This window comes from Bos mutus, chromosome 11 (genome assembly GCF_027580195.1).
Source record: "Bos mutus isolate GX-2022 chromosome 11, NWIPB_WYAK_1.1, whole genome shotgun sequence".
Lineage (NCBI taxonomy): Eukaryota > Metazoa > Chordata > Mammalia > Artiodactyla > Bovidae > Bos > Bos mutus.
In genome coordinates this window covers 102,089,572-102,160,568 of record NC_091627.1, presented here as the reverse complement: position 1 = coordinate 102,160,568, position 70,997 = coordinate 102,089,572, and the positions used below count along the sequence as shown (strand labels likewise).

The 70,997-nt window shown below is 41.5% G+C and overlaps 5 protein-coding genes across 9 annotated transcripts in view; 3 read left to right on the top strand and 2 right to left on the bottom strand.

Moving 5' to 3' along the window:
* TSGA10 (testis specific 10) overlaps positions 1-11,344 on the bottom strand; it is a 99,192-nt gene extending 87,848 nt beyond the window's left edge. Inside the window, exon 1 of the mRNA XM_070379973.1 lies at positions 11,228-11,344. Within this exon, the coding sequence (XP_070236074.1) occupies positions 11,228-11,242 (15 nt within the window). The 5' untranslated portion in view covers positions 11,243-11,344. The remainder of the gene's footprint in view (positions 1-11,227) is intronic.
* A 7,972-nt stretch (positions 11,345-19,316) lies between these two features.
* On the top strand, positions 19,317-19,592 carry C11H2orf15 (chromosome 11 C2orf15 homolog). The gene has a single exon (XM_070380179.1). It carries the CDS (start codon positions 19,317-19,319, stop codon positions 19,590-19,592), a length of 276 nt encoding a protein of 91 aa, XP_070236280.1.
* A 6,244-nt stretch (positions 19,593-25,836) lies between these two features.
* Positions 25,837-28,793, top strand: LIPT1 (lipoyltransferase 1). Its single transcript, XM_005892237.3, has 2 exons — positions 25,837-25,960; positions 27,562-28,793. The coding sequence occupies exon 2, from the start codon at positions 27,563-27,565 to the stop codon at positions 28,682-28,684; it is 1,122 nt and encodes a 373-aa protein (XP_005892299.1). The 5' UTR covers positions 25,837-25,960; position 27,562; the 3' UTR covers positions 28,685-28,793.
* A 6,587-nt stretch (positions 28,794-35,380) lies between these two features.
* MITD1 (microtubule interacting and trafficking domain containing 1) lies at positions 35,381-51,445 on the bottom strand. Of its 4 annotated transcripts, none has more exons than XM_005892238.3 (7): positions 51,225-51,445; positions 40,095-40,196; positions 37,681-37,817; positions 37,514-37,600; positions 36,486-36,598; positions 35,689-35,749; positions 35,381-35,595 (listed from the first exon to the last, which is right to left on the bottom strand). In XM_005892238.3, the coding sequence occupies exons 1-7, from the start codon at positions 51,373-51,375 to the stop codon at positions 35,500-35,502; spliced, it is 747 nt and encodes a 248-aa protein (XP_005892300.1). In that variant the 5' UTR covers positions 51,376-51,445; the 3' UTR covers positions 35,381-35,499. The 4 variants fall into 4 exon arrangements, with proteins under 4 accessions (XP_005892300.1, XP_070236073.1, XP_070236071.1 ...); XM_070379972.1 differs by lacking the exon at positions 51,225-51,445 and adding an exon at positions 51,083-51,218; XM_070379970.1 differs by lacking the exons at positions 35,381-35,595; positions 35,689-35,749 and adding an exon at positions 35,758-35,904.
* Positions 51,446-51,493: 48 nt separating this feature from the next.
* Positions 51,494-66,090, top strand: MRPL30 (mitochondrial ribosomal protein L30). 2 transcript variants are annotated; one of them, XM_005892239.2, is made up of 7 exons: positions 51,504-51,626; positions 52,759-52,931; positions 58,526-58,603; positions 60,235-60,315; positions 65,337-65,483; positions 65,717-65,790; positions 65,869-66,090. In XM_005892239.2, the coding sequence occupies exons 3-7, from the start codon at positions 58,553-58,555 to the stop codon at positions 65,999-66,001; spliced, it is 486 nt and encodes a 161-aa protein (XP_005892301.1). In that variant the 5' UTR covers positions 51,504-51,626; positions 52,759-52,931; positions 58,526-58,552; the 3' UTR covers positions 66,002-66,090. The 2 variants fall into 2 exon arrangements, with proteins under 2 accessions (XP_014332624.1, XP_005892301.1); XM_014477138.2 differs by lacking the exon at positions 52,759-52,931 and having other exon boundaries at positions 51,494-51,626.
* Positions 66,091-70,997: the final 4,907 nt, after the last annotated feature.

The window sequence follows — 70,997 nt, the reverse complement described above, 5'->3', positions numbered from 1 at the left end:
GGTAGATACCCGAGCAGGTCCAGGGAGTCCCTCGAGTCCTGATCTGTCTTGCCTGTCAGGTCTCTTCCGCATGACCTTGTCATGGGTGGGATCTCCCGTGGTGGCTCCCGGCATTCTAAGGCTTAAATTCCAAATTCACCAGGACGTTTTCTCTGTCTTCTCTGTCAAACAGTGATCACCTCTTCATTGAGACACCCAAGATACTGGTAATACAACAATTTATGTAGCTATGCATTTTCCGTGGTCTTCCTCACATAGTTATTAGTATCTTTCAGTTCGTTTAGTTCAGTTGCTCATTTGTGTCCGATTCTTTGCAACCCCATAGACTGCAGCACGCCAGGCCTCCCTGTCCATCACTAACTACCGAAGTTTACTCAAACTCATGCTCATTGAGTTGGTGATGCCATCCAAACATCTCATTCTCTGCCGTTCCCTTCTCCTCCTGCCTTCAATCTTTCCCAGTATCAGGGTCTTTTCTAGTGATTCAGTTCTTCACATCATGTGGTCAAAGTACTAGAGTTTCAGCTTCAACATCAGTCCTTCCATGAATATTCAGGACTGATTTCCTTGAGGATGTACTGGTTGGATCTCCTTGCAGTCCAAGGGACTCTCAAGAGTCTTCTCCAACACCACAATTCAAAAGCATCAATTTTTCGGTGCTCAGCTTTCATTATAGTCTAACTCACATCCATACATGATGACTAGAAAAACCATAGCCTTGACTAGACGGACCTTTGTTGGCAAAGTAATATCTCTGCTTTTTAATATACTGTCTAGGTTGGTCATAACTTTTCTTCCAATGAGTAAGCATCTTTTAATTTCATGGCTGCCGTCACCATCTGCAGTGATTTTGGAGCCCCCCAAAATAAAGTCTGTCACTGTTTCCATTGTTTCTCCATCTATTTGCCATGAAGTGATGGGATCAGATGCCATGATCTTAATTTTCTGAATGTTGAGTTTTAAGGCAACTTCTTCACTCTCCTCTTTCACTTTCATCAAGAGGCTCTTTAGTTCGTCTTCACTTTCTGCCATAAGGGTGGTGTCATCTGCATATCTGAGGTTATTATTTCTCCCAGCAATCTTGATCCCAGTTTGTGCTTCATCCAGCCCAGCATTTCTTATGATGCATATAAGCAAGGTGATAATATACAGCTCTGACATACTCCTTTTCCTATTTGGAACCAGTCTGTTGTTCCATATCCAGTTCTAACTGTTGCTTCCTGACCTGCATACAGATTTCTCAAGAGGCAGGTCAGGTGGTCTGGTATTCCCCTGTCTTTCAGAATTTTCCACAGTTTATTGTGATCCACACAGTCAAAGGCTTTGACATACTCAATAAAGCAGAAATAGATGTTTTTCTGGAACTCTCCTGCTTTTTCAATGATCTAGTGGATGTTGGCAATTTGATCTATGGTTCCTCTGCCCTTTTCTAAAACCAGCTTGAACATCTGGAAGTTCACAGTTCATGTACTGTTGAAGCCTGGCTTGGAGAATTTTAAGCATTACTTTACTAGCATGTGAGATGAGTGCAATTGTGTGGTAGTTTGAGCATTCTTTGGCATTGCCTTTCTTTGGGATTGGAATAGAAACTGACCTTTTCCAGTTCTGTGGCCACTGCTGAGTTTTCCAAATTTGCTGGCTTATTGAGTGCAGCACTTTCACAGCATCATCTTCTAGGATTTGAAATAGCTCAACTGGAATTCCATCACCTCCACTAGCTTTGTTCATAATCAGCTTCCTAAGGCCCACTTGACTTCACATTCCAGGATGGCTTGCTCTAGGTGAGTGATCACACCATCGTGATTATCTGGGTCATGAAGATCTGTTTTGTACAGTTCTTCTGTGTATTCTTGCCACCTCTTCTTAATACCTTCTGCTTCTGTTAGGTCCATACAATTTCTGTCCTTTATTGAGTTCATCTTTGCATGAAATGTCTCCTTGGCATCTCTAATTTTCTTGAGGAGATCTCTAGTCTTTCCAATTCTATTGTTTTCCTCTATTTCTTTGCACTGATAGCTGAGGAAGGCTTTCTTATCTTTCCTTGCTATTCTTTGGAACTCCACATTCAAATGGGTATATCTTTCCTTTTCTCCTTTGCTTTTCACTTCTCTTCTTTTCTCAGCTATTTGTAAGGCCTCCTCAGACAGCCATTTTGCTTTTTTGCATTTCTTTTTCTTGGGGATGGTCTTGATCCCTGTCTCCTGTACAATATCACGAACCTCTCTCCATAATTCATCACACACTCTGTCTGTCAGATCTAGTCCCTTAAATCTATTTCTCACTTCCACTGTATAATCATAAGGGATTTGATTAGTATCTTAAGAACAAGCAATATGCTAGAGCTCTCTGTATGCCCACAAAATCTGCACTGAGTTCTTTGGATAACAGGAAGGTGTCAATATAAATTTGTAGAGCTTGATAATGAAGCAGTGTACTAAAGCAGACAAAAGGGAACTCTCCCAGGGTGGAAGGGTGGAATTGGGAGTTGGAACTGACATATATACACAACTATGTACAAAATATCAACAGATAATTAATGAGAACCAGTTGTACAGCATAGGGAACACTACTCAGTGCTCTGTGGTGGCCTAAATGGGAAGAAAATCTAAAAAAGAGGGAATATATGTATACATATGACTGATTCACTTTGCTGTACAGCAAGAAACACAACACTGTAAAGCAACTATACTCCAATAAAAATTAATTTTAAAAAAGGAAGCTTCCCTCTTCTTTTGGTAAGATTAACAGTCAAGTTTACTATCAGTCAGGTCTAGAAATTAAAAGTATAGAGACCAAGAGTTTACCTGACAACTGTGAGCCATCATATTAGAGTTGCTGCTTTCCCTGCACTAGCTTTGGAAGCAATAAAGAGGGAGAGAAATCAGTCTATCTGAAATGGCCATGCCTGGCCTGCCAGTTTTTCCACCTTGGTCCACCTGAATATCTTCCACCTTCCCATGATCTCTGGATGGAACAGAGGTCAGAGAAGGCATGTAAGTAAAGTACAGAGTACTTTTCGAGCAGCAATTGTCACCCAAGCTAGAATCGCAATCCTTCTCACTGGGGAAGCAACACAGCACCGTCGTTAAGAGCATGCTCTGCAGCATCAGTCTGCTTCAGTTCATGATGTCAGTTTTGCCCCTTGTCAGCTGCATGACCATGGGCAAATTACTACTCTGGCCCCAGCTTCCTTATCTCTAAAATAGGGATGACAGTGACTTCCCTGCTGGTTCAGTGGCTAACACTGTGCTCCCAATGCAGTGGGAGTGGGTTCAATCCCTGGTGAGGGAACTAGATCCCACATGCCGCAACTAAGAGTTCACATGTTGCACTGAAAGATTTTGCATGCCACAACTAAGAGCCGGAGCAGCCAAATGAACAAATAAGTATCTAAAGAATAAAACAAAATAGGAATGATAACAGTACTTGCTTCACAGAGTTGTTGTGAGGATTTATTTTATGTAAAACACTTAGAATAGGGCTTGGCAATAAATAATAACTACTAAATATTATTGTGACTGCAGCCATGAAATTAAAAGACGCTTACTCCTTGGAAGGAAAGTTATGACCAACCTAGATAGCATTTTCAAAAGCAGAGACATTACTTTACCAACAAAGGTTCATCTAGTCAAGGCTATGGTTTTTCCTGGGTCATGTATGGATGTGTGAGTTGGACTGTGAAAAAGGCTGAGCACCGAAGAATTGATGCTTTTGAACTGTGGTGTTCAAGACTCTTGAGAGTCCCTTGGACTGCAAGGAGATCCAACCAGTCCATTCTGAAGGAGATCAGCCCTGGGATTTCTTTGGAAGGAATGATGCTAAAGCTGAAACTCCAGTACTGTGGCCACCTCATGCGAAGAGTTGACTCATTGGAAAAGACTCTGATGCTGGGAGGGACTGGGGGCAAGAGGAGAAGGGGACGACAGAGGATGAGATGGCTGGATGGCATCACTGACTCGATGGACGTGAGTCTCAGTGAACTCCGGGAGTTGGTGATGGACAGGGAGGCCTGGCATGCTGCGATTCATGGGGTCGCAAAGAGTCGGACACGACTGAGCAACTGATCTGATCTGATCTGAAATATTATTGTTATTTACAATTGTTATATAAATTATTATTTACAATTACTAATAATTTCTCTCAACACTCAACTTATTTAATTGGCCATCATTTCCTACTGATCTCTTCAGGAAAATCTCTCTCAAACACCTGCCTTCCACCATGACCATCACCATTTCAGCTCATACTATCAGACTGTGACCTTTATTCACTTATCAAACAAATTTATAAACACCCTGTGGCTTAGCTGGTAAAGAATCCATCTGCAATGTGGGAGACCTGGTTTCGATCTCTGTTGGAAAGATCCCCTGGAGAAGGGAAAGGCTACTCACTCCAGTATTCTGGCCTGGAGAATTCGATGGACTGTATAGTCCATGGGGTTGCAAAAAGTTGGACACGACTGAGTGACTTTCACTTTCAGGAAAGGATGAACTATATTAAGTTTGGGGGCTAGACAGATGGAAAACAAAAACTTACAATTTCAACCCACAATGAATCTAGAAAATCCAGAACAAATAAACTGGAAATTACAGTATAGCATAATTAGTATCATCTGAGAGAAATGCACATACATGTACACAAGGGAATGAAAAGTGAAAGTGAAAGTCGCTCAGTTGTGTCCAACTCTTTTTGACTCCATGGACTACACAGTCCATAGAATTCTCCAGGCCAGAATAATGGAGTGGGTAGCCTTTCCCTTCTCCAGGGGATCTTCGCAACCCAGGGATCAAACCCAGGTCTCCTGCATTGCAGGTGGATTCTTTACCAAATGAGCTATCAGGGAAGCCTACGCAAGGCAATACAGGACTACAAAAAAAGTATTTCTGACTCCTGGTGGTTCAGACAGTAAAGAATCTGCCTGCAGTGCAGAAGACCCAGGTTCAATCCCTGGATTGCGACGATCCCCTGGAGAAGGAAATGGCTACTCACTCCAGTATTCTTACCTGGAGAATTCAATGAACAGAGGAACATGGGTTGCAAAGAATCGGACATGACTGAATGATAAACACTTTCACTTTTTCGCTTTCCCCCAAAAGACTCAGCACATGTTTTCCACTTTCCCTCCAACTATGACCGTATTCCTACTGAAGCTCTTAACACCGTGTGTTGGGTTTGTTGGACGTCCACCGTCATCCCAACTTCAGCATGTTAAAACAGACCTCTTAATTTCCCCGCGTGCACTCCTGCTCTCAACCCTGCCTCCACCGTGTCCCTTCCTGGTCTTTCCCGTGTCAAATGGCACTGTCGTTTGTACAGTGACTGAGCTAAAAAACCGAGGAGTTGTCCTTGTTTCCTTTTTCCCTGAACCTTTTCAAATCCATCAACAAGCCCTTTTGGATGTATCTCCAAAATATATCCTCAATCCGTCCACTTCTGTACATTTTAATTATTGCCTCCTTATTGGTTCAAATCAGCATCATCTCCCACATGGATTACTGAAGTAGTCTCCTAACCGATCTTTTTGTTTCCACTGTTGCTCCCTGCGACCTGTTTTCCAAACTTAAATCAAAACAATCACTTTAAAATAATGAGATCCTGTGCAAAAACACCCCAATGGCTCCCCACTGTAATCAGAATAAAAACCAAACTTTTTAAGGCCTGACTGATCTGGCCACTGCCCTCACATGCCAGAGCAGAGCCCCTACTCTCTCGTTTGTTCACCCACCAGCTTTACTGATTTTCCTCCTGTTCCTCTATCATGCCAATCTGTTTCCACTTCGGGGCCTCCTCCCTTGATTTCCCTCTGTTGAGAACATTTTCTTCCCCAGTCCTTTGTATGAATGGCTACTTCTTACCCTTAGCTCTTCAGCTCAAATATTCAAAGGGCCTTTCCTGATTTTTTTTTTACCTAAAGTACCCTCTCTCCTATTTACTCTCCCATTAGGTTATTCACACTTAGCACGATTTGAAATTATATCATTTATACCTTCATTTGTTTACTGTCTGTCACCTTCTACCAGAATTAAGCTCCAAGTATTCTAGGCACTTGTCTGGTCACTGTTATGTCCCTAATGTCTAGAGGAATGCCTCGCACAAAAAACCATTCCCAAATAATCAACTTTGATGATTCAAATAAGGTAGTTTCAATGGTAGGAGGACTAACAAATGAAGGAGTAGTAAAGAAAAAGAAACAGAAAATGTAGACTTCTTTTACAAAGCGTGATTGTGAGAAAAGAGGTAGAGAAAGCTTGAAGGGCCAATGCAAGGGGAGAAAAACTTGTTTCTTAATTTCCTGTATGTCAAGGACCCTTTTCAGGAATAAGCAAAGCCCTGGGTCCTAGGACTTCCCATGTGGCGTGAGTGGTAAAGAATCTGCCTGCCACTGCAGGAGACTTAAGAGATGCAGGTTTGATCCCTTGATTGGGAAGATCCCCTGGAGAAGGGCATGGTAATCTACTCCAGTATTCTTGCCCAGAGAATCCCATGGACAGAGGACCCTGGTGGGCTACAGTCCATGTGGTTGCAAAGAGTTGAACATGACTGAAGCAATTTACATGCACCTGAGTCCTGACCTCAGGAAAATGCAAACACATACAAAAGTTTACAAACCATTCCAAGGGGTTCAAGAATTCCCCAAAGTTCTTGTACTCTAGGGTAAGAATTCTTACAGTATAAACACAACAAAGATTCCTAAGATATGGGTTAATAAAGAAAGGACACTGAGTTAATAAGAGAAAACCAGGTAAGGGGTGTGCACTGTCCTTTGAAACAAAACAGAAAAAAGCAAGGTCAAGTGAAGATTTAAATAAGAAGGGGTAGAAATTTGAAGTTCCTGCCTGGCAGAATTTTAATTTTTCAGTGATACAGGAGTTAAGATCACGTGTTAAAAAGAATCATCAGGGGCTTCGCTGGTGACTCAGTGGTAAAGAATCCACCTGCCAATGCAGGAGACATGGGTTCAATCCCTGGTCTGGAAAGAGTCCCACGTGCCACGAAGCAACTAAGCCTGTGCACCACCGCTACTGAGCCTGTGCTCTAGAGCCCAGGAGCCACAACTACTGAGGCCATGTGCTGCAACTACTGAGGCCGTGCACGCTAGAGCCTGTGCTCCACAAAGAGAAGCCCTCACACAACTAAGAGCAGCCCCTAATCACAGCAACCAGAGGAAAGCCCACAAAGCAACGAAGACCCAGCACAGCCAAGAGTACATTTAAAAATAAATAAAATTTTAAAATAAATAAATAAAGTCAGTTGCATTTAAAATGTATTCATCAGCGTTGAGCAAAATATCAGGCATATACTATGTGTTCAACAAAAGTCTATTAAATATTTTGATTGAATAATTGAAAACACTGGAGTTATCCTATATGGGATTCTGAAATCTGGTTCCACAAAAGGTCAACTCGTTTTCTTTGAAGAAAATTGTCTCCAAAAGTTTAGGTTAAAAGACACTTTGAGGTAAGTAGGAATAGCTTCACTAACAGAGGACATAGAAAACCACATAAAATTTTATGAATAATTTTGAGGTAGATTCTGTATTTATAATAAAAATAAGTGAATAAATGTTTTAGGCATTCACTTCAAACGAAACAGTAAGGTCACTTGATAACTTTTCTTAAAAAGAAATAATCTCTCCAGTCATTCCATCCAAACCCAAGCTCCTCATTTCTCTCCAATCCAGACCTTACTGTAAAGAAATAACCTGATTTGTTTAAGGAGCTTAAAACAGTGGCCTTAGGAGGAGTATCATTTATCATTTCCTCTTGTTGTCAAGAGGCTTTTCTGAACCAAAAGAATTTAATAATGTAGATTGATGTTAACAACATAACTAAGACAAACAGAACTACCTTACTTTGTTTGCTCTTCAGTTGCTAAGTCATATCTGACTCTGCAACCCACGGACTGTGACCAGCCAGGTGCCTCTGTCCATGAGATTTCCCAGGCAAGAATACTGGAGTGCGTTACCGTTTCCTTCTCCAGGGGATCTTTCCAACCCAGGGAGCAAACCCACATCTCCTGCATTGGCAGGCGGGTTCTTTACCACTGAGCCACCAGAGAAGCCCGCCTTACTAACTAGCTCACTTCAAAAGATTATCATGGGTACATGTGGAAGAAAATTCACAGCAGTGCTGTTCATATTTACCAAAAACTGTAGAAATTGTAGCGTTCACCAACAGCACAGTAGATAAATTGTGGTATACCCTTACAATGGAACAACAAGCAACTAATTACAAGCAATAACTAGGATCAACCATAAAAACAATGTTGACTAATGAAGGAAAATATAAGGGAGAGCTTAGTACAATTCCATGTGCACAAAGTTCAAAACAAGCCAAGCTAGAAAGTGCAACTTCACATACAATGACAGTGAAAATCTATGGAAAAGCAAGAAGTGGCTGCCACAGGAGTCATGATAGGGGCTACATCTGGGGACATGGAGGCATGTATGCTGGGAAAAGGGAATGAATAATAACACACCTGCTCCAGGACTTCCTTGGTGGGCCAGTGACTAAGAGTGTGCACTCCCAATGGAGGAGACCTGGGTTCGATCCCTGGTAGGGGAACTATATCTCATATGCTGCAACTAAAATCCGTCAAAGCCAAATAAATAAATAATAAACAAATAAATATTTTAAACATAACACCTGCTCTAACCACTTCTAACTGGAGTACTTTAAAAGCAAATTATCCTGAAACAAACTGAAAAAGAAAGAGACTGAGAATGTCTACTTCAGAGGAGTCATAAGCAGTGACTTTTTTCAGAAGGTAAACAAGATTTATTTTGGAAGTTGCCATTAAATAATGCTAAAGTGTATATTGTTTAAAATATGTATTTCATGAATGTACCTTCCTAGTTATTACCCACTAATTAAGACTAAAGCCAAAGTCTTTGACTGTGTGGATCACAATAAACTGTGGAAAATTCTGAAAGAGATGGGAATACCAGACCACCTGACCTGTCTCTTGAGAAATCTGTATGCAGGTCAGGAAGCAACAGTTAGAACTAGACATGGAACAACAGACTGGTTCCAAATAGGAAAAGGAGTTCGTCAAGGCTGTATATTGTCACTCTGCTTATTTAACTTATATGCAGAATACATCATGAGAAACGCTGGGCTGGAAGAAGCACAACCTGGAATCAAGATTGCCAAGAGAAATATCAATAACCTCAGATATGCAGATGACACCACCCTTATGGCAGAAAGTGAAAAGGAACTAAAAAGCCTCTTGATGAAAGTGAAAGAGGAGAGTGAAAAAGCTGGCTTAAAGCTCAACATTCAGAAAACGAACATCATGGCATCTGGTCCCATCACTTCATGGGAAATAGATGAGAAAACAGTGGAAACAGCGTCAGACTTTATCTTTTTGGGCTCCAAAATCACTGCAGATGGTGACTGCAGCCACGAAATTAAAAGACGCTTACTCCTTGGAAGAAAAGTTATGACCAACCTAGATAGCATATTCAAAAGCAGAGACATTACTTTGCCAACAAAGGTCCGTCTAGTCCAGGCTATGGTTTTTCCAGTGGTCATGTATGGATGTGAGAGTTGGACTGTGAAGAAAGCTGAGCGCCGAAGAATTGATGCTTTTGAACTATGGTGTTGGAGAAGACTCTTGAGAGTCCCTTGGACTGCAAGGAGATCCAACCAGTCCATCCTAAAGGAGATCAGTCCTGGGTGTTCATTGGAAGGACTGATGCTGAAGCTGAAACTCCAATACTTTGGCCACCTCATGTGAAGAGTTGACTCATTGGAAAAGACCCTGATGCTGGGAGGGATTGGGGGCAGGAGGAGAAGGGGATGACAGAGGATGAGATGGCTGGATGGCATCACCGACTCGATGGACATGAGTTTGGGTGAACTCCAGGAGTTGGTGATGGACAGGGAGGCCTGGCGTGCTGCAATTCATGGGGTGGCAAAGAGTCAGACACGACTGAGTGACTGAACTGAACTAAACTGAATTAAGACTAAATGGTCTAGTTACTTGATCAATTCAAATAGGAACAAAAAATCAGTTTTATCCTGGAGGCAGATTTGAATAATGGGACACTTTCCTTTCATAGTTATGTTGTTCTTCAGTTGCTCATTCATGTCCCACTCTTTGAGACCCCATGAACAGTAGTACAACAGGCACCCCTGTCCTAAACTATAATAGATTAGTTATGTCCTAATGGGCACCTCATGCGAAGAGCTGACTCATTGGAAAAAACTCTGATACTGGGAGGGATTGGGGGCAGGAGGAATAGGGGACCACAGAGGATGAGATGGCTGGATGGCATCACCGATTTTGGGTGAACTCCGGGAGTTGGTGATGGATAGGGAGGCCTGGCGTGCTGCAATTCATGGGGTTGCAAAGAGTCGGACTGAGTGACTGAACTGAACTGAACTGAAACTGTCATAGATTAGTTATAACTATTAGTTCATAGTTATAATTAATCTGTTTTCTTATAATTTCAACCCGATTATTATTCTGTTTATTTCTTTACGGGTTAAAGACAAGGTTTATTTGAAATTCTGAAAACCACTAGAGGAAATTTAAAACAACGAATATCCTGAGATAATAACCTAGACTGGAAGAAGGAAAACAAACACAGAGATACTGTCATCTATGCAATGTTTCCTGAAATCGCTATCCTTGACTTTTCTTAAAGAATAAAAAAAGTGTATTCCTTTGCATGTTTAGGTATCATGTCCATGATCGGAGCAAAGTTATTCAATTTAAATCTCAAACACTTTTTCAAAGGAAAGCCAGCTTACTCTGCCTTTCTTGTGTATAATTTCTACTGTAATTATACGAGATTTTTCGTGCAAATGCCTACGTAATCTCGGCCCTTCACTTCCCAAAGTCTATAAAGTGGTTCAGAAATGAGAAGCTGGGAATCACGCAGACCCTGGTTGAACCCCCAAATCTCTGACTTCCAAATTCCTCAGCGCCACTCCAGAGCGTTTCTAAACAGAACAGTCCCCCAACAACCAAGCCGAAAGCTGCGGCGGGAAGCGAAGCGGTCACCATAGGAACATAAGCTCAACCCTAAGCTCCCGAGAAACGACAACACGCGCAAAGTTTGTTCCGGGAGGGTTTCTCTGGACCGCAACTCTGCCCGCTACCGCCCCTCACGCCGGCGCCAAAATCCACCTCAGGGGTCGCCCACAGACCCTAATCCCCGCCACACCCGCGCCCTGCAGCTGCCCTCTCAAAGGCCTGCTGACCCAGGAGATGCTTTTACCCCGAAGCGGCGCATCCCCGTGCTTCTACCTGGGGCGGTGGGTCCCTCCCCGGGCTTTTTGGCCCGCCATCCTCCCCGGAGATCATCCCGGCGACTACCAGGACTCGGTTCCCGCCTGGGATCCAGATCCCTCAAGGTCTCCATCCTCCGCCCCCTTCTCCTCCCTTCCCACCCCAAATCGACTTGGCCCCTCCCCGGGGGGCGGTGGGAGGCGGGACCGGGAGGGAGGGAGGCGGGACCCGGCGGGAGGGAGGCGGGACCGGGCGGGAAGGAGGCGGGACTCGGCGGGAAGGAGGTGGGGGCGGTTAGCGCCGGCCGGCGTCGCCGTCGGCCCCGCCCTCACGCTCTGTACCTGAGGGGGCTCGTCCTCCACCTCCCCGGCGCCTTCACTCCGCTTCCGTCCCGCGCGCCCCAAGTCCCTGTGCGCACGCGTACCTGGCTCGACCCTCCCTCTCGCGGGGACTACAAGCCGTGCGCGCGCACACACGCACGTAGCGTCGCGTACGTCCGCCTGTCTGCCTTACAGGGCGCCCTGGAAAGGCTTCTTCCTGGTCCATCCGCGCCGCGCAGGCGCAAGCCCACGCAGCGCCTAGACGACCCTCCAGAGCGTCCCGTCTCCTAGTAACCAGCCTCCACCCACTTTTCCAAGCTTTTTCCCAACTTCCTGCGGGTGGCCATCTTAACTGAGTAGAGCGCGCGTGCGCAGAGCTCTATTTTTTCCCCCGCCTATGGCTGTCTTCTCTTAGCTCTGGGATACCTGCTGCTTTACTGCCACTTTTGTGTGCTATTTTCCCAGGGATCGGTCGCCATTCTGGACGGATTAGTGAATTCGTTACTCCGCAGAGTTGCTTTTGGGCGCTGGGAGGGTGATGCGCTCTCCATCCTCGGTCAGGGGCCTCTGTGCGGGGAGCCTTCCTTTGGTGAGGTGCTGCTGCTGCAGCCCCGCAAGAGAGAGCCGGCCTTTTGGGGTGAGCGCCCGCAGCCTGCACAGTCTGGGGAGCCCTGACCGCCCTGTACCATCCAGTCTGAGTTGAATCTGGGAATGACAGGGAGAGAAAAGTGACAGTGCAGATTCCTGACCTGTATATCTTCTCCACAAGCCAGGCCGTCTCCAAGTCCCCCCAAAAAAGTGATCACGGTTAACAAACAAACAAAAACTGAAAGGGTAGAGTATCTCACTTGATATTTAATATTGTATCGATTCTTTTCCTATTTAATACAGTTTAAACTTGTCTTCTATTAGGAGCCTTCAATCTTGGAACACTTCTTTAACTTAACCAAGTATAACATTATTTTTGGCCATCCGGCTATGTTAATGTTGACCAATTATTAGCTAAAAGTGAAGAAAGGAGCTTGTTAGTGAAAAAGAATGAAAAGTGCATTTTTCTGCCAGCTGGAAAAGAAAAGTTTAGCCTTTTTAGCATTTAATGTTTAATATCTTTGGCTGCAAAGAATATAATCAATCTGATTTCGGTGTTGACCATCTGATGATGTCCATGTGTAGAGTCTTCTCTTGTGTTGTTGGAAGAGGGTGTTTGCTATGACCAGTGCATTCTCTTGGCAAAACTCTATTAGCTTTTGCCCTGCTTCATTCCGTATTCCAAGGCCAAATTTGCCTGTTACTCCAGGTGTTTCTTGACTTCCTACTTTTGCATTCCAGTCCCCTATAATGAGAAGGACATCTTTTTGGGGTGTTTTTAAAGGTCTTGTAGGTCTTCATAGAACCGTTCAACTTCAGCTTCTTCAGCGTTACTGGTTGGGACATAGGCTTGGATTACCGTGATATTGAATGGTTTGCCTTGGAAACGAACAGAGATCATTCTGTCGTTTTTGAGATTGCATCCAAGTACTGCATTTCAGACTCTTTTGTTGACCATGATGGCTACTCCATTTCTTCTAAGGGATTCCTGCCCACAATAATAGATATAATTGTCATCTGAGTTAAATTCACCCATTCCAGTCCATCTTAGTTCGCTGATGTGTAGAATATCAACGTTCACTCTTGCCATCTCCTGTTTGACCACTTTCAATTTGCCTTGATTCATGGACCTAACATTCCAGGTTCCTATGCAATATTGCTCTTTACAGCATTGGACCTTGTTTCTATCACCAGTCACATCCACAACTGGGTATTGTTTTTGCTTTGGCTCCATCCCTTCATTCTTTCTGGAATTATTTCTCCACTGATGTCCAGTAGTATATTGGGCACCTACCGACCTGGGGAGTTCCTCTTTCAGTATTCTATCATTTTGCCTTTTCATACTGTTCATGGGGTTCTCAAGGCAAGAATACTGAAGTGGTTTGCCATTCCCTTCTCCAGTGGACCGCATTCTGTCAGACCTCTCCACCATGACCGTCCATCTTGGGTGGCCCCACACGGCATGGCTTAGTTTCATTGAGTTAGACAAGGCTGTGGTCCATGTGATCAGTTTGCCTAGTTTTCTGTGATTATGGTTTCAGTGTGTCTGCCCTCTGATGCCCTCTCGCAACACCTACCGTCTTACTTGGGTTTCTCTTACCTTGGTCGTGGGTAGCTCTATACAGTCAGCAGAAACAAGACTGGGAGCTGACTGTGGCTTAGATCATGAATTCCTTATTGCCAAATTTAGACTTAAATTGAAGAAAGTAGGGAAAACCACTAGACATTCAGGTATGATCTAAATCAAATCCCTTATGATTATACAGTGGAAGTGAGAAATATATTTAAGGGAATAGATCTGCTAGACAGAGTGCCTGATGAATTATGGACAGAGTTTCATGACATTGTACAGGAGACAGGGATCAAGACCATTCCCAAGAAAAAGAAATGCCAAAAAGCAAAATGGCTGTCTGAGGAGGCCTTACAAATAGCTGAGAAAAGAAGGGAAGTGAAAACCAAAGGAAAAAAGGAAAGATATAAACATCTGAATGCAGAGTTCCAAAGAACAGCAAGGAGAGATAAGAAAGCCTTCTTGAGCGATCAATGCAAAGAAATAGAGGAAAACAACAGAATGGGAAAGACTAGAGATCTCTTCAAGAAAATTAGAGACCCCAAGGGAACATTTCAGGCAAAGACGGGCTCGATAAAGGACAGAAATTGTATGGATCTAACAGAAGCAGAAGATATTTAGAGGTGGCAAGAATACACAGAGGAACTGTACGAAAAAGATCTTCACAACCCAGATAATCACGATGGTGTGATCACTCACCTAGAGCCAGACGTCCTGGAAAGTGAAGTCAAGTGGGCCTTAGAAAGCATCACTACGAACAAAGCTAGTGGAGGTGATGGAATTCCAGTTGAGCTATTCCAAATCCTGAAAGATGATGCTGTGAAAGTGCTGCACTCAATATGCCAGCGAATTTGGAAAACTCAGCAGTGGCCACAGGACTGGAAAAGGTCAGTTTTCATTCCAACCCCGAAGAAAGGCAATGCCAAAGAATGCTCAAACTACCGCACAATGGCACTCATCTCGCATGCTAGTAAAGTAATGCTCAAAATTCTCCAAGCCAGGCTTCAGCAATACGTGAACCGTGAACTTCCAGATGTTCAAGCTGGCTTTAGAAAAGGCAGAGGAACCAGAGATCAAATTGCCAACATCCGCTGGATCATGGAAAAGGCAAGAGAGTTCCAGAAAAACATATACTTCTGCTTTATTGACTATGTCAAAGCCTCTGACTGTGTGGATCACAATAAACTGTGGAAAATTCTGAAAGAGATGGGAATACCAGACCACCCGACCTGCCTCTTGAGAAACCTATATGCAGGTCAGGAAGCAACAGCTAGAACTGGACATGGAACAACAGACTGGTTTCAAATAGGAAAAGGAGTACGTCAAGGCTGTATATTGTCACCCTGCTTATTTAATTTCTATGCAGAGTACATCATGAGAAACGCTGGGCTGGAAGAAGCACAAGCTGGAATCAAGATTGCCAGGAGAAATATCAATAACCTCAGATATGCAGATGACACCACCTTTATGCCAGAAAGTGAAGAGGAACTAAAAAGCTTCTTGATGAAAATGAAAGTGGAGAGTGAAAAAGTTGGCTTAAAGCTCAACATTCAGAAAACTAAGATCATGGCATCTGGTCCCATCACTTCATGGCAAATATATGGGGAAACAATGGAAACAATGTCAGACTTTATCTTTTTGGGCTCCAAAATCACTGCAGATGGTGACTGCAGCCATGAAATTAAAAGACGCTTACTCCTTGGAAGGAAAGTTATGACCAACCTAGATAGCATATTCAAAAGCAGAGACATTACTTTGCCAACAAAGGTCCGTCTAGTCAAGGCTATGGTTTTTCCTGTGGACATGTATGGATGTGAGAGTTGGACTGTGAAGAAAGCTGAGTGCCAAAGAATTGATGCTTTTGAACTGTGGTGTTGGAGAAGACTCTTGAGAGTCCCTTGGACTGCAAAGAGATCCAACCAGTCCATTCTAAAGGAGATCAGTCCTGGGGGTTCATTGGAAGGACTGATGCTAAAGCTGAAACTCCAATACTTTGGCCACCTCATGTGAAGAGTTGACTCATTGGAAAAGACTCTGATGCTGGGAGTGATTGGGGTCAGGAGGAGAAGGGGACAACAGAGGATGACAAGGCTGGATGGCATCACTGATTCAATGGACATGAGTTTGAGTAAACTCCGGGAGTTGGTGATGGACAGGGAGGCCTGGCCTGCCGTGATTCATGGGGTCGCAAAGAGTCAGACACGACTGAGCGACTGAACTCACTGAATGTTTAACATGTTCCGCTTTTCTTAAATAACCCAAGGGTTCTGAACTCTAATAGTGGCTTTATCTCCCTGTCTTTTCCACAGATGAAATAGATCAACTAGGTTTTTATAGCTGTTCTCTGATGATCTTGATATAGTATTCGCCTGTCCATTTCAAATGTAATATCATATTTGAAGAGACAAACTATTCTTGTTTTTGCCTAGTGAGTACTCATATTTTCCCCCACAGCATATTATTGACAGACATAAATATCTTTTATGTTAGAACAAATCTCATAAAAGTGCATTTTAATATGTGCCATATGTTTTTCCCATCTCTGCTTTGATTTTTTATCAGTATTTGTGCCAGTACATTTTCTCATTTTGTTGCATTAAGATATCATAACTTTGTAACTATAGCTGGACACTAAAAAGTTAAATCATGTCCCAGTTGTTTTAGATAAAGGCAGAAGTCCCAGGAGATACATTTTCTGTGAAATATAATTGTACCTAACTGATACAATAAGTTACAAGAAGCATGAGCTCTCAAAGACCATCCTAAAATGTTATTTTAGGGAAAACAAAGTATTCTCATTTCATCTTAAGATGCTAAGGTTATTTTGAATAAAATGTTCTCATGATCTATCTAGCATTAATTGAAAAAAAAATAGAGAAAAATGTAAAAACCTCAAAACTTTCTGATGATGTTGAAGGCTTGTGGGGTGAAGGTGATTATTATCATAGGAGATAGGAAAGTACCTCCTCCAGGGAAAAAATTACAAGAGTTTGAGTATTTACGTATGCCACCTTTGTTGATGTTCTTTTAGTCGCTAAGTCGTGTCCTACTCTTTGCGTCCTATGGACTGTAGCCCGCCAGGCTCCTCTGTCTGGGTGTTTTCCCATGCAGGAATACTGGAGTGGGTTGCCATTTCCTCCTCCAGGGGATCTTCCCATCCCAGGGATCAAACCCATGTCTTCTGTAATAGCGGGTGGATTCTTTACTGCTGAGCCACGAGGGAAATCCCAATGGGATTGTTTCTACTAACCTATTTTTTTCCTCCTAGTTATGAGTCACATCCTTCTGCTTCTTTTCATGCCTGGTAAGTTCATGGGGTCACAAGGAGTCGGACACGACTTAGCGACCAAACAACAAGTTTTTATTGAGCTTTCCAGGTGGCTCAGAGTGAAGAATCTGTCTGCCAGTGCAAGAGATGCAGGAGACAAGGGTTACATCCCTGGGTCTGGAAGATCCCCTAAGGGCATGGCAACCCACTCCAGTATTTGTGCCTGGAGAATCCCATGGACAGAGGAGACTGGCCGGCTACAGTCCACCGTCCAAGAATCAGACACAACTTAGCAACTGAGCACACACAAATTTTTATTGGCTGCCAGATGTTGCAGATTTGACATTGTTGGTGCTGAAGATTTTGGTTTTCCTTTAAATATGTGTAGGTTTTATTCTGAAATGCAGTGAGTTTACTTGAAAACAATTTAATCCTTTAGAACTGCCCTGTTGAAAATAGTAACCACTAGCTTCATGTGGCCATTTGAATTTATGTTATTAAAATGAAATAAAATTTAAAATTTAGTCCCTCATTTGTGTTTTGTACATTTCAAATTCTAACATCTAGCTTTCGTTGGTGGGTCAGTAGAATTCTCACATGCCAACATCCACACGTGACTAGTGGCCAGTATACTAGACAATACATAAAGGATATTTCTATCATTGTAGAAAGTCCTATTGGAGACCTGCTTTAGAAGTTTGCTTTTAAGCTTTATTAGGTCCAAAGTGGTCTTTATTTAGGGCTAATTTGACTCCATTATTGAGGCAATACCTCAGTGGACGCCCCCTCCTTTTACAACCATTTTAAGCTCTTTCTTCAATGTTGCATGGTCATCTCTCTTCATTGGACATTCATGATAAAAAGTACTGTATCTTTCTTGGAGGCTTTTTTCCTTTACTTTTTTGTATTATGGTAGAATACACATAACATAAAATGTAGCATCCTGGCCATTCTTAGGTGTATAGTTCAGTGTATTAAATACATTTGTAGTGCTGTGCTGTCATCACCACCACTCATCTCCAGAACTCTTTTCATCTTGTAAAATTGAAACTCTGTACCCCTTAAACAACTCCCCATGGCAACCACTATTCTACTTTCTGTTTTTTTGATTCGGTATCTAGATACCTCACATAAGTGGAGTCAAACAGCATTTGCCTTTTTGTGACTGAATTATTTCATCTAGAATAATGTGCTCGATTCATCATGCTTTAACATATTGCAGAATTTCTTCCTCCTTTTTTAATGCTGAGTAGCTTATCATATATATGTGTGTGTGTGTATATATATACACTATATCTTGCTTACCCATGATCTATCAATGGACACTTGAGTTGCTTCCACTTTTTAGCTATTTTGAATAATGCTGTGATAAACATGGGTGTACAAATATTTCTTAAAGGCCCAGAAGTTGGTTTGCCAGATCATATGGTAATTCTGTTTTTAATTTTTTGAGGAACTGTCAAACTTTTCCACAGCAGCTGTACCAATTGTACATTCCCACCATTAGTGCATAAAGATTGAAATTTCTCCACATCATCAACAACACTTGTTATTTTCTTTCTTTCTTTCTTTTTTAATAGTAACCTAATAGGTATAAGGCAGTATCTAACTGGTAACTGTGATTTGCATTTCCCTAATTATTAGTGATGGTGAACATCTTTTCATGTTATCATTGGCCATTTTGGCCATTCATCTATCTTCTCTGGAGAAATGTCTATTTTAGTCCTTTGCTCAGTTTTGAGTTGGGTTATTTTGTTGTTGCTGAGTTCTCTATATAGTCTGAGTTTCAGTCTTTTATCATATATATGATTTGCAAATATTTTCTCCCAATGATTTGCCCTTCTACTCTCTTAAGTGTTTTATTAACGCACAAAATTTGTAAATTTTCATAAGATCCATTGTTTCAGCATCTTTAATTATTTTTCAGCAGAGTGTTTGGCCTTCAATAATAATTTCTTTAATCCAATAATAATAAATTAAAGTTCTTTGTAACAAGAATGATAGGACTAAGTAGAGAAGTTCTGTAATTTTCTGCCAGGAGATAAAACAGAGCATCTGGTGAATTCCTTTAAAAAAACAAAAAGTCTCAGAGAACCTATAGAGCCTGCAAACCTCCCACAAAGAAAACGGAAACACTGAGGGAAGGAAGGAGATTTTACTGTGTATTTTTGGCATCCTCACCATGACATTCCATTACAACAAACATTGCCTGAAGTTAGTTGAAATTCCCATTCTATTCACTTGTTACAGTTTTTCCCTCAAGCAATCATGGAAGAAACGTATCCACTGCTTTAAGAGGTGCCAGCAATCTTATTTTTATTCAGCTGTCCCAATGGGGTTTTCCCCAAGTAAATCTGCTACTCAAGTTTCTGCTTTGCATATGGATTCAAAAGTGGGTGATCGCTTAATGCAAAGGACAGAGAAAAGCAAATTGGAGCCAGTGACTCAGTTATTTCAAAACACCAAGAAAATAAGATTAGAAGACACAGATCAAGAAGCCTTTACAAGGAGCAAAGACACTGGCACAGGATATCTTTCAGAGAAAGCCTTGGGTCCAGTGATATGTGTTAAAGAAAGTGATGGGATAGAAATGACAGACGTCGAATGAAGTTATTTTGTATGTTACTAAAGAAACCAAAAATGGCTTTTGACTAAGAGGGCCTGATGAATGAGAGACTTACCTTATTAGGAAAACCTAACAAAATGAAGGAAGATGATCGCATATTTTTTACTGTTTATGAATCAATGTAGATTGCATCTTTTGATGATACATAAGGCTATGGTTTTTCCTGTGGTCATGTATGGCTGTGAGAGTTGGACTTTGAAGAAGGCTGAGTGCCAAAGAATTGATGCTTTTGAACTGTGGTGTTGGGGAAGACTCTTGAGAGTCCCTTAGACTGCAAGGACATCCAAGCAGTCCATTTTGAAGGAGACCAGCCCTGGGATTTCTTTGGAAGGAATGATGCTAAAGCTGAAACTCCAGTACTTTGGCCACCTCATGCGAAGAGTTGACTCATTGGAAAAGACTCTGATGCTGGGAGGGATTGGGGGCAGGAGGAGTTGGGGATGACAGAGGATGAGATGGCTGGATGGCATCACTGACTCGATGGATGTGAGTCTGAGTGAACTCCGGGAGTTGGTGATGGACAGGGAGGCTTGGCGTGCTGCGATTCATGGGGTCGCAAAAAGTCAGACACAACTGAGTGACTGAACTGAACTGAAGTGATTCAAAAAAAGTTGCTTTAGAAAGAAGAAACTTTCCAAAATTCAAATTCAAGATTTCTCTCATATTACACTCTATTCTTGTCAAAAATCAGAGGTTTTGTCTAAGGGTATTTAAATGTCACCAAAACATTTTAATTCTAGTGTATTTCTTAAACAAGTGATCAAAACCCAAAAAACAGTGTCCACTTTGACATCAGTATTTCCCATGATTTCTGGTGTATTGCTTTTATATGTTGGATTTCCAGCTGGAGATTTTGCTTTAGAGTACTTTATCTTCCTGCATTTTTGCATTTCTGTCCTGTCAAAAATCACTGGTAGCTAAAGAGGCATTTCACATTTCACATCATCCTTTCAAAACTTTTTTTTTTAACCCACACAGAATTCATTTCAGAGTTCACAAAACAGTTTTTCTAAATGTAATAATTTATCTTGCAGATGTTACCATTTTATGCCACCAATATTTAATATAAGAAAACAGCCTAGTTGTTTAAAAAACTATATATATATATGTTTATATATAAACATATATAGTATATAAATATATATACTATATATGTATACATGTATAATACTGCTGTTTCAAACTTTCGTGCATTGGAGAAGGCAATGGCACCCCACTCCAGCACTCTTGCTTGGAAAATCCCATGGACAGAGGAGCCTGGTAGGCTGCAGTCCATGGGGTCGCTAAGGGACATGGCTGAGGGACTTCACTTTCACTTTTCACTTTCATGCATTGAGAAGGAAATGGCAACCCACTCCAGTATTCTTGCCTGGAGAATCCCAGGGACGGGGGAGCCTGGTGGGCTGCTGTCTATGGGGTCGCACAGAGTTGGCCACGACTGAAGTGACTTGGCAGCAGCAGCAGTTATTTCAAACTACTAGATGTTTCAGTAAGGATGACAAACATATATATATATGTTTATATATACTTCAGTCATGTCCGACTCTTAGCAACCCCATGGACTGTAGCGCACCAGGCTCCTCCATCCATGGGATTTTCCAGGCAAGAGTACTGGAGTGGGGTGCCATTGCCTTCTCCATACATTATATACATACACGTAAATATGTATATGTATATACATATATAAATATGTATATGCTGTTTCAAACTTTATACATATACATACATATATGTGTATATATACATACATATACACACATATATGTATGTGTATATGTATACATACATACATATATACACACATATGTGTATATACATATACATATTTACATATATGTATATATAAACATATATATATATGTTTGTCATCCTTACTGAAACATCTAATAGTTTGAAACAGCAGTATTTTCCCAAATAATGTTAGCTGAAATTAAAAACCACTTGTGTCTGGACAGATAGTGACCTGTAAATATTTCTACTATGTATGTTTTGACATTTTCCTGTACTTTAATATTTAATGGTGATCTCTAATGTCCAGTTGAGTAATATCCTTAATATTGATAAAGGAAAAAGGCATACTCAAAAGGAAAAGTAATCTTTTAGGGGAAAAAATATTCTGTTAATCAGAGAAAAACTAAACAGATGTTTTTGTAGAGTTTAAAAACATTGAAAGGGATGTAAGCCAATAAGATGACGCTCTTTATCATTTATAGAAAATAATTCTTTGGGAGACAAAAAAAAATACACAGATCATTCATTTGGTCACCTAACCTGGCACTGTGCTTGGTGCTTGGGATAGAATTGGGAATAAAACAGCAACTGCCTTCTTTGGTGGGATTCCCTGGTGACTCAGATGGTATAGAATCCACCTGCCAATGCAGGAATTGCAGGTTCAATCCCTGGGTCATGCACATCCCCTGGAGGAGGAAATGGCAACCTACTCCAGTATTCTTGCCTGGAGAATTCCATTGACAGAGGAGCCTGATGGGCTACAGTCCATACAGTTGCAAAGAGTTGGACATGAATGAATGACTGAAACAATAATAACACTTTTGTAATGCTTACTGTCTACCAGTAGAACATCAGACTAATTATATAAGATACAAATTGTGATGTGTCATGAAGAAAAAGTTAAACAGCCAAACCGACAGGAGACATAACATACACTTGATTTTTATTTTTTTAAACTTGATTTTTAACTGTGGGAGCTAGGAAAGATTCTCTGAAGAGGTGACATTTATGGTTTTTGCAAGGACACGACTGTCCAAGTGAGATGATGGCCGAGGGGACAGAGTTTAGGTGAAGTCTGGAAGGAGATCATGATGGTCTGAAAGTGGGGGAAAGAAAGGGTTTCTAGTTTAAAAAAAAAAATGGCTAGATGCATGAAGGTTCTCTAGGAGAAAGAGTGAGCTGGGGAGCACGGCTTTTGGACATACCAATCTCCAAGGCAGGCAGTTCTATGTGTATGGAATGAAAAATACCAATTTGAAAGTTGTATACGGAGTGGTGTCTAAAGTTATGGGAATTAATGAGGTTGCTTAGGGTGAATGTAGAGTGTGAGATAAAGCAACTACAACTTTCAGAAGCTGGCCAGTGCTGAGGGAGCTCGCAAAGGGGATGGAAGAATTGACAGGCTGGTGGAAAACCAAGACAGGATAATGTCAAGACTGCCCACCAATCTTTAAGGTGGGGGCAGTCAACTGAAAGGGTAAATGCAGACTGAAAGTTCACTGGATCTAGCAACATGAATTGAGAAGACCATGGGTTGAGAAGATCCCCTAGAGAAGGAAATGGTAACCTACTCCAGTATTCTTGCCTGGGAAATCCCAGGGACAGAGAAGCCTGGTGGGATAGTCTATAAGGTCCCAAAGAGTTGGACATGACTTAGCAACTAAACTACAACAATATAAGCAAAGGGCAACACAATTGTGTGGCTATCTTTAATGATAACTAGGAAAACTTCCACTGGGACTAACTTTGCACAGAATCCATTCCCACCTGCATAATCCAAGAAAGACTTACTCAGAGTGACTTAAATCAAAGATCAGATCAGATCAGTCGCTCAGTCGTGTCCGACTCTTTGCGACCCCATGAATCGCAGCACGCCAGGCCTCCCTGTCCATCATCAACTCCCGGAGTTCACCCGGGACTCACGTCCATCGAGTCAGTGATGCCATTCAGCCATCTCATCCTCTGTCATCCCCTTCTCCTCTTGCCCCCAATCCCTCCCAGCATCAGAGTCTTTTCCAATGAGTCAACTCTTCGCATGAGGTGGCCAAAGTACTGGAGTTTCAGCTTTAGCATCATTCCTTCCAAAGAAATCCCAGGGCTGGTCTCCTTCAGAATAGACTGGTTGGATCTCCTTGCAGTCCAAGGGACTTTCAAGAGTCTTCCCCAACACCACAGTTCAAAAGCATCAATTCTTCGGCGCTCAGCCTTCTTCACAGTCCAACTCTCACATCCATACATGACCACAGGAAAAACCATAGCCTTGACTAGACGAACCTTTGTTGGCAAAGTAATGTCTCTGCTTTTGAATATGCTATCTAGGTTGGTCATAACTTTCCTTCCAAGGAGTAAGCGCCTTTTAATTTCATGGCTGCAGTCACTATCTGCAGTGATTTTGGAGCCCCCAAAAATAAAGTCTGACACTGTTTCCACTGTTTCCCCATCTATTTCCCATGAAGTGATGGGACCAGATGCCATGATCTTTGTTTTCTGAATGTTGAGCTTTAAGCCAACTTTTTCACTCTCCACTTTCACTTTCATCAAGAGGCTTTTCAGTTCCTCTTCACTTTCTGCCATAAGGGTGGTGTCATCTGCATATCTGAGGTTATTGATATTTCTCCCGGCAAGCTTGATCCAGCTTGTATTTCTTCCAGTCCAGCATTTCTCATGATGTACTCTGCATATAAGTTAAATAAACAGGGTGACAATATACAGCTTTGACGAACTCCTTTTCCTATTTGGAACCAGTCTGTTGTTCCATGTCCAGTTCTAACTGTTGCTTCCTGACCTGCATACAGATTTCTCAAGAGGCAGATCAGGTGATCTGGTATTCCCATCTCTTTCAGAATTTTCCACAGTTTACTGTGATCCACACAGTCAAAGGCTTTGGCATAGTCAACAAAGCAGAAATAGATGCCTTTCTGGAACTCTCTTGCTTTTTCCATGATCCAGCGGATGTTGGCAATTTGATCTCTGGTTCCTCTGCCTTTTCTAAAACCATCTTGAATATCAGGAAGTTCACGGTTCACATATTGATGAAGCCTGGCTTGGAGAATTTTGAGCATTACTTTACTAGCATGTGAGATGAGTGCAATTGTGCAGTAGTTTGAGCATTCTTTGGCATTGCCTTTCTTAAATCAAAAGGGCAACATAAATGAGCAGCCATTGTGTCTTTATTGTAGCTTTAAATGGAGCCCTGGTCGGGGTATCCGCACCACCTAACTGTGAACTCTGGATGATTCTCACTTCAAAATTCAAGTCTCGATGGTTTCTATTCGAAGGAGAGACTGATTTCTGTCCAAGACTGAAAAAGGACGACAAATTCTTTGGGCTCCTCTCATCAAGAGGAGGGGTCCATTACTCCACCTCTTAACTCTGGGTTGTCTCTGCTGGTGCTTTGGCCAACAGAGAATGTGGCCGACATGCTACATCGAAGGCTATGCCTGAATGGAAGTGCACCAGCAGCCAGTGAGCACCAGCTGCCAGGGATGTGACTAAGACGTGTGAATAAGGGTGTGGAGCCCTCGGCTCAGCCAACCTGTGCTGAATGCTCATTGAAGCCACCCAAGCAAGCCTTGCCCATATAAATGTTCAGTTCAGTTGCTCAGTCGTATCCGACTCTTTGCGACCCCATGAATCGCAGCACGCCAGGCCTCCCTGCCCACCACCAACTCCCGGAGTTTACTCAAACTCATGTCCATCGAGTCGGTGATGCCATCCAGCCATCTCATCCTCTGTCGTCCCCTTCTCCTGCCCCCAATCCCTCCCAGCATCAGAGTCTTTTCCAATGAGTCAACTCTTCGCATGATAGAAATAATAAATCGTTGCGTTAAGCCACTGGCGTTTGAGGCAGTTTAACGACTGATCTGATCTGATAGTTACCTAGAACTTTGCCTGCTCGGGGAATTTCCCATGTGGCTAAGCCCCACAAGGATGTTCTTGCCAACTGCATTGAGGGATACCCTGAGTGGGGACGTTCATGGCCCTCGGTGTGTTTGTTTTCCGGCTCTCTCCTTCCTACCTGTTACCATCTCTGTATTGGGAATACCAGCGTTTATTCCTTTAAATGCCATTTGTCTTTTAAAACGGATTTTAGTTTCGTCCCCTTCCAACTGGAGTTGCTTGCCTGCCCTTTGGACTATGAGACGCGCAAAGCTCAGCACAATGGATAGATGTTCAGTGAAGAGCATGCGACCCGACTACTCTGGGGACTACTCTGGGTACCTGGCGGGCCCCCTCCAGCCTGATTCGGCTCCGCGCCTACCTGCGCCCTGCTGACACCTCCTCCACCCCCCGGGCCGGCTCTGGGCTGTGTCGCGGGGAACCTCCATCTGGCCTGGGGCTCTAAGACTTTCGATACTACTATAATTACTGCTATTATTTGAAAGGGAGTGGCGTCCCTGTTTCCGATGGGGCTTGGCGTCAAGGAGGGGGCACCGCAGGACTCTGCCCCCGCAACCGGAAACCCTCAGCCACGCCCCTTCCGGCGCTTCCGGTGCTCCGCCCCACGATGGCCTGGACGGCTGGCAGAGCGGCCGCATGCGCAGCCGGCTGGGCTTCGGGTAGCAAGCGTAACTCGCACACGGGCCTGCGAGCGGCGTGAGCGCGACCGGAAGCAGCAGGTGTGTGAAGCCGGAGGCGTGGCGGGTGCAGACTGGCAGCGTGGGCCCCGGGCACTGGCAGCGGTCGGGCACCCCCGATCCCGGGGCGCTGCAGGCCCCGTGGTGTCCGCTTAGAGTTTGGGAGGACCTGGCTTCACGGTTAGGACCGGTTTATCCTCAACACGGGAGGGTCCCAAGTTAGGCATGTTGGATTCCAGCCCTTGGCTCTCCCTTCGAGAGCCAAAAAGCCGAAATCAGACAGGCACACGGCCGTCCTGAGACTCTGGATAAGTTAAGTGCTAAGAGATGGGATCGTGTCAGCACAGCCACAGATTTCAGTGGAGCTGGAAGACTGGTAGTGGAACTCCATGGGGAGAGAGTCCCCAAGGCCCTCTTACCGTTGGAGGACTCTCTGTTTGCCTGGAATATGCTACTCCCATCAACGTGGTAAAAAGCATCAGATGTGGAGACTCAGTTTAGTTATCCCTTTCTCTGTTAAACCTCTCCTAATCTTTCTAGATAAGAGTGTAAACTGGTTTCGCTTTCTGTAGTATCAAGGTATAGCAAGAGTGATGAAAATATAAAGACTCTACCATAGAAATTATTCCTCCAGGACATAACTACAAAATAATTTGGCCTAGTTATGGATTTTACTACCCCAGTCCATCCCAGGCCTTTAACCTAGAAGAAAATTATGACCATTCTAAGAAATGGAATTAAATGGTTTCTTTACAATCATAGCTAGTCAGAATACTTCATTATTATGGCCAGTATTTTCACTCTTTTCATCAGCACTGCTAACAAATAATGTGTGAAGTGTTGAATCATAATAAAATTGTTCCTAACCTTTCTATATAACCTTGCTACCCTGACCTCTCCCCTGACCTCAGGAGGATCCATCCTAATTTCATATTGATCAAAATAGAACAGCCTGACAGTAAATCATGTATCTCACAAATAGAAATTACATTTCAAGTATTATAAGGACATAAATCTTTATACACTGATGTTCATTGTTGATAACACAGAAGGACTAGAAACAACCTAAACTTACAAACTAAGAGATTGGTTGAGGAAAAGGTGGTGTTATCTGACAATGAAATATTACACGTTAAGACTGATGTAAAAATTGGTTTAACATTGAATTAAATAAAGTTTGGTTACATTTCTGGTGGGGAAGTGTATGTGGATTTACATATGCACAGAAAAAATGGGTACACACCAACATGTTAGTTGTAATTACTTCCCAGTGGTGGTGTTATGGATTTTTTTTTCCTTGCCTGTCTGTATTTTCTCATTTTTCTCAATAATGTGTATTACCTGTGAATTCAAAATAATTTTTTGGCTTTGAGGTATATTAATAATTATTTTCAGCTTTATTATTTGAATAATCTCTGCCCTTATTCCACTTCAGCTAAAACAATTTGAGGTTTGTATGATTTATTTCCTTTGAGTACTCTGTTGAAGTTTTATTAAAGACTAATGGTAAAGCCAAAAGGCAAGAAAAGCAACCAGACTGGATACTTAGATAAGTTTGGATCAAATAACCAAGAAGTGATAGCTACAAAATAGAATTTAATTTTCTTTTTCTCGATCATTAATTTATCTTCCATTTTTGACAGCATGCTAATCCCATTTTCCATGAAGAATTGCTTCCAGTTACTTTGTAATCTCAAGGTCCCAGCAGCTGGCTTTAAAAACACAGTTAAAAGTGGACTTATTTTACAGTCGATTTCCAATAACGTTTACCACAATCTGGCTGTAGAAGACTGGATCCATGACCATATGAATTTAGAAGGCAAGCCAGTCCTTTTCTTGTGGAGGAATTCTCCCACTGTGGTAATTGGTCGGCATCAGAACCCTTGGCAGGAATGTAACCTGAATCTGATGAGAGAAGAAGGTGTGAAACTGGCTCGGAGGAGAAGTGGAGGAGGGACAGTCTACCATGATATGGGTAACATCAACTTGACTTTTTTTACAACCAAGAAAAAGTATGATAGGATGGAGAATCTAAAATTAGTTGTGAGAGCCTTGAAGGCTGTCCACCCACACCTGGACGTGCAGGCTACTGAAAGATTTGACCTTTTAGTTGACGGACAGTTTAAAATCTCAGGAACAGCTTCCAAGATTGGCCGCAATGCAGCTTATCACCACTGCACTTTGCTATGCGGTACTGACAGGACCTTCTTATCATCTTTGCTGAAGAGCCCTTACCAAGGGATCAGGAGCAATGCCACTGCCAGCACACCTGCCTTAGTGAAAAACCTTATGGAAAAAGATCCCACTCTGACCTGTGAAGTAGTGATAAATGCTGTTGCCACAGAGTATGCTACTTCTCATCAAATCGATAATCACATTCACCTAATAAATCCAACAGATGAGACAGTGTTTCCTGGAATAAACAGCAAAGCCATAGAACTACAGACCTGGGAATGGATATATGGCAAAACTCCGAAGTTCAGTGTAGATACTTCCTTCACTGTGTTACATGAACAGTCACACGTGGAAATTAAAGTATTTATAGATGTCAAGAATGGGAGAATTGAAGTCTGTAATATTGAAGCACCTGATCATTGGTTGCCGCTGGAAATATGTGACCAGTTAAATTCAAGTCTTATTGGTAGTAAATTTTCCCCAATTGAAACGACAGTGCTAACAAGTATATTACATAGAACACATCCAGGGGATGATGAGCTACACAGTAAATGGAATATTCTGTGTGAAAAAATTAAGGGAATAATGTGATTCCAAGTAAATTTCTTAATGTTGACAGTTTTGATGAGAAAATTAAAATGTTTACAGTGCATTTTTAAAAAAACTTTATTCTTGGCTGTGAATGGGCTTTCTCTAGTTGCAGTGCATGGGCTTCTCATTGTTGCAGAGCTCAGGCTGTAGCCTCAAAGGCATCAGTAGTTGTGACTTGAAGGCTGTAAAGCACAGGCTCAGTAGTTACAGCACACAGGCCTAGTTACCCTGGGGCATGTAAAATCTTCCTGGACCAAGGATCAAACCTGTGTCCCCTGCATTGACAGGTGAACTCTTAACCACTGGACACAGGGAAATCCCTGTCTGTCTTCATTGGTTTTAATACTGGGCTGGCTAAAGGGTTCATTCAGGATTTTCCATAAGATGTTAATGCAAAAACCAAAACAAACTTTTTGGCCAACCCTATACTTGACTGCATTTGTATTTCAGCTCTTTTCTTTTGTTACCATCTTGGGGTTGGATACCATATTGAACACTCTGACCTCACAGTTCTTTTTCTTACCACTAGGGAATATAACCCTGGCTTCTTGATACTATATACTATACTATATAGTATACTATACTATATACTATAAACTATAAATTTCTCCCTTTTAATTACATTTCCCTATCCTTTCATTCTTTCCCACTAAATCAAGCTTACTGCACTTTTCTAAGCCAATAACTTTTCTCCAGTCTCTTGCTTCATCTCCATTTCTTACCAGCATTCTCACATTTCTCTTGACCTATCATAGCCACTCTTTTTTTCAACAATTGATTTTCCACTCATATAACTAGATGGTGGGCGATGCTAGAAGAAAATTCACATAATCATGCAGATTAGTGTCTTCTCAGGCGGCGCTAGTGGTAAGGAGTCTGCCTACAATGCAGGAGATGAAAGAGACATCAGTTTGACCCCTGGGTGGAGACCATCCCCTGGAGTAGGAAATGACAACCTGCTCCAGTATTCTTGTTTGGAAAGTTCCATGGACAGAGGAGCTTAGCAGGCTACAGTCCGTGGGGTTGCAAAGAGTCGGACACAACTGAGCTCACACATGTGCATGCTCACACACAGATTCGCCCAATTTCATATTTATAGTTTTTCACTTGTTTTTGTTCTGTAGGCGTCAGATTCAACTCACTTCTGTTGACTGCCTCTCATTCACCAGTAAACCCTTGAGCAGCAGTCTTTCAGAATTGAGTTCCTTCAGCTGCTTATGTTTTCTACTTCAACTTTTCTCATTTCATTCAATCTCAGAGAAAGAAATATGTCCTCTTCCTTAAAGCTGAGCCCCCTAATTGTATTGTGGATTTTTCTTCTCCAGCTTTTTTTTTTTTAAATATTTAAGCTGCATATGGTGTTAGTTGCATCACTGAGATCTTTTGTTAGATTCTCTAATTGCGGCTCTGGGGCTTAGTTGCTCCATGCATGTGAGCTCTTACTTCCCCGACCAGGAATTAAACCCACGTCCCCTGTATTTCAAGGCAGATTTTCTACCACTGGACCACCAGGGAAGTCTGTTTATGTTTTGTACTATCAATTATTTATCTCCTTTATCTTGCATAAGTCTATCTCAACTTTTACTGAATCATTAGTACTCTTGCCTGGGAAATCCCATGGGCGGAGGAGCCTGGTAGGCTGCAGTCCATGGGATCACTAAGAGTCGGACACGACAGTGCACTTTTCAGTTTCATGCATTGGAGAAGGAAATGGCAACCCACTCCCGTTCTTGCCTGGAGAATCCCAGGGACAGGGGAGCCTGGCGGGCTGCCGTCTGTGGGGTCGCACAGAGTCAGACACAACTGAAGCGACTTAGCAGCAACAGCAGCCTTAGTGAATGGACATGCGAATGTCTCCCCCGTCTCAAAGACTGCTGCTCAAGGGTTTACTGTTTCTTTCCATTCCATGGTTGCCAAACTGCTTCAAAGAGTAGCACTCCTGCCAACAATTTAATGTCTCTATAGTTCACTCACATACTAATTTCTACAGTAGTTCCTGTTTATCGAGGGCCTACTCTGTGCCTACTTTGCTAGTTGTTGGATATCCTGGTAACAGAGACATGGTCACTGACCTTCAGTTCAGTTCAGTTCAGTTCAGTCGCTCAGTCGTCTCCGACTTTCTGCAACCCCATGAACTGCAGCACACCAGGCCTCCCTGTCCAACACCAACTCCTGAAGCCCACCCAAACTCATGTCCATTGAGTTGGTGATGGCATCCATCTCATGCTCTGTTTTCCCCTTCTCCTCCTGCCCTCAACTTTTCCCAGCATCAGGGTCTTTTCAAATGAGTCAGCTCTTCGCATCAGGTGGCTAAAGTATTGGGAGTTTCACTTCAACATCAGACCTTCCAAAGAACACCCAGGACTGATTTAGGATGGACTGGTTGGACCTCCTTGCAGTCCAAGGGACTCTCAAGAGTCTTCTCCCAACACCACAGTTCAAAAGCATCAGTTCTTTGGCGCTCACCTTTCTTCACAGTCCAACTCTCACATCCATACATGACTACTGGAAAAACCATAGCCTTGACTAGACGGACCTTTGTTAGCAAAGTAATGTCTCTGCTTTTGAATATGCTATCTAGGTTGGTCATAACCTTCCTTCCAAGGAGTAAGCATCCTTTAATTTCATGGCTGCAGTCACCATCTGCAGTGATTTTGGAGCCCAGATAAAGTCTCTCACTGTTTCCACTGTTTCCCCTTCTATTTGCCATGTAGTTATGGACCAGATGCCATGATCTTAGTTTTCTGAATGTTGAGCTTTAAGCCGACTTTTTCACATTCCTCTTTTACTTTCATCAAGAGGCTCTTTAGTTCTCACTTTCTGCCATAAGGGTGGTGTCATCTGCATATCTGAGGTTATTGATACTTCTCCTGGCAATCTTGATTCCAACTTGTGCTTCCTCCAGCCCAGCGTTTCTCATAATGTACGCTGCAGATAAGTTAAATAAGCAGGATGACAATATACAGCCTTGACGTACTCCTTTTCCTATTTGGAACCAGTCTGTTGTTCCATGTCCAGTTCTAACTGTTGCTTCCTGACCTGCATACAGGTTTCTCAAGAGGCAGATCAGGTGGTCTGGTATTCCCATCTCTTGAAGAATTTTCCATAGTTTATTGTGATCCACACAGTCAAAGGCTTTGGGATAGTCAATAAAGCAGAAATAGATGTTTTTCTGGAACTCTCTTGCTTTTTCAATGATCCAGAGGATGTTGGCAATTTGATCTCTGGTTCCTCTGCCTTTTCTAAAACCAGCTTGAACATCAGGAAGTTCACGGCTCACGTATTGCTGAAACCTGGCTTGGAGAATTTTGAGCATTATTTTACTAGCATGTGAGATGAGTGCAATTGTGCGGTAGTTTGAGCATTCTTTGGCATTGCCTTTCTTTGGGGTTGGAATGAAAACTGACCTTTTCCAGTCCTGTGGCCACTGCTGAGTTTTCCAAATTTGCTGGCATATTGAGTGCAGCACTTTCACAGCATCATCTTTTAGGATTTGAAATAGCTCAACTGGAATTCCATCACCTCCACTAGCTTTGTTTGTAGTGATGCTTTCTAAGGCCCACTTGACTTCACATTCCAGGATGTCTGGCTCTAGGTCTGTGATCACACCATCGTGATTAACTAGGTTGTGAAGTCTTTTTTGTATAGTTCTGTGTATTCTTGCCACCTCTTCTTAATATTTTCTGCTTCTGTTAGGTCCATACCATTTCTGTCCTTTATTGAGCCCATCTTTGCATGAAATGTTCCCTTGGGATCTAAGTTTCTTGAAGAAACCTCTAGTCTTTCCCATTCTATTGTTTTCCTCTGTTTCTTTGCATTGATTGCTGGGAAAGGCTTTCCTACCTCTCCTTGCTATTCTTTGCAACTCTGCATTCAAACAGGTATATCTTTCCTTTTCTCCTTTGCTTTTTGCTTCTCTTCTTTTCACAGCTATTTGTAAGGTCTCCTCAGACAGCCATTTTGCTTTTTTGCATTTTTTTCCTGGGGATGGTCTTGATCCCTGTCTCCTCTACAATGTCACAAACCTCCATCCATAGTTCATCAGGCACTCTATCAGATCTAGTCCCTTAAATCTATTTGTCACTTCCACTGTATAATCATAAGGGATTTGATTTAGGTCATACCTGAATGGTCTAGTGGTTTTCCCCACTTTCTTCAATTTAAGTTCTGAATTTGGCAATAAGGAGTTCATGATCTGAGCCACAGTCAGCTCCCAGTCTTGTTTTTGCTGACTGTATAGAGCTTCTCCATCTTTGGCTGCAAAGAATATAATCAATCTGATTTTGGTGTTGGCCATCTGGTGATGTCCATGTGTAAAGTCTTCTCTTGTGTTGTTGGAAGAGAGTGTTTGCTATGACCAGTGCGTTCTCTTGGAAAAACTGTATTACCTTTGCCCGGCTTCATTCTGTACTCCAAGGCCAAATTTGCCTGTTACTCCAGTTATTTCTTGACTTGCTACTTTTGCATTCCAGTCCCCTATAATGAAAAGGACATCTTTTTTGGGTGTTAGTCCTAAAAGGTCTTGTAGGTCTTCATAGAACTGTTCAACTTCAGCTTCTTCAGCATTACTGGTCGGGTCATAGACTTGGATTACCGTGATATTGAATGGTTTGCCTTGGAAACGAACAGAGATCATTCTGTCGTTTTTGAGATTGCATCCAAGTACAGCATTTCAGACTCTTTTGTTGACTGTGATGGCTACTCCATTTCTTCTAAGGCATTCCTGCCCACAGTAGTAGATATAATGGTCATCTGGGTTAAATTCACCCATTTCAGTCCATTTTAGTTCACTGATTCCTAGAATGTCGACATTCACTCTTGCCATCTCCTGTTTGACCACTTCCAATTTGCCTTGATTCATGAACCTAACATTCCAGGTTCCTATGCAATATTGCTCTTTACAGCATCGGACCTTGCTTCTATCACCAGTCACATCCACAGCTGGGTATTGTTTTTGCTTTGGCTCCATCCCTTCATTCTTTCTTATTTCTCCACTGATCTCTAGTATCATATTGGGCACCTGCCGACTTGGGGAGTTCATCTTTTTGCCTGTTCATACTGTTCATGGGATTCTCAAGACAAGAATACTGAAGTGGTTTGCCATTCCCTTCTCCAGTGGACCACATTCTGTCAGACCTCTCCACCATGACCCATCCATCTTGGGTGGCCCCACATGGCATGGCCTAAGGCACCGACTTAGGAAATGACAATTTAATGCAGTGATTTTCAAACTCTTTAAAAACTAGAGTAAAAAATGTCTTATGTTTTGCACCAGCATACACATATGTTGTCTGTTTCACAATACGATGCTTACCCTTTACTACTCACTTAGCTGATATTTTATATTCAATTTTATTTCATCTTAAAAATTAACTTTATGACCCATTAATAGGTCAAGACTTAAATTGTTTAAAATAGGGAAAGTAGACAAACCAGTAAATGCTTACAAAATGAGAAAAGTATCGGATTCATGTTGATATATGGCAAAACCAATACAATATTGTAAAGTTAAAAAAATAAAAGAAAATATAAAAAAACAAAGAAAAAGAAAAGTCCAGGCAGTTAGACAATACGGGATCCCCACTTGGAGCCATCGGGGACCTGACATTGACTTTGAGCCCTGAGGAATGCAAAGGCAGCCGTGCAATGTGGAGCAGGGAGGAGAGTAGTCAGGTTGTATCAGCGATCTGTTGCTACATACCAAACCACTCCAAAACTTGGTGGTTAAAAGTGGTCATTTATTCAATCCAAAGTCAAGGTGACAGCAGGTTTGGTTTCTTCTGAGGCCCATCTCCTTGGCTTGCAGGTGGTGGCATCTTGCTATGACTTCACGTAGTCTCTCCTCTGTGCGTATCTAGGTCAGGATATCCACTTTTTATAAGGACACCCATCATACTGGATTAGGGTCACCTACAGACAGAACTTATTTCTTTGAAGACCTTATTTCCAAATATGGTTACATTCCGAGGTACCAGGGATTGGGATTTAAACATGTGAATTTCTAGGGGTTATGTGTGTGCACAATCAACCCTTAACAGAGGGGTTTCAGGGTCCCCCCCAACCCCAGACTACTCTGCCCAACTCTGTTCCTATGACCTCTACCTGGCTTTGTCCCTCCACACTATTCACTCTTGATTTGAAATCTTCAAGCTTTTCCAGATGTGATGTTCAGAAGGGCACTCTCCAACACCAGGACTTCTATTTCCCTCTACAGACTTTAGCTTAGCTTATTCTTCAAGCTTCTGGTCTGCCCACTGCCTCTAGCAGTATCCCCTCTCCCAGCTGATCCCCATGAGACCTAGTCTGTCCCCAACCAGTCAACTGGCATGTCTATGGATAGGCTTTCCCAGGACAATTGATGCTAAGCTGCAGAGCTTTACAGATGTTGCAGTCAAGGTTAAGTGAGCTACAAAATGCATCTGGTATTACTAAAAGGCTTGATTTGCCTTTATAAGGAGTTAAGTAATAGAGGATAACTGAATTTAGGTAAATACCTGCTGAAGACACATAATTGTAGGGACTTCCTGGGTGGTCCAGTGGCTAAGGTCTTGATTCATTCATCAACATCCAAACAAGAGAAAATCTGGGGAAATGTTTCAACTAACTATACTTGAAACACTAAGTACTCTGAGTAACCTATTGATAAAAGTGAATTCAGGATTGGTCACACAACTGAACAAGGAATCCATACATTAGTAAAATATAAAAATTTATTGTTAAATTCATACATTATAGGAATGATCTGTCCACAGTTAAAAAAAAAAAACAACATTCATTTAAAGTAGAAATATATATGTAAATTAGGCTACTATCCATCATATTTTTTTTGTGTGCTTATTATGAAAAATGTCCACTGTTGTTTCATGACATGGTCTTAAGTCAAAATCACAATATCCAAGGGAAAAACGACTCTAAAAAGAGAAGAGAAGAGTTTTTTTTAACAAAAATGATCAAAGCCACTTTTTAAAGAATGCTACACAGTCACACATGAGACTATATCCTACCTGTGGTTTCTTAAAATAATCAAGTCCCCTTCCGATCTTAATTATCCATCCATTGTTGAACCTATTGAAATTAGTTATATAGTATTACACTCCAGACATTTAGGTCAGACAATGATCAAAGTTGTATGAAGTGTCAGCTAAATCTCCCCCTAACAAATAAAATCACTTCTTGCAGTGGCGAGTTGAACCAAACCTGGGTTTACCTATGGGCTGTGTCTGCAATGAAACAAAACAACCATTAGCTGATAAAAGATTTTAACAATTCAATTAAACCTTCCTCATGAATTTCATCTTCCTGAGAAAGCTTCCCTGTTCTGCTAACAAGTGGCTTCCAACTGTACTCAGGCAGACTGGTGATGTTTCAGGGACTCCCGTGCCTAGAGGTGGGGATGTGCCAGGGCAGAGGAAGCCCTGATGGGCACAACACAGCATCCTGTCATGCCTGCTAGAAACTTTAATAAACTATAAGAAGTAAAGCCAAATTAAATAAATACCACTATCACCCCAAAAGGAAATTATCCCAATGTCATAATACTGTATGTATAATTGGATAGAAAAGTACTTCCTTTGCTCAGATGACACAGAACATGTAAATTTTATTCCATTAGGAAACAGGAAACTCACAGAGGACACAATTAGCCAGATTTTTTCTTCAAAAGTGAAAAATACTAAAATTAAGCTTTATTTAAATTTTTAATATTTAAGTGGAATAGTATATGTAATTATATATAATTTGTGAGAAATAAAAATAAGTATTTTTCAACTGCATAAAAATTAAAGTATTACTATATACTAACCTAATTTCTCGGTCATGTATTGAAGAAGAATATTCTAATTCCAAACTCACTCCGTGATTCCTGAGCGACTGTTTTATTTCTTCTAGGCCACTATGCTGATCTTTCCCAGTGCCCTGTCAATAGGAAAAAAATTTTTTTTTACTCAGTTATTAATATTTTAAATTATTCCTAAGCAATGCAGTGTGTGTTCAGTTGCACAGTTGTGTCACTGGCAGGTAGATTCTTTACCTCTGAACCACCTAGAAAGCCCATGCAATGTATATCTTAAAATGTAAATATTCTACACTAGTTTTACTGTCCATTACTGCAAAGAAGCAACCAAAGAAGATGAAGTAGTTTAAGAGCAACTATTTTTATCAAAATAATCATTTTTTTTCCTAATGTGAACATAACACAACTTGGTGCCATCTCCTAAGATGTATTTTAACGGTGCTGTTTATTCAGATGAGGCTTTCTTCTCAAATTAATCCTGGAAATATGAATTGTTTAGAATTATCCCTATTTAAATCAAAATCAAGATAGAGATGATAGGAACTATCAATACTGAAGACAGAGTGATTGACTCATAGAACATCCAAGAAACTAAACTCACAAACTATTTGAATAGAGAGCTTAGCTAAGTGGCCAAATGCAAGGTACAACATACTAAAATCAACAGCGTTTTCTCCAATGTATTTTATGCCTAATCCCAGATGGCTCAGGAATAAAGAGTCCACCTGCCAATGCAGGAGACGCTAGAGACGCGGATTTGATCCCTGGGTCGGGAAGACCTCCTGGAGGAGGAAATGGCAACCCACTCTCAGTATTCTTGCCTGGAGAATCCCATGGACAGAGGACCCTGGTGGGCTATAGTCCATGGGGCCGCAAAGAGTCAGACACAACTGAGCGACTGAGCATGAAGATAGCAAGTTCATTTCCAATGAAACAGCTCTGGCTGAAGCATTACATCCAAGTTTGCCTTGAACTACATCTTACAACTGAGTGAAGTCCATGATGTTAAGAAAGAGAAAATGCTTTCAGGTACCTACTTCATCCAGAGAGGTGAGAAGATGAATAGTTTTTACTTTACATGGCCTCTTAACCAGCATCTCACAAAATCGAAGGAAGTTATACAGCTGAAAGACATTAGGATGGGTTATTACTCGTACATGTTAAATAATGACTATTTCATCCTGTGTGAGTACATTTCACCTACCTGATGTGTGTGTCTAATATAAGGATCTTCTATCCAAACTTCTGTAACTGTTTCACTCAGGTATTCTTGAAAAAGGGACTCATAGCTGAAACCTGTTGCATTCTCTTCTATCTTAATTTGCTTGTGATATTTTCCAGCTACAAAACAGAAGTTTCTGTAATAAAACCAGTGACTACTTGTTTTCTTTTTATACATACTATAAACAGTGAGGAGCACATACAAGTTAATGTTTTTAAACTCATGCACTCAGCGAGCATTTTCGAATGCTCAATCTATACCAGACACATTGCAGGATGCTACACACACAGAGGTTATAAGGCAAACCATCCAATGAGTTTCGCCTTCATGGAGGCCAGGCAAGTGGGAAAGTCCAGAGATTTCTTGGAATAGGTTCTTGAGCTAAATCCTACAGAACCAGACAGTTTATTCAAGAAAGAACCTACTGTATATAAAGATATCTAATATTTTTGTCACCATGAGTAGAATCATAAGCTTTGATTGAGTGGGCAACTGGTCTTTCTCTTCAGATTTAAGTCTTTTTATGTCTTGCAATTTAATAGCTGAGGTATTACATATATGGTTTCCCCAATGGCTCAGCAGTAAAGAATCCACCTGCAATGCAGGAGACGCAGGTTTGATCCTTGTGTTGGGAAGATTCCCTAGAGAATTCCAGTATTCAACTCATTTCAGTATTCTTGCCTGAAAAATCCCATGGACGGAGGAGCCTCGTGGGCTACAGTCCAAAGGGTCACAAAGAGTCAGACATGAGTGAGTTACTAAGCACACATTAAATAAATAAATGCAATATAATATGGAATCTAGGAGTCTTAGAACTTGTAGAGAGTGTGTTAAGCAAAAACTTATAGTACTTCTTAATAATCCAAGCCAAAGACTAGAATGCCATAGGGTCAGCAGGGGAGTTCTATTGTTTTTGTTCATTCAAAATGAATAATTATTGAATAAGTTATCAAAGACCTTTAAGGTTTTTTTTTTTTTTAAATATGATCCTTAATGGTAGTTCCTGATTTATACGGTGGTTGCACTTTTAAACTTTGTTTGAAAATCAGTGGTTTGGATTGTCTTCCTAATATTTCAAAACACAAAATGTTACAAACTGTGCATCAGTTTTGAAGCCAAGCTAGTCACACAGGTTAGTTTTAGCCAGTGTATTTAAGCCACAAAGTTGATGGTACTCTATTTCCTTCAGATTTCAGAGGGAAACTGCATTGCAGGTTTCAATTTGGGATGCAGTAAACAATTTTATTACTCCTCAACAAAGTAGCGAGCTAGCCAGGTTAATCTGGGTAGCCAAGGTTTGGGATAGTACAGAATACCAGGAAGAGGTGTGCAGAGGGCAGGAGTAAACAGGAGCTGAGGGCTGGGGGACACTGTTTTTTTTTTTTTTTTTTGAGGACAGCAGTTCCTTTGACTGTAGGATGCAGCAGCTGTGAATGTCAGGTGGCAACGGCCATTTGTGTCTGTATGTCTGTAAACTGGATGCTCAAAAAGTAGTGAACTAACCATACCTCCTGCATCTCTCATCACTGTGAGTCTCAGTCATGTCTGACTCTATGACCCCATGGACTACAGCCCACCAGGCTCCTGTGTCCATGGGATTTCCCAGGCAAGAATACTGGAGTGGGTTGTCATATCCTCCTCCAGGGGATCTTCCCCACCCAGCGATCAAACCCGTGTCTCCTGTATTGGTAAGCTGATTCTTTACCACTGTGCCACCTGGGGAGCCCCCGGAGAACCAATTATAAATAGGGAACCATACCTTCTGCATCTCTCTTCATTAAGAATACCTAATTCCTCAAACGTTCTGATTCAAGACAAAAATCGCAAAGCAGCCCTGGGCATTTCTTGAGCTACTTTAATATTTTGGTCATTTTATAAATGGAGATACAAATAAAATATAGGCTTTACGTTCAGTATTGCTCTGCTTCATGGGGATCATGAATTCCTTAAAATGGCATGCAAAGTTCTGCAGTATGTAGAGCTGTCCTCAAATTCTCAGGAGAAGAATCTGACTGCCACCTTCCCCTGAGCAGAAAACAAAACAAAACAGGGCAAAGGGGCTTCCCTTGTGGTCTAGTGGCTAAGACTCTGAGATCCCAGTGCAGGGCTCTGGGTTTGACCCCTGGTTAGGGAACTAGATCCCATACACTGCAACTAAAAAAAAAAAAAAAAAGACCCTGTCCTTTTTTTAGTGATGCAACTAAGAGCCAATGTAGCCAAATAAATAAATATTAAAAAAGAAAGTTAAGAACTGGAAATGCAGAGGAGACCTGTAAGCTCCCAAGGGTAAACAGTCCAGACCACACAGAGCTCCAAAGGGCACAGCCAGGAACACTGGGTGAGACAGGCTTTGTCACAAGAGCTCAGGCACACACTCTCCAAAACAGCCTCCTTACCTTCTTTTTCTTGGTCCAAGCGTTTCTTTAAGTGTTCTGCTCTATCCATGTGGTCAGAAATTATTTTTCTGAGATTACGCTTCTTTGTTTCATCTTTGGTGCCTACAAATTAAAAAATAGACTCTCAAGATTCCAAACAGGCTTTCTCTTTGGTACAGGCAGTGTTTCCTAAGTTTTCCATGGATTTCCTGTCCTTTGGCATGGTTTGCCATGGTCCTAAAATACACAAATAATAGGTCCCAGTTTAGCTTGATCCTGTACAACCTCCACCTTTTCACTGAGCATTGGAAGCCCTTTATTTAGAAGTGGGGACTCTAACACTGTGACTGATAGCTGGGGACACTCAATCCGGTGTGGAAACAAAGGTGGCTTATTACATGTCACTGACTATGAGCACTATTTTGTTCCAATTACCCATAAGTTTGAAATCTTAGCATAATCAAAAGATAGCAAACAACATCTTTCTTCCACAAAACCAGTCTCTATTCCAGACTTCCCCTTTACAGCTTACGTTGACTCATTTTCCCAGCCATCCCAAAAATCAAAGGTATTTTTGAGTATACATTATCAATAAAAGCTTATCCCAAGCCCCACCTCCAACCAGTTAACAAATTACTTCTGGTCCCTTCCTTCCTCCCTCCCTTTTAATACTGCTTTCACTTTTCACTTTAATTTCATTTTTAAACTCTGTTTTTAAAAATATTTTATTTTGAATTAATTGTATATTTATGGAAAAGCTAGGAACATGGCAGAGACTCCCTTCATCCGGATTCCCCTATATTAACATATTACACAACTACAGTACAATTATCAGAGCAAGCACATGAACATTCATACAACACTAGTAGCTCATCTACACACCTTACTGGTATTTCATTAATTGTCCACTTTATTGTCCTTTGTTGTGCCTGCCCATCTTTGGGTGCAATATTCCCTTGATATTTCCAACTTTCCTGAGATCTCTAGTCTTTCCCTTTTGTTGTTTTCTTCTAGTTTTATGTACTGTTCATTGAAGAAGGCCTTCTTGTCTCTCTGTGCTAGTCTCTGGATGTAAAATTGGAAATATCAAGGGAACGTTTCACCCAAAGGTGGGCACAATAAAGTACAGAAACAATAAAGACCTAGTAGACGCTGAAGAGATCAAGAAGAGATGGAAAGACTACACAGGAGAACTGTACAAAAAAGGTCTTAATGAACCAGATTACTCTGATGATGTGGTCAGTCACCCAGAGCCACACATTCTGGAGTTTGAAGTCAAGTGGGCTTTAGGACTCACTGCTGTTAATAAAGCTAGTGGATGTGATGGAATTCCAGTGCTCACTCACTTCAGTTGTGAGACTCCATAACTGTAGCCTGCCAGGCTCCTCTGTACATGGGATTCTCCAGGCAGGAATACTGGAGTGGGTTGCCATACCCCTCTCCAGGAGATCTTCCCAACCCAGGGATCGAACCTACATCTCTTACATCTCCTGCACTGGCAGGTGGCTTCTTTACCACTAGCACCACCTGGAATTACAGTAGAACTATTCAAACAAAACCCCAAAGGATGATGCCCTCAAGGTGTTGCTGTCAGTATGTCAGCAAATCTGGAAGACTCAGCAGTGGCCACAGGACTGGAAAAGGTCAATCCTCATCCCAATTCCCAAGAAGGGCAGTACTAAAGAATGAGCTAACAGTCGGATAACAGTTGGATAATTGCACTCATCTCCCATGCTAGTAAGGTCATTCTTAAAATCTTGCATATTAAACTTCAGCATTATGTGAACCAAGAAGTTCCAGATGAACAAGCTGGGTCTAGAAAAGGAAGAGGAACCAGAGATTAAATTGCCAACATTTGCTGGATCTTAGAGAAAGCAATGGAATTCCAGAAAAACATCTACCTCTGTTTCATCAACTATGCTAAAGCCTTTGACTTTATCATCCACCTAGTGTGGATGATAACAAACCATGGAAAGCTCTTAAAGAGATGGGAATACCAGACCATCTTACCTGTCTCCTGAGAAACCTGTGTGCAGGTCAAGAAGCAACAGTTAGAAGCCTGTATGGAACAACTGATCGGTTCAAGATTGAGAAAGGAGTATGACAGGGCTGTCTGCTGTCACCCTCTTTGTTTAACCTATACGCTGCTGAGCACATCATGAGAAATGCTGGGTTGGATGAGCTACAAGCTGGAATCAAGATAGGCGGGAAAAACATCAACAACCTTAGATATGTGGATGATACCACTCTAATGGCAGAAAGTGAAGAGGAACTAGAGAGCTTCTTAATGAGGGTGAAGGAGGAGAGTAACTTCTAAAAGAACTAAGATCATGGCATCCAGCCCCATTACTTCATGACAAATGGAAGGGGAAAAGGTGGAAGTAGTGACAGATTTCCTCTTCTTGAGCTCTAAAATCACTGCACATGGTGACTACAGTCATGAGGTCAGAAGACGATTGTTTCTTGACAGGAAAGCTATGACAAACCTATACAGTGTGCTGAAAAGCAGAGACATTACTTTGCTGACAAAGGTCCGTATAGTCAAGGCTATGGTCTCCCCAGTGGTCATGTGTGGATGTGAGAGCTAGACCGTAAAGAAAGCAGAATGCCAAAGAACTGATGCCTTTGAACTGTGGTGCTGGAGAAGACTCCTGAAAGCCCCCTGGACAGCAAGGAAATAAAATCAGCCAATCTTAAGGGAAACCAACCCTGAATATTCATTGGAAGGACTGATGCTGAAGCTCTATTTGGTCATCTGATGCAAACAGCCAATTCATTGGAAAAGTCCCTGATGCTAGGAAAGATTGAGGGCAGGAGAAGAGGGTGTCAAGAGGATGAGATGGATGGATGGCATCACTGATGCAATGGACATTAACTTGGGCAAATTTTGGGAGATGGTGAGGAACAGGGAGGCCTGGCATGCTGCAGTCAATGGGCTTGAAGAGTTGGACACAACTGGGTGACTGAATAACAACAAATATCCCACTAAAGAAAGTTTTCTGGTCTAGGATCCCACATAGCATTTAGGGGTTATGCCTCTTTAGTCTTCTCCAGTCTGTAATAGTTCCTTTAGTATGTTTCTGCCTTTTATGACCTTGACATTTAGGAAGAGTAAACAGTTATTTTGCAGAATGTGTCTCATTTTGGGCTGCCACTGTTTTCTAAGGGTAAGATTGAGGTTATACATATTTTTAGCAAGAAAATCACAGAAGTGTTGTGCCCTCAGTGGGTACATGAGGTCAATATGTCTTATTACTGGAGATGTCAACTTTGATGACTTGGTTACGGTGGAGTTTACAGATTTCTCCACTAGAAAGTCACTATTTTCTATTTTGTATGAAAAAGCTATCTTGTGGGTAAATATCCTATCTCTCTTCACTCTTCATCCACTAATTTTAGGACCCACTGATGGTCTTTTTTTTTTTTTTTTTTTTTTGGCCATGGCATGCAGCATGTGGGATCTTAGCTGCCCGACCAGGGACTGAACTTGAGCCCCCTGCATTGGAAGGCAAAATCTTAACCATTGGACTGCCAAGGAAGTCCCATTGATGGCCTTTCCCTGTAGCAATTACTACTGCAGTATTTGCCAAATGGTGATTTTCTACTTCCATCATTTCTACTTAATGTATTAACTGGAATTCCACTGTAAGAAAAAGCTGTCCCTTCTCACCCATCTACTTATTTATTCTACTAATAATTTATATCAATATGGACTCATGGAGATTTTACTTTATGGGTTGTAATTGAAAACTATCATCATTTTCCTTTTTTTAATTTATTTTTTTATTGAAGGATAATTGCTTTACAGAATTTTGTTGTTTTCTGTCAAACCTAAATATGAATCAGCCATAGGTATACAAATGTCCCCTCCCTTTTGAACCTCCCTCCCACCTCCCACCCCATCCCTCCCCTCTAGATTGATACAGAGCCCCCGTCTGAGTTTCCTGAGCCATACAGCAAATTTCTGTTGGCTATCTATTTTATACATGGTAATGTAAGTTTCCATGTTACTCTTTCCATGCATCTCACCCTCTCCTCCCCTCCCCATGTCCATAAGTCTATTCTCTGTCTGTTTCTCCACTGCTGCCCTGTGAATAAATTCTTCAGTGCCATTTTTCTAGATTCCGTATATATGCCATAGAATATGATATTTATCTTTCTCTTTCTGACTCACTTCACTGTGTATAATAGGTTCTAGGTTCATCCACCTCATCAGAACTTACTCAAATGTGTTCCTTTTTATGGTGAATATAAAAATGTAGTAATATTCCATTGTGTATATCTACCACAGCTTCTTTATCCAATCATCTGTCGATGGACATCTAGGTTGCTTCCATGTTCTAGCTATTTAAAATAGTGCTGCAATGAACATTAGGGTACATGTGTCTTTTTCAATTTTGGTTTCCTCAGGGTATATGCCTTCTAGTGAGATTGCTGGATCATATAGTGGTTTTATTCCTAGTTTTTAAAGGAATCTCCATACTGTCTTCCATAGTGGCTGTATCAATTTACATTCCCACCAACAGTGCAAGAGCGTTCCTTTTTCTCCACACCCTCTCCAGCATTTATTGTTTGTAGACTTTTTGATGATGGCCATTCTGACTGGTGTGAGGTGATATCTCATTGTAGTTTTGATTTGCATTTCCCTAACAATGAGTGGTGTTGAGCATCTTTTCATGTGCGTTTGTTAGCCATCTTTATGTCTTCTTTGGAGAAATGTCTGTTTAGGTCTTTTTCCCTCTTTTTGATTGGGTTGTTTTTCTGGCATTGGGTTGTATGAGCTGCTTTTTCGGAAATTAATCCTTTGTCAGTTGTTTCATTTGCTATTATTTTCTCCCATTCTGAGGGTTGTCTTTTCACCTTACTTAGTTTCCTTTGCTGTGCAAAAGCTTTTAAGTTTAATCAGCTCCTACTTGTTTACTTTTGTGTTTATTTCTGTTACTCTAGGAGGTGGGTCATAGAGGATCTTGCTTTGATTTATGTCATCAAGTGTTCTGCCTATGTTTTCCTCTAAGAGTTTTATAGTTTCTGGTCTTACATTTAGGTCTTTAATCCATTTTGAATTTATCTTTGTGTATGGTGTTAGGAAGTGTTCTAATTTCATTCTTTTACCTGTAGCTGTCCAGTTTTCCCAGCACCATTTGTTGAAGAGCCTGTCTTTGCCCCATTGTATATTCTTGCCTCCTTTGTCAAAAATAAGGTACCCACAAGTGCATGAGTTTATTTCTGGGCTTTTGATCTTGCTCCATTTGTCTGTATTTCTGTTTTTGTGCCAGTACCATACTGTCTTGATGACTGTAGCTTTGTAGTATAATCTGAAGTCAGGAAGGTTGATTCTTCCAGCTCCATTCTTCTTTCTCAAGACAGCTTTGGCTATTTGGGGTCTTTTGTGTATCCATATGAATTGTGAAATTTTTTTGTTCTAGTTCTGTGAAAAATGCCATTGGTAATTTGATAGGGATTGCATTGAATCTGTAGATTGCATTTGGTAGTATAGTCATTTTCACAATCTTGATTCTTCCTACCCAGGAACATGGAATATTTCTCCATCTGTTTATGTAGTCTTTGATTTCTTTCCTTAGTGTTTTATAATTTTCTGTGTACAGTTCTTTTGTCTCCTTAGGTAAGTTTATTCCTATTTAATTCTTTTTGTTGCAATGGTGAATGGGATTGTTGCTTAATTTCTCTTTCTGATTTTTCATTGTTGGTATATATTAGTATATAGAAATGCAAGTGATTTCGGTGTATTGATTTTGTATCCTGCATCTTTGCTAAATTCACTGATTAGCTCTAATAATTTTCTGAACTATCTTTAGTGTCACATCATCTGCAAATAATGAGAGCTTTACTTCTTCTTTTCCAATCTGGATTCCTTTTATTTCTTTTTCTTCTCTGATTAATGTAACTATGTTGAATAACAGTGGTGAAAGTGGACACCCTTGTCTTGTCCCTGATCTTAGGGGGAATGCTTTCAGTTTTTTACCATTGAGAATAATGTTTACTATAGGTTTATCATATATGGCCTTTACTATGTTGAGGTAGGCTCCTTCCATGCCCATTTTTTGAAAAGTTTTAATCATAAATGGGTGCTGAATTTTGTCAAAGGCTTTTTCTGCACCCATTGAGATTATTATATGCTTTTTATCTTTCAATTTGTTAATATGGTATACCACATTGACTGATTTGCATATATTGAAAAATCCTTGCATTCTTGGAATAAACCCAACTTGATGATGGTGTATGGACTATTTGATGTGTTGCTGAATTGTGTTTGCTAAAATTTTGTTGAGGATTTTTGCATCTATGTTCATCAGTGATATTGGCCTGTAGTTTTCTTTTTTTGTGTGGTCTTTGTCTGGTTTTGGTATCAGGATGATGGTGGCCTCGTAAAATGAGTTTGGAAGCATTCCTTCCTCTGCAAGCATTTTTTGGAAGAGTTTTAGAAGGACAGGCATTAGCTCTTCTCTAAATGTTTGACAGAATTCTCTTGTGAAGCCATCTGGTCCTGGGCTTTTGGGAAACTATCATCATTTTCCTGGTTAAATATTATCAGCATTGGCTTTGAGAGCTCCTTGTGCTGGCTCCTGTGTTCTTTTGACGTACCCCATTATTTTTTGACTACTTCCTTACATTTTGGTGCAAAACGTAGTTTTCTTGCTCCAGCCTCAAAATCAACCATTTCTCCCAGAGACTTTGGTTTGTTTATTGGAGAATGGTATCAAGAGATCATATTCTGAGTGCTAAGTGTGTTCACTGTGGCTTGGGGAAAGTCTAGACCCTTTCTGTCAAGACAGGCAGAAAGTCTATGGAGGTTTACTAATACATACATCTCTATTGCTGTATCTGTCCATCTGCATCAAAACCCACAAATTCATGTTAACTTTGATCCCACAGGGTTCATTCTAGCCTTCCTCCTTTCCTTACCTGTAACTTCTTTCATTATCCACAATATATTTACTAGCTTGTTCCTGGTTAGATCCCTGGGTAGGGAAGATCCCCTGGGGAAGGAAATGGCTACCCACTCCAGTTATTCTTGCCTGGAGAATCCCATGGACAGAGGAGCCTGGTAGGCCACAGTTCATGGGGTTGCAAAGAGTCGGACATAATTGAGCAACTAATACTTTCACTTTCAAGTTCAATATAGACATCAAGCAGTTTCAGAATTCTTAACCCATACTGTTGTGAGAAAACAAAATTAACCAACTAAAATATAATGTTTGGGGACTTCCTTGGTGGTCCAGAGGTTAAGAATACGCCTTCCAATGCAGGGTACTTGGATTCAATCCCTGGTCAGGGAACTAAGATCCCACATGCCACGGGGCAACTAAGCCCATCTGCCTCAACTAGAGAACCCATGCTGCAACGAAGACCCAGCACAGTCAAAAAAGAATTAAAAAACAAAACCTGCTTTGCCACTTTTAGCTGTGTGACCTTGGCCAGTTATTCAACCTCTTTTTATCTTCTTGTCTAACACGGAAAGAGTAACAGCACCCTAGAAAATTGTGGAGAGGACTAATTATGAAAAACTAATTGCAAAGAGTTGACATGACTTAGCATCTGAACAACAACAAATTATGATACTGGCATGCAGAAAATAGTAAATGTCAGTATCATTATCATCTACTTAATTTCTTTATACACTGCCCTCTCGGCTTCCTCTAGAACTAGATTTTATCTAACACCTGTTTTCTTAACTCTACTGTTACTTTGCTACTGCCTATAAACATAGGCTATTTCCCCTGTCCTCTTTCTTAATCATTATCCTCAATCACAGTTTGACCCATTCTTCAAACATGACTTTGTCTTCCAGGTTTCATCATATAGCCATCTCCAAGTCCCATTGGAAACTCACTCTCACATCTAATCAATGAGCCAATGCCAGTAATTCGATGTCCACTCTGTCCTCTCTCTTTCCTAGTAAGTGGTGTCATTCAGGTCATGGTTCATTCAGGCCCTCATCTCCTCTCATCTTGACTCCTGCAGGAGCTCATTAATTGATCTGCTTGACTTCAGTCTCTTCAGGTTCATGTCTCTCCTACTCTCTTGCCCTGTTCACTCATTTATTCAAGAAATATTTACTGAGAACTTACCACATGCCAGGCATTATTCTAAGCACTGGAGACACAGCAGTTAATAAAACAAAACACAATTCCCCACTATCATTCAAATGGGCGGAAAGACAACAACAGAGGTAAATTGGTAAAACACATATGTTAGACTGTGATAAAGTGCTATTAAATAAAGCAAGGAAGAAGGATAAAAGAGTCCTGGAATGGGGGTTATAATTTCACATTGGGGGTCAGGGAATGGCCTCACAAATAAGGTGATATTTGTATAAATACCTGAAAGAGGAGAGAGAATAGGTCATGCAAATATTTGGGAGAAAAACATGTGCCTAAGAGAGGCAGGCCCTGAAATGCAACTTTAATTTTGTCACTCCTTTGCAGAAACTTTAGTTTCTCCTTGTCAATGGAATGAGTTAAAATCTCCTGGCGGTCAAGGCCATCCACAGCATGCTCCAACCATCAGTCTACCTTTAAACTTCTCCTCTTCCTCTATAGGTATATGCTAAAGTGAACTGAACCATTTATTTAGTAAAACAGCACAGACAGAACTGGAACACTTTTAGCTGAGTTTCTGAAATTCTACTTAACCTTCCAAAACCCCTATTGAAAGCAAGCCCCACCTTTCCATCCCCAAATGACCACTGGCTGTTTAAATCCTCATTGCATTTGTTTCCATGGCTCTTGGCACTTATTCCCTGAAGTACAGTTATTTGCGTTTATATCTTAACCTTCAAGATCATGTCACTGTCTCTTGAACCACCACAGGATCAGTGGAGCACACAGGAGCAGAACTCCTGGGATTCTGCTGCTTCAGGGCCCACCACTGTATGCCATGTCCCTTTCTGAGAGTCAGCAGAGCAGAGCTGCTAAAGCCTTGGGGTCCAGTTGTGACTCTACCAATGGTGGCTGAACTGGAAAGTGAACTTTGCTTTTTATGCTGTTAAAATGAGGGCAACATCACCTCATACTTCATAGGGCAACCGTAAGGACGAATTGGGATCATGCTTCTAATGTGCTCTGAATACTGCCTACCACTCAAGACTTATAAATGATAGCTACTCTTATTATCACCGTCATCAAATGGTCCCTGCCCAAGGTAGGGTTTTAGAGTTCTAAGAAAAGCACTGTACACTGAAGACCAGCCTCTGCTGTCTCAAAGCTTCCGAAACATATCAGAAATATGCAGGCAGAAAGGTATAGAGGGGAGATCTTGGGCCAGACAGGAAACACAAGAGGATGGGGAGCAGGGGCTCATTTTAAGTCAATTAATATATAATTACATGTTTATTAGCTGCAAGGGATTGTGCTCGATGTTAAGGTTATTTGGGTACTTCTAGGGGCTTCCCTGGTGGCTCAGAGATTAAAGCGTGTGCCTGCAATGCGGGAGACCCGGGTTTGATCCCTGGGTTGGGAAGAGCCCCTGGAGAAGGAAATGGCAACCCACTCCAGTACTCTTGCCTGGAGAATCCCATCGAGGGAAGAGCCTGGTAGGCTACAGTCCATGGGGTCGCAAAGAGTCAGACACGACTGAGCTACTTCACAACACTGAATTGGTCATCTGACGCGGACAGCCAACTCATTGGAAAAGTCCCTGATGCTGGGATAGATTGAGGGCAGAAGGAGAAGAGGGCATCACAGGATGAGATGCCTGGATGGCATCAACTGATGGAATGGACATGAACTTCAGCAAACTTTGGGAGATGGTGAGGGACAGGGAGGCCTGGCATGCTGCAGTCCATGGGGTCACAAAGAGTCGGACACGACTGGATGACTGAACGACTGAACAACAACAACACTAATGACCATGTAACAGAAAGTCTTAACTCTCACAATCCTATACATTTCTTACACGAAATTTCAGTATATCCATTTCTAATGAAAAAACTTAAATTGGAGTATAGTGTGATAAAGAACCCACCTGCCAATGCAGGAGATGTAGGAGACACTGGCTCAAACCCTGGGTCAGGAAGACCCACTCTAGTATTCTTGCCTGAAAAACCCCATGGACAGAGGAGCCTGGCAGGCCACAGTCCATGGGGTCACAAAAAATCCCACATGACTGAGCAACTAATACTTTCATAGCTGATTTAGACTGTCGTGGTGGTTTCATGGGTACGGCACAGTGAATCAGTTACACACACACATATATCCACTGTTTTTAAAATTCTTCTCCCATGCAAGTCATTAGAGAGTACTGAGTAGAGTTCCCCGTGCTATACAGTAGGCCCTTATTAGTTTTTTAAACTTATAATGAAAATGTTTAATGAGAAAAATAAGGAAAAGGGTGTAATGATCTTATTATCTATCACCTAGATTTAAAAACTGATAGCATTTTGTCATATTTGCTTCAACGTTCAAATTCAGACATCATAATTCCTTTCCAAACATGTTAGTCTTCACCCCTAAAATTAAGAAGAGTTTGAAAAATACCATACTACCTAACAAAGTTAATAATTTTATTGCTACTTGTTCCATATACAATCTTCCTAAATTGATCCCCAAATGTTTATACAGTTCCTTCAAACCCAAGTCGCTTCAAGGCAACTATTACATCTGCTGCTGCTAAGTCGCTTCAGTCGTGTCCGACTCTGTGTGACCCCATAGACGGCAGCCCATCAGGCTTCCCGGTCCCTGGGATTCTCCAGGCAAGAACACTAGAGTGGGTTGCCATTTCCTTCTCCAGTGCATGAAAGTGAAAAGTGAAAGTGAAGTCGCTCAGTCGTATCCGACTCTTCGCGACCCCATGGACTGCAGCCCATCAGGCTCCTCTGTCCATGGGATTTTCCAGGCAACAGTACTGGAGTGGGGTGCCATTGCCTTCTCCTTCTTCTCTTCTCTTCTTCTCTAACTATTACGTCTAGTTACCTCTTAAAATTCTAGAACAGTAACCTCTCTTTCACTGACGACATCAATCTAATAAAGATATAAAAGAAACCAGTCCACCTGTCCTGTAGAATACCCCATCTTCTGTATTTCACTGCTGTCTCGCGGCGAAAGGAATCGTTTTAACTCTTTCACTCCCACTCAGGCAAGACGGATTGCAACTCCATTTCCTCCAGTCTCGGCTCCCCGGCTCACTGCTCACCTTTCAGAACCTGCAGGAGCAGATCGATCCCCTCCTGGTAACACACCAGAGCCTGCGGGCCCCGGGACTCGGACTCCAGATCTAACGCCCGCTTTAACACAGTCAATGCAGCTGTGCTCCCAGGGTCCTGCGCCAGGCTGGACCTCGACATAATCTCCGAAACTACTGTCAGCTTCTTCCAGTTTCTTGGTGGGTGGGTCTGCGGCGCGCCTGCTCGCGGTCACGTGACGCCTCTGCGCTCACTTTTTATGGTGCCGGAGTGGGAGAGAGTCGGCAGGAACTAAAGTGCTGAGCTGTGTGTACGCACTGTTACGGCCGAGTTTGAGTGTGGCACTCTGGGTCCTTCCTCGGCTCCTGTTCTCAGTGGTTAACTTAAGGCTGAGAGACTTCTAGCAACCGCTGGTGAGTGGGGAGTGAGTGGCTGAAGGTATTGCATTTTTGCTAGGAGCATATATCTGGGAACCCTATGCAGAAGAGGATTGATTTTGTCTATCCAGTTCTGGGTTTACGGGTCACAGTAAGCTGTATGGGCCTGCGGCCAGGGTTGGCCCTTGGTCTCCCGAAAAGCCGCTTACCGCCTGGATCACGTCTCCCGGTTTGAGGGATCCCGGGATGCGGCCTGAGGAGCCCCGCTTCCTGGAGCTCGAGGGCTGAGCGTCCCCGGCCTGGCAGTCTGGCGGGAAAGGGTGTTTTAGCATTTTCTGTGCTTCTGTTTTATCCGTAACTTTGGCTTTCTGCTGGGGTCAGCCTAACGAATTGTTAATGGTGACACAAAATTGTCTAATTTAAAAATTGGTGCATTTTAGAACGCAAACCCTCCGGAGTTGGCTTAGTTTACCTTTTGGGATTTCCCTGACGGTCCAGTGGTTAAGACTCCTCGCTTGGGCTGCAGGAGGCGTGGGTGCCACCCCTGGTAGAGAAACTTAAGATCCCGCTTGCTGTGGGACGCAAGCAAAAAAAAAAAATTACCGTTTTACCAACAGTCGTGATTTTGCAACCGTGTCTTGATCGCCACCTACTCAAAGCTACTTGTTCTGCGTTGTTTTGTTTTGTATTTTCCCAAGAGGCACTTAGGAGGGCTGCCTAGTAGGCATTAGAGTTCAAAAAAGAGGCATTTCTTGCCCTCAGAGATGTCAGTTTGTTCAAAGGGAAGTTCTACGTTCTGCGTTCCTTCCCGACCCCCATTTACTATTAAATAGATGTCTTGCCTCTTTAGAAAAGGAATTAGTTTTCTTTTTTTAAGAACAGTTACATGTACGGTCATTGTAAAAGAACAGCAACAAACCTATCAGACAATACCAGGGGTGGAAGTTTGAGAAAATAGCTCTGGTGGCCTGCCCTTCTGTCCTCAGATATGCTAACGTTTCTCTGATAGGCTTCTAGAGTTTCACAGACATTGCTCTCTCTTTTTAATGGAATGGAAGTGGGATCATACTCCTCATGTGTATGTGTGTGTGTGTGTGCTCAGTCTTGTCCAACTCTTTGTGACCCCATGGACTGTAGCTCACCAGCCTCTGTCCATTGGATTTTCCAGGCAAGAATACTGGAGTGAATTGCCATTTCCTTCTACTCCAAGGGATCTTCCTGACCCAGGGATCGCACCCACATCGCTTGCCTCTCCTGCATTGGCAGGCGGATTCTTTACCTCTGCACCACCTGGGAAGCCCTGCATTTATTTTCCTGGCTTTTCATCTGTCCGAGAGAAAGGTAGTTGTACAGTGAGACAGTATAATTGCTTCAAGGTCTTTAATTGCTTCAAGAGTTATGTGCCTAATTATTAAGAACAACTTTTACTTTATTGAAAGTTAATGACTTTTGACTATCACACCTTCTGAAGTCTGGAAGTGAAACTTCATTCAGCAAAAATTGAGTGGCTGCTACAAGGCTGTGCTACTTAGGTAGATGCTTGAAATATATCTGTGAATAGATAGAGCAAACCAAAAACAAAACAAAATTTTAAAATCTTTGTCCTTGTGGAACTCACATGCTATTGGGTGGAAACAGATGGTAAACGACAAACCTAACAAGTAATTAAATTATGTTAGAAGATGTTAAGGGCTGTGAAAAGAAAGTCAAGTAGAGTAAAAGACATTGGGAGTGCTGACAATTGTCCTCTGGGTCAAAATGTTAAATAATGGAATCAGGGTAGACCTCATTGAGAAGATGAGATTGGAGACAGAAATTGAAGGATGTGAGAGAATTAACTATGTGGATATCAGGGACATTCCAGTAGAGGGAATAGTCAGGGGAGTATGCCTGCCTGGCAAGTTACAGGGCTTTCTTGCAGCGGGTGTGTATAGCAACTGAGCAGGAGAATAATTGGAGATGAAATCCTCAGGGTGGAAGGTTAAGGACTGGCTGCCAGTCTAAAATGAAGAGGTGTTAAGTTAGAAGTTTTCAGTCTAGTAGTAAATAAACTTTAATTTTGGAGTAATTTTAGATTTACAGAAAAGTTATGCAGATATTAATATGTCCTATATACCCTGCCTGTCGGGACCCGCGTTAGACATTACTGACAAAATGGAGGCATGGCCCTAAACCCCCTCCCTTTATTCCGCAGGCACGGACCCGGAATGAAGGAGTTAGGCTTTGTGATTCTGACTTGTTTTTCCCTTTCCTCGGCTGAGTTGACTGAAGAGAATATTAAGGTGCTTATTGTTTTTGAGAGGAGCATAAGAAGGCATAAAGCCTTCTGCAGCTGTGCTCAAAGAGTAATTCATAAAGTTAATCACTGACATTTGTTCAAGGACTTTTACAAAAAGTGTTCCAGGGTGAGCACACAGGCCGCAGCTTGAGGCCATGGGAGGGATTGCTATCTGAAGCCCATTTGTGAGAAAAGTGTTTATGGCAAAGGAGTTTGCTGAATTTAGGGCTTAGGAATAATTAAAATAGAAGCTAAAGATTTAAGGATTGCTGTAGTGTTAGCATATTCTACTATAGCTTATAGAAATTAGGGACTTTAGAGATATTATTAGGTAGAAGCCCTTTCTAAGAAATAGTGAGCTTAGGATACTAGGGGCAAACAGGACCTTAGAAAGATAAGAAATAAACTGAGGAATGTGATATGCAGCCCAGACATTAGCATGAGTTACAGTGTATTCACAAAGACACATGAGAAAAAGTAGATAAGAGAATCGGTAAGGAAGGAGCTCCTTTTGAGGGGCAACAATGATTTCTGGAGAAAAATAAATCTGGGTCCATGGGAACTAAAAATATCAAACCTCTGACCTACTGCTTTTGTAAAAGTATAAAAGAGAATCATAAGCTTGAAATAAAGAGGCAGTCCAAGAAAAATGAGAGGCTGCCTCAGTTTCTCGCCGACACCGCTCATCCCTTCAGGCTGAATCCCTGGCTGCTGGAGCTGGACTCCGGCACCTGCCCACACAAAATTTCCCTTTATTAACATCTTACATCAGTGTGGTATATTTGTTATAATTGATAAGCCAATATGAATACCTTGTTAACTAAAGGTCGTACTTCATTCAGATTTTTTTAGTTTTTGTCTGATGTCCTTTTACTCTTTCAAAATTCCATCCAAGGTACCACATTATGTTTAGTTGTCAAGTATTCCTCTTGACTATGACAGTTTCTCAGACTTACCTTGGTTTTGATGACCGTGACAGTTTTGAGGTGGTCAGGTATTTGAGGAAATACTGGCCAAGTATTTTGTACAATGTCCTTCAACTGGAGTCTGTCTGATATTTTTCTGTTAGAGTGATGAAAGGGGTTTTTGGAAGGAAGACATAGAGGTGAAGTGCTGTTCTCGTTCTGTCATTCCGTACATGCTATCAGCTTGGCATTTATCACAGCTGATGTTAATCTTGATCACTTTGAAGATGTAGTGTTGGTTAGATTTCTCTAGTGTAACATTATTCCCTCCTCCCCGCCCACCCCGACTTCTTTCCTGACTCTGGCAGAAAGTCTTTAAGCATACCCCATGCTTAAGTGTTGATAGCTTTTCTCCACCTCTTTAAGAGGGGAGTATCTACATAAATTATTTGAAATTCTTCTGTAAGAGAGTTTTTTTTTCCCCTCTCTCTCATTATTCATCTGTTTATATCAGTATGGATTCATGGTTAGTTTATGTTTTGGGTTATATGCCAACTCTGTATTACTTACCTTGTTGCTCATATTATTTCAGCTGTAGCTGCTGGGAGCTCTTTCAGTTGGCTTCTAGTCCCTTTGACATACCCCCGTCATTTTGGACTTTTTTGAGTAGTTCCTTTCTAGCACTACAAGATGCTCCAGACTTATCTTTATATATGCTTTATATATGCCTTGCTACAGCTGTGTAATCAGCCTTTTCTCCAAGGAGTCCTGGTTCTTTTTATCAGAGAATGCTATTAGGAACTAAGATCTTAGCACTGGGTGTGCTCATTCCTATTGGGATGCCATTGTTTTTAGGTCCTCTCAGCTAAGAGGGCCAACCCATGTATGTATATGTATCTATAATTATTTCTATATCCATCACATCTTTATTTAGCTAAATATTAGTTCCAGCACTAATCCTGTGTCATCGGATGACATAGATATTCTACCCTTCCTCTCTGGCTTGTGTGTAACCACCTACTCTAACAATGAGAAACTGGCTCTTTGGAAGGTTTTGAGCAGAGGTGTTGATATTACCTGATTTCAGATTTAGTGAGATGATTGCTGCTGTAGGGAAAAGACCTTGGGGAAATTAGAATAGAAGCTGCTGCTGCTGCTGCTGCTAAGTCGCTTCAGTCGTGTCCGACTCTGTGCGACCCCATAGACGGCAGCCCACCAGGCTCACCTGTCCCTGGGATTCTCCAGGCAAGAACACTGGAGTGGGTTGCCATTTCCTTCTCCAATGCATGAAAGTGAAAAGTGAAAGTGAGGTCGCTCAGTTGCGTCTGACCCTTAGTGACCCCATGGACTGCAGCCTACCAGGCTCCTCCGTCCATGGAATTTTCCAGGCAACAGTATTGGAGTGGGGTGCCATTGCCTTCTCCGAGAATAGAAGCGGGAAGGCCAATTAGGACACTTTGCTTGGAATCTAAATAAGAGAAAGATTTAACAAAGAGCCAAGCTAAATAAATTGGATTAGTACCTAACTTTGTGCTTAGGTACCTACTATCTTTGTTAGTACCTAAGAAAATACTTAACTTTGGAGGAAGAAGTATGGTAGGGAAAATAATTTAGATTGTTTGATTGGAGGGCTGGAGGAGTAAGCATCTCTTCTAAAGAAGCCTTGATACAAAGGATCTAAACAGCCAGCCAAGCAAACTGGATAATTTGAAGTAGAAATTGCTGTGCTGTATTGTAATGTTTGAAGTATAAAATCTGAATGATGGTTATGAAATTCTGATTTACTTCTGAATTCTCGGTTGAGTGGACCATGGATGAAACCCATTAATTAATTCAGACATGCATCAACAAACCCTGGGTACCTGCTGTCTATCAGATGGTGTGCTAGATGCCACAAGTATAGAATATGAATAAAACAAAATTTTTGCTTTGGGGGCACTCAGAATATAGTAGTTAGCTCTTCTAAAACTGATACAGAATTTTGAAATACTGGTTCAGTTGCTGATAATTTTTCTGAAGTCAGGCCCTTTTAGGGGGACATCTTGTATTAATTTCCCAACTTCATTGCTTTTTCCACACCACAGGAAAAACCTGCAGAGCTTGAGTGAGCCAGAATCTGGTAGACATTGAAATACAGCACTTACTTTATTTTGGCATAAGGTTAGGGTACTCTTATTATAGCTTTGTAATAACTTAATGATCTTATAATAGTAAAAGTTACTATCTATTAAGGGCTTCTGATGTGCCAAGTACTGTTATAGATGTTTTTAGAATAATTCATTTGCAAGATAGGTGTTATTTTCTTTCTGTTCTTGGAGGCGGTGGGGGGGGGCGTGGGGGGCGGAATTGAAACATATGAATTAAGTCACGTATCCAAAATATATTAATGCATGTAGTTCATGAACTTAATCTTTCTACGTTCAGTTTAAGTCAGTGTGTGTGTGTGTGTGTGTGTGTGTGTGTTAGTCACTCAATCATGTCTGACTCTTTGTGACCCCATGGACTCTAGCTCACCAGGCTCCTCTGTCCATGGAATTCTCCAGGCAAGAATACTGGAGTGGGTAGCCATTTCCTTCTCCAGGGTATCTTCCCAGCCCAGGGGTCGAACCCAGGTCTCCTGTATTGCAGGTAGATTCTTTGCCCTTTGGCAAAGGGAACCACCAGGGAAGCCCTTAAGTCAGTATACTAGGCTATAATTGTTCTCTGTCTAAATAAATGTGACTTTTACTTTATAAAAGCAGTGCATGTTCATTAAGAATAGTTTAAAATGCAAATAAGCAAAAAGAGCATCCTACTGTTCTTAACAGAAAGGTATTAGGATTTAATGAAAATGTAATAGAAGAATTAGGTTCCAGACCATATACTCTCTCTTTTTTTTTTTTTTTTGACACTCAAACACATCTTTTTATTATATACTAAATTTAAAAGTACAAATCTTATTAAAAATGCTTATGAAACATTATATACATAAGTACTGTCAAATACTATCAGATTATGACATTATGTACATTTGCTAAGGTTAATTAGAAACAGAACAACATTCATAACTTTGCTGATAACGAATTTCAGAAGTCAAATATTTTAATTAGCATTTGGCAACTTTGAAGTAGTGATCTGCACAGGAAGATGTTTGCAGAGGTAAAACAGTGAGAAGACAAACGGAAAAATGCAGGTATTCCTGCCCTCAGTGTCAATAAGGAGATCTCGTCTTCATCCTCTTAAGTCAGAAATTAAAGTGCATAAGACCACCAGGAATACCTGATTCGGTTGTACCCTGAAGCTGGAGGCTCTTGGGTGAAATGACTGACCTCTCTGGGATTCATTTTCCATATAAATAAAGTAAGAAGGTCATTAGTTCCAATTAGGGGTTGGGATTTCTTCAGTCCTTTCCAGCTCTTTCTTTTTTTGTTATACTAGAGGAAAGCATTCTTTATCTGCCCTCCCTGTTGAAGATTTTTTGAATGATAGTAACCTCCACTGCCCATTTTTGTTGTTGAGATCAACTTAGGGTTTAACTTTTTGGTGAAAATGGTACATGGTTAATGTATAATTACTGCCTATGGTTTTCTTGAACTCTGACTAAAACATTTATTATAACTTAATTCTTGTCTTTATTGTATTAAAACAACCAAGATTGTACTGTTAAACATCCAGCTTTTCAATTTGCTCAGCTTTTTGTTACTACAGAAATGAGGGAGCTATCTGTTTCCAAAGCATACGTGACCCACAGATCTGTTTTTTTCTTCTCACAGCCTCTAAGGAGAACAGCCACCACATCCATGGCAGGGATTTTGCGCTCAGTAGTTCAGAGGCCCCCAGGGAGACTACAAGTAAGTGTTTCTTTTCAGTAATTATCTTTTTCAGTTGTCTTGCTTTTCTATTCCTTAAGAACTTTTAATCTCTTTTTTTTTTTAATTTTATTTTATTTTTAAACTTTACATAATTGTATTAGTTTTGCCAAATATCAAAATGAATCCGCCACAGGTATACATGTGTTCCCCATCCTGAACCCTCCTCCCTCCTCCCTCCCCATACATACAGGCAAGTTAAATTTTTAAGTTTCTTTATATATTTTTTCTTTTTTTTAATGTTGAGAGTTGATTTTATTTGGTTTATTTGCTGTTTTATCCCTAAAGAATTGAAATCACAAAAGACCTTTTCCTGGAGAACTTGCTGGTAAAAAAAGACTAGTGTTGATCCCCCCTTTGTTCACCTTAATCTTTTTAGATTTTTTTCCCTTCAATTTTAAAGAGAGTCCATTTTCAATCTTAGAAAATTAGAAAAATGTAGAAACACAGAAAGAAGAGAAACAATTTCCCAGAGATGATTTATGTTTGTACTTTCATGTATTTCCTCCTGGTCTTTCTTTTAGAAATTGCAGTGGAGTAGCCTAGTCTACTCATGAGGGCCAGAGTCTAGGTAGGCCTGCAATTAGATGATGATAATGTCAGGTGCTTGAGATTCTTACCTTAGCCTCAGATTAATCTTGAGTGGTCAGTATTATTTCCTGGTGGATCAGAGCCTGTGTCCGTCACTTCCCCCCACCCCCCGCCCCCATTCCTTCCTGCTTATTCTCCCAGTGCCCTCTGCTGTCCAGGGAAGGCATAGAGGGAATGATTACTGCCTACCCAGAGGAATTTCCTAGTATGAAGTATTGGCAGTGAATCCTTTTTCTTTGGCAGCCTAGGAGAAATACTACTGGAAGCTTGTAGAAAGAGGACAGGAGACAGGAACCCAGAGTTGATGGCACTGTTGGGACTAGAAAGAAAACTGGAAACTCATTTTGACTTTCTTTTACATTGTGTTGTTGAAGGGTAAATTACCATATGTTGTCTTGAGCGCATTGATGATCTATAACCTACAGGCCAGGTTCAGCCCACCATCTGTTTTTGAAAAAGTTTTATTAGAACACAGCCACAACGATTTGTTTACGTATTGTCGATGGCTGCTTTGGCCCTGCGGTGACAGAGCTGACACTTGGCTCTGGGAACCATGTAGCCCAGAACTGGAAATATTTATTGTCTACTCCTTTACAGAAAATTATTGCCAATCGCTGGTTTAAACATTTATATTAATGTTTAATGTTAGTGGTAAGATAAGATGTATTCATTCAGCTAGGTGGTTGAGATAAATGTTTAATAATTACAGGTTAGATAAGAATAGGGCTTCCCTGATGGCTCAGACAGTAAAGCAATGCAATGCAGGAGACCCAGGTTCAATCCCTGGGTTGGGAAGATCCCTGGAGAAGGAAATGGCTACCCACTCCAATATTCTTGCCTGGAGAACTCCATGGACAGAGGAACCTGGCAAGCTAGAGTCCATGGGGCTGCAAAAAGTCATACAAGACTGAGCGACTAACACAAGAACAAAAAGAATAGACTTTCGTCACCTAAAAATAGTAGGTTTGGGTTTCTGCACTAGATAGAGTGCTAAAAAACAAATGTTTTATGTCATATTTTAGACAGCAACAAAAGGTGTGGAACCTCTTGTTTGTACAGACTGGATTCGTCACAAATTTACGAGGTCAAGAATTCCAGATGAAGTAAGAACAAGGTTTTGTTTTCCTGTTACTATTTTTGAAAAACATGTTGTATTTTGAAAGGTACTGGTTTTTGTAATATCGGAAACTTTCACGTTAAATTATTTGTCAATATAGGTAGAAGGGTAGAGTTTTAAACATAGTGTGATTTAGGTAAATAATTATTAAAAATAAAGTTGTGCTACTGGCCTTTTAAGTAGTGGATTTGTCTGTACCTATCATTGTTTCAAAAAACTCTGGCTAAGCCCTCAATAGATTTTTGTTTTGTTTTCTCCAAATTTTCAGTATTATGGTAAAATGCATAAGATATAAACTTTAGTATCTTAACTGTTTTTTTAAGTGTACACTTCAGTGATATTATGGGCTTCACTGGTGGCTCACATGGTAAAGAATCTACCTGCAATGCAGGAGACCCTGGTTCAGTCCCTGGGTGTGGAAGATCCCCTAGAGAAGGGAATGGCAACCCACTTTAGTATTCTTTCTTGGAGAATTCCATGGACAGAGGAGCCTGGTGAGCTACAGTCTAGGAGGTCGGAAAGAGTTGGACCCAACTGAACGACTAACACTTTCACTCAGTGATATTAAGTACTTTCAGATTATTCTGTGACCATCACCAGCATCCCTCTCCAGAACTCTTCATCTTACAAAATTGGAACAACTCTGTTCCCATTAGACAGTAACTCCTCATACCTTCTTCCCCCAGTCTCTGGCAACCACCATTCTCTACTGATTGTTTAAAAGCTAAAATAGTATTACCGTCGATTATTTTGATACCCTTAACATGCTTGATGTTCTTTTATCAGAACTCTCTTTTTTTCCAAGTCATGGTCTGCAACTACATTGTCATATCTTTCCGTGTTTCTTAGACTGTAAACTTCTGGAAGAAAAGGATAGGTACAGATGTTAACATTTGTTTAAAATGTGGAAGGCAGTGATTTTGATCGCCAGCTGTAGTGAGTGTGAAAACTTTCCAGCCTCATAGAAATGACCCATAGAAGTGTGCATCTGTAGCCCGTTGCTTATCTCCCAGACTTATTCCTGTTTTCTCAAATAATTTCTAAACCTTGCTGCTTGGATAACCCATAGGTATTTCAAGTTATCCAAAATTGAGCTCATTGTCTTACTTTCCCTCCAAATAAGCAAACTAAAAGAACATGCTTGTCCTGTATTAGTGATGTCAGTTGATCCTCTGTCTGATTTCCCAGACTGAAAACCTTTGAGTCAGTCTCAACCCCATCTGCTCCCTCACCCACCACAAATCCATCTATTTTGCTGGCCAAAGTCCCTAGATCAGTCCTTTTCTGTTCCAGCTGCTGTAATTCAGACCCTTAAACCATGTCCCTAAGTCCTTCTTGAGTTTTTTTTTGTATCAGTCTCCACCTCCAGTTCTTTTGAAAGAGTTTTCTTTCCAAGTCTATCTTTGAAATGTCATATTGTTTCAAACCTCCAATAGCTTTATATGCCTTCTAGAAATTTCTAAAGACTCAGCATAGTTGAGCTTGGTTTAACTCCCCTTGCATTGCTTTTCATGTTTTTTTTCCTACCTTATTCACATGGAACCACTGACTTTTCCTGAATATTTCATGCTCCTCACACCATTTCTTTATGTCGTCTCTCCTTTTCTTTGGTGTGCCTACCCCATCCTGTGTCTGCCACCATTCTTCTCACCCAACATTTCATCAAAAGCTCTAGAAAAATATCCTTCATCCCACCTGTTTGGAGACAACCACTGCCCACACCCTCCATGTACTCCTCTTTTATGTATTTTTAAAGATGTGCATCATCTTGGCTGTCATGCTTCTCTAGCTGCTTTCATCACTTAGCAATGTAACCTGATCCTCCATGGAGAAATTAATGATTGAATAATATTCTTTGTGATTAAAGTAACATCTTTTTTTGTCCTTCCTCAGTCTGTTTCCCCAAAGGTATGACTCTCGACTTAATGTTTTTGAGACCTTTCTGCATTTAAGGGTGTGTGTATGTATGTGTACATGTATACACACACATATATGGGTTCCCTGGTGGCTCAGTGGTAAAGAATCTGCCTGCAATTAGGAGACCTGGGTTTGATCCCTGGGTCAGGAAGACCCCCTGCCAACTCCAGTATTCTTGCCTGGAGAATTCCATGGACAGAGGAGCCTGATAGGCTATGGTCCATGAGGTCCCAAAGAGTTAGACACGACTGAAGGACTAACACACACACATATGTATAGAATTGTTTGATTCACGTTTAGAATTTAAGGTCATATTCTTAGAATCAATATTTATAGAATACATCACATGTACACACTCATCATGGTATCAGTAAAGTTAAGTCGCTCAGTCGTGTCTGACTCTTTGCGACCCCATGAATCACAGCACGCCAGGTCTCCCTGTCCATCACCAACTCCTGGAATTCACGCAAACTCACATCCATCGAGTTGGTGATTCCATCCAGCCATCTCATCCTCAGTCATCCCCTTCTCCTCCTGCCCCCAATCTCTCCCAACATCAGAGTCTTTTCCAATGAGACAACTCTTCGCATGAGGTGGCCAAAGTATTGGAGTTTCAGCTTTAGCATCATTCCTTCCAATGAACACCCAGGACTGATCTCCTTTAGAATGGACTGGTTAGATCTCCTTGCAGTCCAAGGGACTCTCTTAAGAGTCTTCTCCAACACCACAGTTCAAAAGCATCAATTCTTCGGTGCTCAGCTTTCATCACAGTCCAACTCTCACATCCATACATGACTACTGGAGAAACAATAGCCTTCACTAGACGGACCTTTGTTGGCAAAGTAATGTCTCTGCTTTTGAATATGCTATCTAGGTTGGTCATAACTTTTCTTCTAAGGAGTAAGCATCTTTGAATTTCATGGCTGCAATCACCATCTGCAGTGATTTTGGAGCCCCAAAAAATAAAGTCTGACACTGTTTCCACTCTTTCCCCATCTATTTCCCATGAAGTGATGGGACTAGATGCCATGATCTTAGTTTTCTGAATGTTGAGCTTTAAGCCAACTTTTTCACTCTCCTCTTTGACTTTCATCAAGAGGCTCTTTAGTTCCTCTTCACTTTCTGCCGTAAGGGTAGTGTCATCTGCATATCTGAGGTTATTGATATTTCTCCCGGCAATCTTGATTCCAGCTTGTGTTTCTTCCAGTCCAGCGTTTCTCATGATGTATGTACTCTGCACGTAAGTTAAATAAGCAGGGTGACAATATACAGCCTTAACGTACTCCTTTTCCTATTTGGAACCAGTCTATTGTTCCATGTCCAGTTCTAACTGTTGCTTCCTGACCTGCATATAGGTTTCTCAAGAGGCAGGTCGGGTGGTCTGGTATTCCCATCTCTTTCAGAATTTTCCACAGTTTCTTGTGATGCACACAGTCAAAGGCTTTGGCATAGTCAGAAAAGCAGAAATAGATGTTTTTCTGGAACTCTCTTGCCTTTTCCATGATCCAGCGGATGTTGACAATTTGATCTCTGGTTCCTCTGCCTTTTCTAAAACCAGCTTGAACATCTGGAAGTTCACGGTTCACGTATTGCTGAAGCCTGGCTTGGAGAATTTTGAGCATTACTTTGCTAGCATGTGAGATGAGTGCCATTGTGCGGTAGTTTGAGCATTCTTTGGCATTGCCTTTCTTTGGGATTGGAATGAAAACTGACCTTTTCCAGTCCTGTGGCCACTGCTGAGCTTTCCAAATTTGCTGGCATATTGAGTGCAGCACTTTCACAGCATCATCTTTCAGGATTTGAAATAGCTCAACTGGAATGCTATCCCCTCCACTAGCTTTGTTTGTAGTGATGCTTTCTAAGGCCCACTTGACTTCACATTCCAGGATGTCTGGCTCTAGGTGAGTGATCACACCATCATGATTATCTGGGTCATGAAGATCTTTTATGTACAGTTCTTTTGTGTATTCTTGCCACCTCTTCTTAATATCTTCTGCTTCTGTTAGGTCCATACGATTTCTGTCCTTTATCGAGCCCATCTTTGCATGAAATGTCCCCTTGGTATCTCTAATTTTCTTGAAGAGATCTCTAGTCTTTCCCATTCTGTTGTTTTCCTCTATTTCTTTGCATTGATCGCTGAGGAAGGCTTTCTTATCTCTTGTTGCTATTCTTTGGAACTCTGCATTCAGATGTTTATATCCTTTTCTCCTTTGCTTTTCACTTCTCTTCTTTTCACAGCTATTTGTAAGGCCTCCCCAGACAGCCATTTTGCTTTTTTGCATTTCTTTTCCATGGGGATGGTCTTGATCCCTGTCTACTGTACAATGTCACGAACCTCTGTTTGGTATAGATGAAGCAAATACAGAATCCTGCTACACATAGTGATGTGGAAATTTGTTTTTTAGTGGTGTGGAAATTTGGTTGTTTTCGCTCAAGAGTATATTGTGACCATCCTTCAAAGTTAGTACCTACAAAAGTGGTAAATGTAAGCCTTATTTATTTTAATAGCAGCATTAAATTCAGTAGAATCCAACATAATTTATTTGCATCATATCTGATTTAGTTATATTATTACTAGTTTTATTTAGAATGTAATAATTATGACTATGCAATAATCATAATTTTTTAGCTATTCTCTTGAGGAATATGGATATGGCCTTTAAATGTTTCAGTATTACAAATAGTGTTATACATATATCCTTATTTGGGGATGTAGCCCAGTGCATACTTCTTTTTAATAATACCCATGTGTTATTGTAAGTTTATATTTATCCCCTCCTTGAATGGGGTAGGGGATGCAGTTCAAGGCCCATCGGTATAGTGCAGTGCCTTCTCCTGGCATTTGTCATCCGGTTCCTCCTGCTTTGTTCTTTATCAAAACAAAACAAAATCCCTGGCTATGTGATGTTTTTCTTAGTGCATGAACTCCTTTGACTTCATCTATCTGAGTAGTTGGACTGGTAGAAATGTTCAATTTGAGGATGAGGATTGTAGAATGATTAGATATGAAATCATAATGTAGTTGTTTGAAGTTTTGGGGGTACATTGAAGCTATGTTGAAAATTTATCATTTATAGTTCTTCTTTCTAGGTTTTTCGGCCTTCACCTGGAGATCATGAAAAATATGGTGGGGATCCACAGCAACCTCATAAACTGCATATTGTTACCAGAATAAAAAGTACAAAAAGACGTCCATATTGGGAGAAAGATATAATAAAGATGCTTGGGTTACAAAAAGTATGTACCTGTTTTAGTCATCTTTAGTGTTGTTTAAATTTGCTGTAAATTTTCCACCTTTAAAACTTTTAACCTACTTATTCAATATTTCTTTTGTTTAAACGTATTATTTCATGTAATGTATTAGAAAGTTTGATTTAGATAGAAGGAGACTTCACCTTAACCTCTTCCTGACACGTGGGACCATCTGCACTGTTGAAATTGATCCCTAATGTTGTTTCCTTTGTTTGTAGGCACACACTCCTCAAGTTCACAAGAATATCCCTTCAGTGAATGCAAAGCTGAAAATAGTTAAACATTTGATAAGGTTTGTTATCTGTTATTCTAGCAGTTTCTTAAAATGTGTTACCTGGTATGACACTAACAGCATCCTCTCATGTCACAGAATCAAGCCCCTGAAGCTGCCCCAGGGTCTCCCAACAGAGGAGGACATGTCCAACACGTGCCTGAAGAGCACTGGCGAGCTGGTCACGCGGTGGCTTCTGAACCCAGCGGACCAGGAAGCGAAGAAGTGCTGACGGCCCAGCAGCTTCAGAGTAAAAAGTGGAAGTCATTTCTATTTAAAGATGGTGAGAAAGTTCTCATTAAAATATTGAAAAAATTCTAATCCTTTTCACTGGCTAAACATGGTGTGATTCTTCCTTGGTGTAGACTTGGAGGTTTTAGTGCTATTAATTGGTTTAATTCACTCCCCACCCCACCCTCGGTAGTTTATCTCCCCTTCCTCCCCAACCACCCCCCAGTAGTAAACTGGAAAATGGGTAAGAATAGCAATGTTTAAACACGTGGGTTCAAGTGACACCTTAGCAATCATCAGTAACTTTTTTAAAAACTGGTTTTCTCATTTGGATTCAGCACACTCTATGAGTGGCCCTTTAAAAACATTTTTTTTAAATTTTTAATTGAAGGATAGTTGCTTTACAGTATTGTGTTGGTTTCTGCCAGACATCAACATGAATTAACTGTAGGTATATATATGTCCTCTTGAACCTCCCTCCCCATCCCATCCTTCTAGGTTGTTACAGAGCCTATAAGTAGCCCTTTGAGTAAAGAGTGTGTTATGTGTTGGGGAAATCCAGAGCTGACCAGATGTGGTTCCTGCCCTAAAGGAGCTTAGTCTGCTCTGTTGGAGAACAGAGATTCAGCCAGAGGCATTAGACACCGGGTATAGCTTGACAGATTGCTGTGTGCTGTCATCTCTATAAGTTCATATGTGGACTTGGCTTCATTCTATTCTTTAACACCCAGTAGTATCTATTTTCTAGTTATAAATCTCATTTGGCCTAAACTTTATTGATATTCCTTGAATTCCTAGAAACCTCTGCCAACAGTTGAGGTTTATTATTTAAAAAAAGAATGAGAAGGGACAAATTCTATAGGGAAAATTATTTCCTTTCCTTTGTTTCCTTTTCAGATAGTTGTAGGGGTGGGGAGAAGTAAGAATTTTAGGAGAGGTTTAGTACTGGGAGATCTGTGGCAACTGATAACTAAAGATGATGCTGAAGACTCGGAATTCTGTTGCCCTTTATTTTCCTTCCTTCAACTCTCCTAAAACCTGGCTCAGGCAGCAGTAACATTGGCATACTCACTGCCTGTGGTCCTGTGTCTGTCCTGTCAAAGTCTAGGCATCAAGCAGAAGTGCTGCCTGAAGTGAAGCCAGATCCATGAATTAATAAACTTCAAGGAGTCACAGTTTCAGTTCCACAGTTACTGACCATCCGGTACATATATAGCCTGGAGAGGATATAAAGCGGAAGGATACTAACTTCACAGGGCTGGTTCTAACTGGTTCAAGTGAAGTCACTCAGTCGTGTCCAACTCTTTGCGATCTCATGGACTGTATCCTACCAGGATCCTCCGTCCATGGAATTTTCCAGGCAAGAGTACTGGAGTGGGTTGCCATTTCCTTCTCCAGGGGATCTTCCCGACCAGGGATCGAACCCAGGTCTCCCGCATTGCAGGCAGACACTTTACCATCTTTGCCACCAGGGAAATCCCCCCAACCAGGGAAATCCCCCATTCTAACTGGAGAGATACCTATTTGCCACAACAGAAGCTGTCCATGCTGGAGTTAGCTTGAGGCCAGTTGTGGATATGAAAGTTGCCCCTGCTGATGTTTTCCCATCTTTTAGTGGGCTAATACTGTTTTACATGGGGAGAGGACCATTGGTTAGTTTTTACCCAAAGAGTCTAACAAAGTTTGGATAAGTTATTTTAACTTTAGCTATGCCTGACTAAAGGAAAATATCTAAATCTTCATTTGGATGTTTAGAAATGAAATTGTCCAGAAGAGTAAAAGCCTGTTGGGAGATGAGCACAGGCTAGAGCGTTTGTTTTCTGTTGTCATGTGACAGTACCACAGTCTCAGCCGCTTAAAACCACATGTGCTCATTACCCCACTGTTTGTCTGGGTCAGGCATCTGGGCATGGCTTAGCTTGCTAGTCCACTTACGGTCTGACAAGGTTACAAAAAAGGTATCAGCCAAAACTGGCCTCTTGTCAGAGCCTTGACAGAACAGGTATCTGCTTCTAAGCTGTCCCAGGTTGTTGGCAGAATTCATTTCCTCGTGGCTATAAAAATCAAGGCAAGTTGCTTCTTTAAAAGCAGCATCAGAGTGAGAGACTCCAGCAAGATGGGTGCTACCTCTTAGGTTATCATGTAAATGCAGTCATCTGGATTCCATCTCCTTTGTTGCATTCCACTGGTTAGAAGCAAGTCATGGGTCCAGCCCACATTCGAGGAGGAGGGAAGTTCCACAAAGACATGACCACCAGGGGCCGGGGTCAGGGGGCCTCCATGAAGTTGATATGCCAAGCCTGGTCAAGTCCATCCTCAAGCTGGACAAGGGGAATCCCAAGATTCATACTCCTTTGCCTCCCATCATTTCAAACCTTGTGAAGTGAAGTGAAGTGAAGTCTCTCAGTTATGTCCGACTCTTGGCCACCCCCTGGACTGTAGCCTACCAAGCTCCTCTGTCCCTGGGATTCTCCAGGCAAGAGTACTGGAGTGGGTTGCCATTTCCTTCTCCAGGAGATCTGCCCAACCCAGGGATCGAACAAGGGTCTCCCACATTGCAGGCAGATGCTTTACCATCTGAGCCACTTTGTAGGGACTTCTTCTCCCCTGTCTTTGTGTCTCTGAGAATTGCTTTATTTCACAAGGTTTGTCTGGCCACTCCTTGGTGAAACCATTGGCCCTTTGGTCAGGCTCAAGGGAGATAAAGTTACCTAAGTACTATCTTTTTAAGAGCCTCTCCACTTCCCAGGGTCTTCTCAATCTAAATGGTGCCTCTTTCAGTCCAAACACCTGTTTTCTTCATCTTTTCTTGATAACAGTACTAACTGTTAATAGTATGCTTATCATTCTGTCACAGTTTCACCAAAGTTTGGAATTGCACTGGCCACTTTAGGAAGCTTTTGCCATGAGCAAAATTGTGTGTTTGGGAGATACTTTAGAACAAAAAGAAAAGAAATCTCAATGAAGACATTATTTGTCTTGTTTTTTTTTAAAAAAAATTTTTAAAGACTTTTTTTAATGTAGGTGGTATTCTTCCCTTCTTATATTTTGAGGAGTATTAAGTATTGACTTTCAAGCACACAGCTTGATAAAAATATCAAGGGTCTAAATTACTGTCTAAACCATCTGTCACCTTTTTTAAAGTATACATGTCACAATCTGTTTTATACATTAAAACTTTTCTCAACTTTAATATCTTAGGTAAATAATTAATTAATTAAGACTAGGGGACTTCCTTGGCAGTCCAGTGGTTAAGATTCCACACTTCCACTTCAGGAGGCGCAGGTTCAATCCCTGGTCAGGGAGGTAATCTCCCACATGCCATGCAGCCTGGCCAAAAAAAAAAAAAAAAAGACTAGAAGTCTGGACAGTTTCCAAATAAGAAACAGATACAAAACATTAATCACTAAATAAAAATTTTACCCTTATTGCTTAGCATGGCAATCTAGTGACAAATGATGAAATGCCTTTGGATAAGATTACTTATATTTCTTTTTCCCTCGAAAGTAGTAAGATGATATGAAATGATTGGAGAAAAAAATAGCCAAACAATTTTTCATTTTCTGTCCTCTAATTTTCTTCATTGTTTGGAGAAAAAATTATTGATCACTTCAGTTAATGATAATGTAGTTAATTATGCATGTGTACCTGCTCAGTCAGTCAGTCGTGTCTGACTCTTTGACCCAGTGAACTGTAGCCTGCCAGCCTCCTCTGTCCATGAGATTTCCCAGGCAAGAATACTGGAGTGGATAGCCATTTCTTCCTCCAGGGAATTTTCCCAAACCAGGGATGGAACCCAAGTCTCCTGCATTGGCAGGCGGGTTCTTTACCACTGAGCTACCTGGGAAGCCCAGAGGGAACATACCTCAACATAATAAGGGCCATATACGACACACCCACAGCAAACATCATTCTCAATGGTAGAAAACCTGGAAGCATTTCCTCTTAAGATCAGGAACAGGATGTGAGGGCGATCTGGTTGCGACATCTGTCACCCCATTGATCGCCAGGGTTGATTCGGCTGATCTGGCTGGCTAGGCGGGTGTCCCCTTCCTCCCTCACCGCTCCATGTGCGTCCCTCCCGAAGCTGCGCGCTCGGTCGAAGAGGACGACCATCCCCGCTAGAGGAGGACCGGTCTTCGGTCAAGGGTATACGAGTAGCTGCGCTCCCCTGCTAGAACCTCCAAACAAGCTCTCAAGGTCCATTTGTAGGGGAACGTAGGGTAGTCAAGCTTCCAAGACTCCAGACACATCCAAATGAGGCGCTGCACGTGGCAGTCTGCCTTTCTAGAAAAAAAAAAAAAAAAGATCAGGAACAAGACAAGGATGTCCACTGTCTCCACTATTATTCAACATAGTTTTGGAAGTCCTAGCCATGATAATCAAAGAAGAAAAAGGAATAAAAGAAACCCAAATTGGAAAAGAAGTATGCATAGAAAATCCTAAAGATGCTACCAGAAAACTACTAGAGCTCATCAATGAATTTGGTAAAGTTTCAGGATACAGAATTACTACACAGAAATCTCTTGCAATCCTATACACCAAAAACGAAAGATCAGAAAGAGAAATTAAGGAAACAATCCCATTCACCATCAGATCAAAAAGAAAAAAATTCCTAGGATTAAATCTACCTTCAGTTCAGTTCAGTCGCTCAGGCATGTCCAACTCTTTGTGACCCCATGAACTGCAGCACGCAAGGCCTCCCTGTCCATCACCAACTCCCGGAGTCCACCCAAACCCATGTCCATCGAGTTGGTGCTGTCATCCAATCATCTCATCCTCTGTCATCCCCTTCTCCTCCCACCTTCAATCTTTCCCAGCATCAGGATCTTTTCAAATGAGTCAGTTCTTCACATCAAAGTGGCCAAAGTATTGGAGTTTCAGCTTCAGCATCAGTCCTTCCAGTGAACACTCAGGACTGATCTCCTTTAAGGTGGACTGGTTGGATCTCCTTGCAGTCCAAGTGATTCTCAAGAGCCTTCTCCAACACCACAGTT

Bases quoted from the DNA above. Each gene is read 5' to 3' on its own strand.
- C11H2orf15 (XM_070380179.1), top strand. From the start codon at position 19,317: ATGGGGTTTTCCCCAAGTAAATCTGCTACTCAAGTTTCTGCTTTGCAT.
- MRPL30 (XM_014477138.2), top strand. From the start codon at position 58,553: ATGGCAGGGATTTTGCGCTCAGTAGTTCAGAGGCCCCCAGGGAGACTA. The intron at 58,604-60,234 runs GTAAGTGTTTCT...GTCATATTTTAG, and splicing joins GGCCCCCAGGGAGACTACAA to ACAGCAACAAAAGGTGTGGA. The intron at 60,316-65,336 runs GTAAGAACAAGG...TCTTCTTTCTAG, and splicing joins GGTCAAGAATTCCAGATGAA to GTTTTTCGGCCTTCACCTGG.
- LIPT1 (XM_005892237.3), top strand. From the start codon at position 27,563: ATGCTAATCCCATTTTCCATGAAGAATTGCTTCCAGTTACTTTGTAAT.
- MITD1 (XM_005892238.3), bottom strand. From the start codon at position 51,375: ATGTCGAGGTCCAGCCTGGCGCAGGACCCTGGGAGCACAGCTGCATTG. The intron at 36,599-37,513 runs GTAGGTACCTGA...TCCTATTGACAG, and splicing joins TTCTCACCTCTCTGGATGAA to GGCACTGGGAAAGATCAGCA. The intron at 35,596-35,688 runs GTAGGATATAGT...TTCTCTTTTTAG, and splicing joins ATTATTTTAAGAAACCACAG to AGTCGTTTTTCCCTTGGATA.